We start from the raw sequence: 72089 nt of genomic DNA, 5'->3' as shown, positions 1-72089 counted from the left end.
TTAAGTGAATCACTGCAGTTGTTAAATTAATAACAATAAGTGAATCTGATTTTTCCATTGACTTTACTTGTCAGAAGGTTGCAAAAGGAGATCACATGATTCTGGGACACTGCAGCCATCATAAATGTGACTCAGTGGTCAAGCATCTGAAAGTAAATAATGTGCCTATGGGAATGCTGGAACTGTCATAAATAAAGTCACTTTTTTTACTGCTGATGTAACTTCAAATGGTCAGTAAATGAACTAGGACTACCTGTAGTGGAACAGTCTACTTGCAAAGTGCTCCAGCTCTGAATGCTTTTAAGAAGAGGCTGAACTTCCAACTTTTAAGAATAATTTAATTACCTTTCCTGCATTTTGAAGAAGACTAGATAATAGAATAACAGAATTGGAAGGAACTTTGGAGATCTTTTAGCCCAACCCCCTGCTCAAACAGGAAATCCTATACAATTTCAGACAAATGATTGTCAATCTCATCTTTAAAAGGTCCATTGATGGAGCACCCACAACTTCTGAAGGCAAATGGTTCCACTGAAGGATTGATTGACTGACTGACTGACTCACTGATTGATTATTCTAAAATGACATTTCTCCTTAGTTCTAGTTTAGTTCTCTCCTTAATTAGTTGCTTCTTGTTCTGCCTTCAGGTGTTTCGCGGAGCAGATCGACCTCTTCTTCATTGTGGCAGCCTCTTAGATATTGTACTACTGCTACTACATGATGTGGAGACAATAATTTGGTCCTTAACACCAGTAAGACCAAGGAGCATATAGAAGGAATAGACATCAAGCCTTTGGTTATTAATGGAGACCATGTGGAGCAAGTGGCCAGTTTTAAGTTTCTGGGTGTTATCATAAGAGAGGACCTGACCTGGGGGGCTCACCTTATAGCACCAGTTAAAAGGGCCCAGAAGAGATTATACTACCTGAGACTTCTCAGGAAACACAACTGAATGAATCACTGCTGGTGACCTTCTACCGCTGCACTACAGATGGTATTTTAACTTACTGCACCTATGCATGGTTTGCCAATTGCACAGTGGCAGATAGGACAGTACTCCAGAGGGTTAACAATATTGACCAGAGGCAAAGAATCATAGGTTGCCCTCTCCCCTCCTAGGAAGAGCTTTAACTACCTTAAGAAAGTTCAAAACATTCTTAATGATCCATCTCATCCTGGGCACCCTTTTTTTGAACTATTATCATCTAGCAGATGGTACAGGACAATAAAAATAAGGACAAATAGGCTTAAAAACAGCTTTTGTCCCAGAGCAATAACTACATTGAATTCTACTGTATAGTGCAATATTAATGCAATATTATGGGTTTTGAATTTAATTGTACAGAATGTGAAGGATGTGTGTTTTTCTTTTATAGTTTTGTCATATAGTTTTCTTATGTATGATGTACACTGAAGATGGCATTTAATTTTGTTGTCCGAGGTGCAATGACAATAAAGTAACTAACTATGTCACCCCAGTCCTCCCTTCACTAGATTAGACATACCCAATTTCTGCAACTGTTTTTCATATGTTTTAGCCTCCAGTTACGCAATAATCTTTGTTGCTCTTCTCTGCAGACTTTCCAGAGTCTCTTCATCCTTTTTTAAATTGTAGTGACCAAAACTGGATGCTCATGTTGCCTTCCAACTCCATGATTCTATGATTCATATATCTACAAAAATATCTTTGGTTATATAAGTAATATAATGAAAAGGCTTTGTTTACTGTAAAAAATACCAATTGCTTCTCAACAATCAGATAACAGAAGACCATGAGGAAAAATTGGGCCCATCCTTTGCTAATATACAACACGTACCTTTTTGATGGGGAAATGCAGGGGGGGGGGGGAGGATTCCATTTGCAACAACAGAATACCAGTCTGTTATTCAGAATAATTTTTACAGGGTGTGAATAGTCAGCCTGTTGTTTAAATGCAAATTGTTTTTATAAGGACAAGGATGCAATAGTTGGTCTCCACAGAAGAGGAGTTCATTTGACAGCAAGTGTACCTGCATTGATAGATTCATGCTGGCTGACCTCTCATTCTCTTCTTTTATCTGTACTGGCCTTTAAAATAAAGAAACTATCTCTTCACTTGGTTGACATCCTTCCTTCTGCCAAATTGACAGAGTTGAAATGTGACTAAGACAAGCAATTAAAATAGATCTGTCATCTTATTCAAATGTGCAGTGTGCAATAGTCTACCTACAAAGGAAGCAGACAATATAGGACAGTAATTGAGATTCTTCCCTGTTGACAGCTTATGACAAATGTGGACATTTTCTTTATGCTCTACCTTAAATGTGCCAAACATAGACACCCATTATAAGTGAAAAAAGCTTTGACTGTGACACATCCAAAGCAGAGTGATGTCAAGTCATCACATAGATGGAAAATGAAGCCAAATTGGAACAGAAACAACCAATTTTCATAGGTATTTGTGCACTATGGTGAACTTAGCAAGAGTTTATTTCGTGACAGAAGAAGAAGAATGGCAAGCAGGCAAAATGCTGTGTAGAAATGATTGACTTGAAAGGGACTTTATATGCTACCTGGTCTCACTTTGATGAGGGAAATCTTAAGCTAAATTATCTCCAGGCAGGATAAAGATATATTGGCCAAGCTTTAGTGTAAAGTAGAATTTTACAGCTTCCACCGAATTGAAATTGATTGTCAAAATATGGGTCAAGTCCTTATTCAATCATAATCCATATGATCAATTGGGTACATCTTGCTTCCCCAAAAAGTTATTAAGCCACTAGCACATATGGTTGTAGATTCTGATTACTTCGCAAAGTAGTGTATTTGGTAAGGAATTTATTACTGCCACTACCAATTTGTGCAAATACAAAAATAAACTGCATTTCTGCTGGTGCTATGATCAGATACCAACAGTAAAAGTAAGGTTTTCATGCCCTAATGTATATGACTACATATGCTTACTAATAGAAATGGCTTATATACCACTCCATAATGCTTTATATCACTCTCTGAGTGGTTTAAGGAGCCAGCATATTGTCCCCAACAATCTTGGTTTTCATTTTACCAACTTTGCAAGGACCAGAGACTGAGCCAACTTTGAGCCAGGATCAAATTTCTGACTGTGTGCAGAGGTAGCCTGCAATACTGCATTCTAACCACTGCACCACCATGGCTCATATTAAATTAAACAATTTTTTACATTAGTCATGAAAATTGCACAGGGATGTTAGATATACTGTTTGTGGTCAAACTTCAAGGATACTGACAATTGCTTTGAACTCCTTCTTCCCTTTGTTTTATTACCCTGAAATGTTAAGGCAACCTGAAGAGAACTGGACCACACCTGGTTTCCATGTATTTATTTATTTTATTTATTTATAAAATTATTGGGTGCCCATCTTACCACTCTGGGCGGCTTACAATTACACATAAGTTAAAACATAAAAAGTTAAAATCAACATTAGAAACCAAAGACACATGACAGGGGTGGAGTTGGGGGCAGGGAGGATATGTTATTACTCATTGCACTCTTCCCCCACTCAAGCAGACTGGCAAAGCCACATCTTTAGACCCTTATGAAAAGATAGGAAGCTTGGGGCCAATCTCACATCCGAAGTGGGGGCAGAGAAGTTCCAGAGGGCAGGAGCAACAACAGACAAAGCCGTCCTCCTGGATGCTGCCAGCCAGAATAATCAGGCTGAGGAAACCCATAGTAGGCCTCCTCTGCCGGCATGAGTGGTATGGGCCAATCACCCAGACAGGGAGTTATAAAAACAAAGGTTGGAAGCACCTGGGTACAGTGTGTGTTGGAGGAAAGATTTTGTCATGTGCAACACCAGAGAAAGAATTTGCAGCCACCTTAAGTCAATTTTTGGAGTACACGGTGACTCAAAGTAATATTTCATTCAAGTGGTGAAAGTGCAGGCTGTAATGATTGTCCTGTCCTAAAAGCCAAACATCCATTGTAGTTCTTCCTAGGCCTGATTATTTGAAGTTTGCATCCATTAAATTTCCTAGTCATCCTTCTAAGTGAGCAGATCAAGAAGGGAAGTTGATAGGAAAATAAACTGAAAGACATGAAATTGCTTTTGTCTATTACAATGTTTTTAATTGTTCAGTCTGATACACAAGGCCCCAAATGATGTTGATAGTTTATGCTTCAGGGTCTGAATGGTATTCATGCAGGTGCTCATCTCCTTATGGTATTTATTAGCACAAAACTCCACCACTGAGGCCAAGGATCTATCTATCAGACTGATCCTAGCTGTACTTCGGAGAGTCGAGGAGACATAGGAAATTCAGCATATGGTCTTCTGTCCTCCAGAACTATGGCTTTGACTCTGGTTATACCCAGGGTAAAACAAACATAGCAGATACTCTCAGTGGGAGTACATTGAGGGGATGAGTGAAGCCAGTTTTATACAGTCTGCCCTATTTTTAGGGATTTGTGTAATCCCCTTTCTAATTCCTGACTCCTTGAATCTCCCCAGGAACTATCTAGCTAAGGAAAGAAAAAGAGGAGAGGGGTGCCAGAATTGAAAAAAAATCAATGTATATCATTCCAGGCTCTGCTGGTTGGGTGGGCAGGCTTTGTGGTAAGAAGAAGACTCTTTTAAACCTTTGCATATAAAATTCCTTAAATAAAATTCAATTTTAAAGATGCATTCAATTGCCATTTTCTATATTTCTGGCATGTTATGTCATTAATGTTTAGCTTTAATTTCATGATACACAGTGAAAAATAGGTCTAATAATTTATCACTATGAACATATAGGTTTATAGTACATGGAACTCCTATGCATGTGTATTTAGAAGTTTTGCTGCAGTCAGTAGAGTACATTTCACAGTAAATATCCACAAAATTGAAATTTTAGTGCAGAATCATGTACATTTTATTTTGAAATAATTCCTGATCCGGACTAGCAGGCTCAAAAGCCTGCAACTCTGATTGGCCTGCAAATAGCAGATCGTGATTGGTTGCCACGGACTGATGCGATCGGCTAGTAAACAGGCTGCCGCGATTGGCCCTGCCAAGAGCGGCAAACTCAAATCGCCTTCATTGGCTGCCTAGCCGCAGCCAGCCCTATATAAGGGGCTGCTGCGGCTGGAATAGCTCGCTCAGATCTGAAGTCACTAATAAAGAGCTGTTGTTGTTATCTGAGTCTTGCCTCCGTTCTTGAACCATCCTCCCAGATCTAACACTGGCGATGAGGATGGGATACGGAGGCAACGAAGTCTACGAGAACTGAGCTAGCTGAAGGAGCACGTGGCTGACAGAGCGCAACGACGGCATCATGGCCAGCAGCGCTATACCACCCGCCCCATTCTATCCAGCTAGGACTGGGACTCATATATGGACAGATTTCAAATGTTCCTAGAGTCCAACAACCTCAAAGATGCCACGCCCAGCAAGAAACGAGCCGTTTTTCTAACCCATTGTGGGCCAGCCATTTTTAAGATGGCTAAAGCCTTAGCAAAGCCAGCTGAAGTTAAAACTATGGACTGGGACACCCTTGCTCCCATCCTGCACAACCATTACACCCCAGCAGTACCAACTCTCATTCGCAGACACGAGTTCTATCAGAGGGGCCACCGTGAAGGTGAGAGCGTTGGGGATTTCGTGGCATTTCTGAGGAACCTGGGCGATATGTGGCTTCACCAATCTCGAAGAAGCCATGAGAGACCGAATCGTCCTTGGCCTTAGAGATCCAACTGTCCAGAGCAAGATCATGGCCAAGGGAGACATCTCGCTTACAGATGCCATAGGAGACGCCACTGCAGCTGAAGCCACTCGTAAATCAGCAGCACGAATGCGCCGAACCAGTGGAGCCAACCGCCAACCCACCAACGATGCTGGGAAACCTTCAGACAAGTACACATCGACCACCCATCATGAAGATGTCGAATCATCCTCAGACATCGAGGAGGAAGAAGTCCACAGACTCCGGTCAGAACGTGAGCAATGGGACCAACGGGGTCATAAATCCAATTACCAATGCACCGGATGCGGGGGAAACTATCCTCGATCTGAATGCAGATTCTTAGATGCCATGTGTCATTTTTGCGAAAAACGAGGGCATATTGCAAAGGTATGCAGAAACAAAAGAAATTCCAGCCCCAGACGGAGAGGGAACAGCCCAAAGAGGAATGATGGCAACTCCACCACACAGAGCCCCCGCCCTAGCAATCAGTGGAACCAGTACAGCAGACCCCGAAGGTTTAACGGCACACCCAGACGAGAAGAGGCTCATCAAACTATCACCATCGGCCACGCTTCATCACTTGACGCTAAAAAAATCCATGTAAAGGTCACCATTGAAAATAAACCGTGCATCAGGGAAGTCGACTCTGGGTCATCACTATCCATAGTATCCTGGAAAACACTCAAGCAGCTGATTCCCAACATCCGACGCCAAGACCTCAGCAGTCAAAGACTCATACTGAAAGATTATCAAGGCAACCGGATTCCAGTCGCAGGTACCTGACATTTCCAGGTCTCTTTCAAGGGACATAATGCAATTCTACCACTCACCATCGTAGACAGAGACCGGCCAAGCCTATTGGGCCTTCAGTGGTTCACGCCATTAGGAATCGGAATGGCTGGCATCCATCATACTGAAGACGATGACTGGGAGGCAGCCCTCGTCCACGACTTCTGAGAAGTGTTCAGCGAAAGCTTAGGCAAGTACAAGGGGTCCCCTATTTCATTTAATCTTTGCCCTGACATTGCACCCATTTGCCTAAAGCCACGCCGAGTTCCCTTTGCTCTCAAACCAAAATTGATGAGCAACTGGACAAATTAATTGCACAAGGCATGTTAGAACCCATTGACCACGCCCATTGGGAGACACCAATTGTCACCCCCATAAAGCCTGACGGGTCCTTGAGAATCTGTGGGGACTACAAGGCCACCCTCAATCACGCGCTACAGCAGAGCGCCTATCCAGTACCAGTCGTTCAGCATCTCCTGCATTCACCTGGGGTGGCAGAATATTCGCAAAATTAGATCTGGCCCAAGCGTATCAACAGCTACCAGTTGATTCCGAGACTGCAGAAGCCCAAACTATAGTCACACATCGTGGTGCATTCAAATGCAACAGGCTCCAGTTTGGAGTAAGCGTAGCCCCAGGCATCTTTCAAAGCCTGATGGAGAGACTATTACAAGGGATAAAAGGGGTCGTGCCCTATTTTGATGACGTATTAATAGCAGCCCCAACAAAAAGTCAATTAGAGAAACGCCTCAGAACAGTCCTACAAAGGTTCAAAGATGCTGGCCTCAAGGTTAAGAAAGAAAAGTGCCAGTTATGCACAGAAAGGGTAGAGTTTCTTGGCTACCTTCTTGACAAACAAGGAATCCACCCTACAGAAAAAAAATTGGCAGTTATCAAAAATGCCCCAAGACCCAAAAACAAAACTGACGTCCAAGCCTTCCTGGGACTTATTAACTTTTATAACATCTTCCTACCCCAGAAGGCGACTGTTGCTGAGCCCCTTCATAGACTACTCGATAAAAGGGCCTCCTGGATTTGGGGACGTCGGGAGGAACATGCCTTCCAGCAAGTAAAAGACCTCCTTACCTCTGATGCAGTGTTAATTCAATATAACGAGAACTCCCTTTAACTGTTACTTGTGATGCCTCACCATTTGGGGTGGGGGCCATCCTGAGCCACGTCCTACCAAACGGCTCAGAGGCACCAATTGCATTTTTTTCAAGGACTCTGTCAAAAACAGAAAGAAACTATAGCCACTTAGATAAGGAAGCCCTTGCTATTGTTTCTGCAATTAAAAGGTTTCATGAATATGTTTATGGGAGACCATTTTCTATTATAATGGATCATAAGCCATTACTTGGCATTCTGGCGGGCGACAAACCTACCCCATACATTCTCTCCCCCAGAATGACGCGATGGTCGGAATTTCTAGCTGCCTACGACTATCAATTAAAGTATTGCCCGGGGAAATCTATTCCTCACGCGGATGCCTTGAGCCACTCGCCACTACCCGAGCCACAGGAAGACCCAGCTCCCATGCTCCCAGTACTACAAATCGAGACAATTCCCTCACCTCCACTGACGGCCCAGGACACCGCCTTTGAAACCAAAAGAGACTCTTGTTTGGCACGAGTTCTTGGCTGGGTGGAGAGGGGATGACCAGACTACGACCCAAAGAAAACCTTTAAGCCATTCAAAAACAGACAGACAGAGCTTTTCTCACAAAGATGGTGCGTTTTATGGGGAGACCGAGTTGTCATACCAACCAAACTACAAAAAAAAGTCCTGCAGATGCTACACGATGGACACCCGGGCATCGTGCGTATGAAAGCGCTGGCAAGAAGTTACGCCTGGTGGCCAGGTATGGACAAACGAATTGAAACCTGGGTCGCCTCTTGTAACAGATGCCAGGAAAACCACTCAGCCCCACCAAAAGCTCCAGACTTGAGGTCAATAAAATGAAAACAACCACTACTGAGGCAATCATCAAGAAATTGAACAGACTCTTTGCCACACACAGCCTATCTGATGTCCTGGTTTCTGACAATGGGCCCCAATTTACTGCCTTAGCCTTTGAACAATACCTAGCTGAACGGGGCATCCGACACGCACTCACATTGCTGGCTCATCCAGCGGCGAATGGTAGGGCTGAACGAATGGTTCAGTTCACAAAGAAAACCCTACAGAAAATGGAACAAGGTAATATCCACGATAAAGTCACTAGAATGCTGCTTCTTCAACACATCACACCTAACAGCACGACTAACAAGAGCCCAGCTGAACTCCTGATGGCCAGGAAACTCAGATCACCTCTAGACCGCTTGCACCCTTCCTACACTCCGGAAAAGCCCCTGGGTTCCAGCAGCAAGCACCGCGCCTTTAAGGTAGGAGACCTTGTATTTGCAAAAAAAATTTCTGGGGATCCCCTCTGGATTCCTGCTCAAGTAACTCAGGTTACTGGTCCCCACTCCTACCGTCTACTGACCACCGATGGCAGAGCGTGGAAACGACATATTGACCAGCTACGCTCCAGACTGACCACCACTGCCATCCCTGACCCCAACCTTGACACCAGTGGGGGAGGGGAAGCAGTGACCCCGGAAATAGAACCAACACCTGTTTATTCTGAACTAACACCGATATCACCACACCATAGCTTGCATTACTCACCAGCTGTAGTTGAACCTGGGCAAACGAACACTTCACCGAGAAGCAGCAGCCAAGCAGGTTCAGCGAGCCCGGGGAGCCATAGCAGTAACAACGAAGCTGAGGACTCTATCACCCTGGGGGCATCAGAAGAGAGAGCCCTAACCATGGCACCGGTTCACTGTTCCTGCTAGAACCAGCAAACAGTCCATCTGAACCCGAATTTGAACATGGACAATTGGAATTGCGTAAGTCAGGTAGACAGGTGCGAAGACCTGCCTACCTGCGAGACTATATTACTCCACCCCTTAAACGGAACCAAGAGGGGAGGGGTGTTCCGGACTAGCAGGCTCGAAAGCCTGCAACTCTGATTGGCCCACGAATAGCAGATCGTAATTGGTTGCCACGGACTGATGCGATTGGCTAGTAAACGGGCTGCCACGATTGGCCCTGCCAAGAGCGGCAAACTCAAATCGCTTTCATTGGCTGCCTAGCTGCAGCCAGCCCTATTTAAGGGGCTGCTGCGGCTGGGATAGCTCGCTCAGATCTGAAGTCACTAATAAAGAGTTGTTGTTGTTATCTGAGTCTTGCCTCCGTTCTTGAACCATCCTCCCAGATCTAACAATTCCTATAAATTTTAATGGAAGTTGTTCCATGTGTAGAATTACAACTTTATTTAGGTTTTGCTTGTGCAGTAAAAAAAAAGAGTAACTCCTTTTCCTCTTTCCACATTTTGTCCTTTTTAAAATGGAAAGGAAAGATTAGTTACTGCAATATTGGTGTCATTATTGTTTTTAATTCATTCTGAATGTGCAAAGTACTAGCCTGAATTACAGACAGAGTAGACATGTTTAAACTACTTTCTTTTTTTGCTTTTTTTTAAAAAGCAGCACCATATTAAAAATGGGTTTAATTCCTTTGACCATGTATTCACTACAGAATAAATAACAGCAAGAAGGTCAGCTGCATGGCATGTAATTAATGTAATAATTCAGCCTGACCCTGCAATCCAGAATATTTTCCCATTTAAGATGGCAAAACCAGGCCAAAATGATTAATGATGCAATTTGTCTCCAAACAAGAACAAGATTTGGTTCAGGACCCATTTCAGCAATTTGTTTAAAAGGCTGATTCTACTCAGAATGATTTGGGGATCACATTAGAGAACTTTTAGGCACTCTGGCGCCCAGGAAAATCTCCCCTTCTGTTGATTACAAGCACTGAAAGTATTGCTTCTACCTACAGTACTACCAGGATGTTTGGCTGCATTGAATAGAATTCATCTAGGAATTCACAGTGCCATCTCTGCCTCTCCCCCAGAAGCATTACATGGTTTCAATCACTAAAGTTTCCTATTGATCCTAAATAAAATTGTGTTATAGTAACAAGTTGGTAATAGCAAAAGGGAGTTGTAAAAACTAGAATACTGTGGCAGAGCCGGTTTACAACATAAGCTTTGCACACGATAATGATTGTATAAAATGAATTCCACTGTGAAGTATGAGATGCTGCTTTCAGTGTGCTACATGCCCACTTGGTCTCAGCAGACGGTAACTATTAAGCATTGGGAAAAGGTTATCATTTATTTTTCAAAACCAAAAGCAGAAACAGCTTCTGCCATTGGGGTTGCATTTATTACAAGAGAACTGAGGATTCTAAAATAGTTAAATAGGGTGGTTGCTTTTGAAACACTTATTCAGGAGCAGTTTTAGATTTGTCCAGTTGATCAAGTAGTAGCAGAAAAGACTTGGGGATTCCAGGAAGCAGCATTGCCAAAAAGAAAATGGGTCTCAGGAGTTTCTTGGCTGCTCCATCCTAACTCTGACCTTTCTTACTTTGTAGGGATTTATTGCTTTCAGTGGAAAAAGATAGGAAAATTAATTGGAAGTAATGAAATGTGTATGCCACTTAAAAACAAAGCAAGAAATCTCATTTTAGGTGCCAATTTCTTAGCATACATAACTAACTTATATACATTATATGAATTACTCTCTTATGTATTCCATGATATATCTGAGTTCATCACTATCAGGCCGGGGCAATTATGCCTTTTTGGATTTGTAAAAATTCCCATCAGTAAAAGCAAAGAAACAGATATACAGAGGCAAAAGGAGATAGCTTAATGGAAGGAACTCCATTACATGCTTGAATGGATCCTACTATCTACAAAACCTGCCTGGGAATGTATTACCAAACTATCTGCTGCATGGGTTAATAAACAGCCACTGGAATTAAGTGCCGATGGGCCCTTATTGCTTTTTCTCCACTTGATGGAGCAATGGAATAGTTAATACCACTGATGCATCTTTCCCTCTCCTTATGCAGCAATTGAGTTCCTGTTCGAAAAGATACTAAAGTCATGATGGTGAACCTATAGCAGGCGTGCCACAGGTGGCATGCAGAACCATTTGTGCTGGCACACAAACCACAGGCAAACTTACCTCACTGCACATGCATGTACCTCACAGCTGATTTTCAGCCTGTTTCAGGCCTCCCAGAGGCTTGAGGAAAGCCTTTGCAGGCCGAAAAATAGGCCCGTTTCATCACTTCTGGTAACAGGACTATTTTTTGGCCTGCAAAGGCTACAGAAAGGCTTCAAGCCTCTGGGAGGCTGAAAAAGGCCTCAAAGGGGCCAAAAATCAGTTGGGAGGCACAGTGCAGGTGGGGGGTGGCAGGGGGATTGCCTTCTGGGTGCTGGCATGTGAGCGTGCGAGTGCAAGCACGCACACAATTTTTGGCACAGGAGCCCAAAAAGGTTAGCCATCACTATACTAGAGACTTGCAGATGGACAACTAAGCACCAGTGCAGGTCTTTCTAGGGCTGGCCAGATTATTAGACATTTATTAGCCCATAGTGGCAAAAACAATCAGCAGTTTGATAGAACTTTTCTGATTAACAAGTTAAAAGGTAAGCTGATGAACTGAGCTGCAGGTCAAAAAACCTTTGGCTTTTATTGAAATTTGTCAGTCGGAAAAGGTGCTACCTGATTTTGATAGAATTGTAGAAAATGCAAACTGGAGAAATTGTGAACAAATACTGCTGACACCTATACCATAGCCCTTAAGAAATTAAAGCAGAATGCTAATGAGTGCATGGTATAGAAGAGGATTTTCTTCTTAAAAATTTTCATGAGTTTATTGTTCTTATAGATGTATGTCCTATTACCTGAGGTATGTGCTCTGATTCTGACTTCTTTGCCATCCTTCCCCACACACACAACCTGGTTTTCACCACTTTTCATATACTGCATGGAGAAAACCAAAGTATTTGGAACCAGCTAGAGACATGGGAGATTTGCTGCAAAATTTAAATGCTATTTATTCAGAGATACAAATTCTTTTTTTTTTAACAAATTTTATTAATTTTTAAAGACAAACAAAACATAAAACATAAGAACATAAAACCTCTTTTCTGAGAGTTATTTGTAAATTTTAACAAAGCAAATAAAACATTATTTTATGCAGCATTGACACATTTCCTTATAAACACATACATATCCTTTCAAATTTCTCATTATTTCTCCCTTTACTTTTATTCAATTATGTTTCTTTTCTATATTTATCTATTTTATATGTTTTTATTCATTATACTTATCTTTTCATCTGACTTGTTTTATTCTCTTCTATCTTTTATTCTCAATTATCTTCTAACATTCCTCCAAGGTTTTATTAACTCAATCAAGCATAAACACACAAAAACACAAAACATAGAAACAAAACTAAAACATCTTTTCTGAAAGTTGCTTAGTCCCAGGTTACAACTCTTCATACAGACACAAATTCAAATTCATATTTATTTTATATACCATTCCATATCTTATTACCATTTTCAATTTTCTATATAGCTTCACATCTCTTTTAAACTTTCTTAGTTTTATTTAATTTATCTCATCTCAATTCAGATCATAATATTTATTATTCTTTGTCTGTTCTGTTTCCAGCTATCCATTTATCTTTCTTCTTTAAACAAAACTTCTCCTGTACACTAATTGGAGTATGACGCCTTTATCTCTTTCCCCTACATTTATAATACTTAATATAAAATACATAGCTTACATTGGGATTCTGTTTGGTACATTCTAAAATTATACAATATTTTTTATGAGAAAGAAAAAAATTTTTTTTATAAGTATATAATGTAGTTAAAACAACTATCAATGCCAATACAAATCTAATCATTAATATTAGTATTCTTTTATATCTTAAACACTTTACACATTACTTTTCAGTTGAATATTATACTTTTTGTTTTCCATAATTATTTCCCCCCCCCCCCACATCACATATTTTAAATCATTATTTCATTAAAATGTTCCCCCTTCTCCTACTTCAAATCTCTCATTTATTTCATTGCCTTTTTTCTTCACAAAAAAATTCACTAAAGTTACACAATCTAATCATTAATATTGATATTCATTTATATCTTAAGCACTTTACACATTATTTTTCAATTAAATATTATACCTTTATGGGAACACTTATGCTTTCCATAGTTATTTCCCCCCCACATCACATATTTTAAATCATTATTTCATTAAAATATTCCCCCTTCTCCTACTTCAATTCTCTCATTTATTTCATTGCTTTCTTTTTCTTCACAAAAATTTCACTAAATTACACTAAATGTTTTATCACATTTTAAATTACATATTGTTTCTAATTTTCTAAGATTATTTCTAAATACGAATATAAAAATACAATCTTATGTACCTTTCCAGAATCCCTTTTTCAATAAAGTTTACCCATTATCTCTAAAATAATTTTGTTTCTTTGCATCTTGCTCCCCACCATTGAGGCTTCTCATCCCTTCCTTTCTCCCCTGCTTATTCTTCTCCTTGCCCTTTTTACCCCCTTATCTCTCCACCTCCCTTTTCTTCTTCTGCTTTCCTCTTTTCTGTTGTTTTCTAACATAGTATCCACTTTTCCCCTTATTTTTCTCTTTTTGGGTTGTTTTTCCAAGTCTTAAAGTCCCCTTTTCCTTTTCCTCTTTCCTTCCCCAAATAGAATCACTTGTTCATCAAAGATGGCTTCTTCTTTATCCCAGTCATCCTGTTGCGCAGTCAGCTTTTCATAAGTACAAACCGCCATTTCTAGAAATTGAAAGAGAGTGCCAAGAGAATCCTTCCCTTCTAGTTCTTCTTTTTTGTATTTTTGGTATTCAAATTTCAATTCATCCACCAATGATGCCATTGTACAGAGAAAAAGTTTTTCCAAACAACCACCCAAGTGCTTTTAATCAAAGATAGTTCTCAGAAGTTCCAAAATCACCAAACAATCCAAATAGGCTGTTTCTTTTAATACTTTCTCTTTCTGGGGTTACTGTTTAGTCACAAAATTCCATTTAAAATATATCTTTTAGAAGTCTTGTTAATGTTTACTAACTCTTTAAAATTCTAGGCAATCTTCTCCTTATTTTCAAATTCTGCTCCAATTTTTTCTCCTCTCCCTTCCTACTCACAGCAAAAAAGGTTTCTTTTTTTAAAAAAATGTTCAGAAATCCTTATCCCTTTAGCATTTAATTAACTCCAATGTGGGTTTTCTGATTTCTCTTATGGTTCCATTCGCTGTCACGTTAGGAAGGAGAGTGAAAAGAAAGAAAGAAAAAACTTTTCCTTTTAAAATTCCATTCGCCGCTTGTAAATCTCTCTGGAAACTATTTCTTTGGCAAATTTCAAGTTCCAGGGTACTTTCTCTTACTTTATCCCGGTCAGCAAAAACCACTTTCACTTCTTCGCGACTCCTCCTGCACTTTCTTTTTCCGTCTGAGCTCTTCTATGTGGCGGCCATTTCTGACTGCCGCTCAGCTGCCTTTGGAGAAGGGGGTTTTGCCAGCTAGGGAAGAGAGGTGCGATGTCTCTCAACCCTGCCAGATCCCCCCTGTCTTCTCCACCTTCTACGGAGGTGGCTAGCCCTGAAGCCGGGTGGCTCAGGGCACTCGGGCAGCGAGCGCAGGCAGAAACTGCACACAGTTGCAGATTCCTGCCTTCCCCGAAGTGCTGCAGACTGGAAAAAGATATACAAATTCTATGAGAGACCCTGTTGAAGAACAGATTCCCTGCTCCAATTTATATCCATTGAACACATTTTAGACAGCATGGAAGAATGAACTCAGCTGGAAGGAAATTGCCTTTTTTTCGGTGTATGAGATTTTGGGCAGTTCATTTCATAGAAACATTGTCCTCTTCTAAAAACATTGGGGGTGGGGGAGAGAATAACATGAAAAAGAGTGCTTGATCAATGTTTCAGGGACAGGTGCTAGTTAGTTTTCTTATCTTTACAAAATTCTTTTATTCCTTGCTTTTAAAACTATTTTTTTATTCTACAGGGCTATGTTTATTTGCACTGTGTGTAAGCCATAGAATGTGTAGCTAGCAGGAAATGTTGACACATTGCTGGGACACTGAAACCATATATTACAATACAATAGTTTTGCTGCAAAATCATGCCAGGAAAGGTTGCCAATGAGAATATGAACTGTGTGGCTTTTGAGATCTACTGCAAAATTGCAGGCGGTGGAGGAGAGTGGGGAGGAGAAATTCTCTGCCTTCCTGCAAAGACGAAATAGCAGTATACGTGCCTTTCTTTTCTTGAAAAAAAATCCTGTGACTAAAATGTCCTATGGCTTTGCAGGACTGGATAGCAAATTCAGTGTAAGATTCTAATATTATTCTTAAGAAAACTCTGAAGCAAGTAGCAAAACTATCTGCATTTTATTTTCTAGCAAGACAAATTGCATTGCCATTCGTATAACCTTCTAATTTCCTTCTAAGACACAACAAAGTCACTTGTCTTTCAAATCAGTGGTCGCCAACCAGTGGGCCACAGCCCACTGGTGGTCTGTGAGAAAATTTTGGTGAGCCACAGAGAAATGTCCCCCCAAAGCAATTAATCCAGTGCCCTGGATTATGGCCCGCCCACCAATTGGCCCCCACCCTTCAGCCGAGTGCAAACCTGCTAAAAGCAGTGCAGCCCTAGCTGGCCAGGATGAGGTAATGATGCTGTTGCAGCAAGAAGGGGCTGGTGGCACAGGTGGACTGAAGCAGCAATGGAGATGGCCGCAAGGTGCAGGAGCGCCGCGCTACTTGCATTTGCATGGCACTCCTGCACTTTCCAGTTTGCCTCTCCTGGCCTGGGCTATTCCTCGATGGCCATGGGGTGTAGGGATGGCCCGGGGCAGGAAAAGTACTGGGTGGTGGTGGTGGGAGGGGGCAGAGTGGGCAAATCTGTGCTCACCATCCAGTTCAGAGGTCCGGAATGGGCCGTTGGTGTCAGTTTCCACATCCCACTTGGCGCTCTACTCTGCTGCCCACCCCCCCACCCCCCATGGCTCCAGCCATCATTGCCCAGGGAAAGCACAGGAAAAGTGAGCAGAAACATAGCTGGGGCAAAAGAGGGGGGGAAGTCAAGGAAAGCACAGGCAAGAGAAGACAGAAGCTGCTGCCTTTGAAAAGTGCCACTTTCTGTTGCCTGTGCCTTCTGATCTCCGCTCTTCCCAGTGTGAGCTGTTTCTGCTCGCTTGCTTTTCCTGGGGAGGGGGGCAGCAGAGACATCAGGGCTGCTCTCCCCCCTTAGCAAGCCAGGCCTGAAGGAACACGAAGAATTGTGGGTGAGTGCCGGAGAAATGCTTGTTGGAAATGCCAACACACATTTCCAGCATGCTCTCCTCTGTCCCAAAGTCAGATTGAGTGGTGGGAAGGGGAAGGGGAAAGGGTAGGAGGGAAGGAGGGAAGGAGAAGCCCAGCTGGCTTTCCTTTGGCATGGGGTGGGGGAAAGACCAAATGCCCAGACCAAAAGAGCACTGAGGAAGACGGGCTCCTAATAACCAGTGTGTTTGTGCAGGCAAGAGCTTGAGCTTTTCTGGGTTCGACACCTCCCCTTCAGCCTCCACACAGGGAGGGACACTTCTCTGCTTGGAAGCAGCAGGAGAAACCTGGAGCTTAGCCTCGGGGAGTCCTCTTCTTATGTGGAGGCCTGGTTATTGTTGCCTGGTTATTAGGAACCCGTCTTTGTTGGAGCTCTAGGCAGCCACACCTGGCAAAGGAGGGAGAGGTTTCCTCTGACTTGGGGGAGATATGAGATGGCTCTGCTTTTCTTCCATTTGAAGGAGAGCCAGTTCCTCACCTTCCAGATTTTCCCAGACTCCAGGTACCATTTGTCTTCTTAAATCTTCCCACTTTCCCCCCAAAGGATGAGAGAGGCCCCTCCTTTCCCTTTGCTCTGCCCTACAGTTATGATTAAGCATTTACGATTTTGTTACAATTAAATAAGCATGTGTGTGTGGTCCCTGAGATCCAAAAGGTTGACGACCCCTGTTTTAAATGGCAAGGCAGAGCATGATTCTTTTTCCTGTACTTCAGGACTTCAGCCTCTAAACATGTATATTTTCAAACCATGATGTGAGTTTAATACACTACTTTGTTCCTCACCTATCTACTTCCCAATTTATTTAAGGATTGGCATCTCTTTTTCCTTTGGGAGTTAAGGTTGTAACTGATTTATCTCTGGATGAGTAGAACATTTGATCTTGCATTCTCTTAAATCCCTGGGGGATTATCTGCACAGGATAGACCACATTCTGGGATGCCTCTTCCTTTTACATTTCCAGAACTCTTCTCTCAAACGTGTCTAACTTTTTTTAGCAAACGTATCCAGAATTGCTCTCAAATTTACAAGTTTTAGTGGTACAGATACTGCCTAATCCAACTAGTAGCCTAGATTGGTCCCCCAGATATCTCTGCAGTTCCCAAATTTCTGTCATTCGAGAAAACCATAAAGACCTGACTGCTGCCCCAGGCTCTGAGGTAGCATGGTTGGGGGCCCTGGCAGGTTGAGTAATTAGGTAGTTAGCTGAAACATTTCTTTGGTTCTTGTTGTTAATCTATAAATTATAATGGCAATAGCACTTAGACAGCTTCACATACAGCTTCACAGTGCTTCACAACCCTCTCTAAGCGGTTTTACAGAGTCAGCATATTGCCCCCAACAATCTGGGTCCTCATTTTACCGACCTCAGAAGGATGGAAGGCTGAGTCAACCTTGAGCTGGTGAGACTCAAACTGTCAAACTTCTGGCAGCCGACAATCACAGAAGTAACCTGCAGTACTGCATTGTAACCACTGCACCATCACAATGATTGTATTTTATCTTTATTTTATTGGCTTCATTGTATACCAACAGTTGGAGTTATGCCTAAATTAATGTATCTAAACCTTAGTTTGTCAACAACCAGAACTGTCAAAGTCCATCTTAGTTGCCAGCTTTACCTCCATTCCCTTTGGTCTCCTTTCTTCTTCCTAGAGTCCTCCATGTTCACCTCTGGAGAGAGCTCACCTGTCATTCCTCTTCTTTTCCCAATGAAAACTCCTCTTATCAGCAAACTAGCTCAAACAAGTACAAAGTGTTTGCTTGGATGTCTACCTGAAAGTATGAAGCAAGCAAGCATACAAAAAGCTGTAGTGACTATAAACTTGTCATTAACCCTACCCAAATGTCTCATTTGGAAAAATGGAGACACAGTAAGGAAACCTGCCCAAATATTTTCAAATTTGTTCAATGCATTAAGTATTTCCATTTCTTCTATTTCATTATGCTGAAGATATTAGTGTCCTAATTTGTTCTGCATTTTTTTCCAAAATAAAGCTTTTGCTTCACCATACGTACAGATTCATACACTTCAGATATGTGACTCAAAAACACTGAAGCTGAACTAAACAAAAAATCAGCCAAGTGTCAAAACTCCAAGCAAGGCATTCTAAAACCATATTGCTATTAACTATATGGCTAAATGTCCATACTGTGCATACAATCAGTAAGATAGCAGGGCCAGGATAATCACATTGTAATCCATTTCAAACTCTAAGCTGAACGGTGGTATTCTTCACACAGTGATAGAGAGAATCTGTTTCCTTTCCAGGACTGATAAGCCCATGTAAAACGCTGGTTCATTTGAGAAGAGTTTGGAATGTAAGTAAAAACTTTGTGAGAGGTTACTTTATACAATATTTCTGAATTTAGGGAGAAGAAGAAAGAGAATATACAAAATATTTTGGATGAAATAAAAAGAAAAGAAGAATTAAAGAATGCCAAAGGAAATGTAAGTATTTCCCAACAAATTAAGATTTTATAGCAACAGTTATATATGTTAACAACAAGAGAAATGGAAATAAAATTATAAAATTGATTAATAAAGCAAATAAATTTTGAACTTGTGAATAAACCTGGGAAACAGCTGACTTATAAATTGTGAAGAGAAAGAGAAAAGAAAATGATATTGATTTTATAAGAAGGCAATAATGTATTAATAATGCATTCATAAGAAAACATTTTATCCATATTATTCTATTTTTTATAAAGAATATGATGCCCCATTGGAGAAAGTAGATGAATATCTTAGAAAACAAAACTTACTGAAGATTGTAGAAGAACAAACACAAATTATAAATGGACCTGTAATGATAAAGGAAGTTTCAAAAGCAATGAAAGGTAAATCAGGAAAGGTACCCAGACCAAATGATCCATCAGATTTGTATAAGTGTTTTCAGGATGAATTTTTACAACCTTTACATAGCACAATAAATTCTATTATAAGAGGAAATATGCCAGAGACTTGAAAAGAGCTTAATAAATATTGGTTTCCAACCAAAAATATTATAAATCACAGTCACATGACCACAGGACAGTGCATATAGCCATGAATGTGGACTACTTGCCAAGTACACAAAATTCAATCAAATGACCAGGTGATAAATATTTTGGGGGGTTCCATCGTACCTTCAAACAGTTTCTAAGTGTCTCGCTGTGAAGTTGAGGTGGGAGGGGAAAAAAGTAAAGTCAGGATTAAACAGTTGGGTTAAGTGCCTATTATTATTTACTTATTTATATAAAATATTTATATTCCCCTTAAATTTTACCGGTATGCACCAAACTTGATAAATCATAAAACAGAATTGCTATAAAAACAAAGAGAAAGAATAGCCAGGTCTGTAATACTTCCTGAAGGATTACAGGGCAGAGCCAGTCAAATCTCATGGGGGAGACTATTTCATGGAATAGGTGCTATTACAAAGAAGCCATGCTGCCTGATTAGATGATGTTTTTTCAAGAAAGAGGCTTGGAAAATGCTCACTCTGTTGGACATTATGGACAACCAGAAGACAAAAATTTCACACAAGCTAACAGTTGATTGATAGATCTACTACTATTTCTGCACAATAAAAACAGCAAAATCAGCTAATATTTCTGATTTAGCTAAGTGAACTGGTCATCTTAAAGCAGGAGATATGCTTCCAAAACACATGAAGCTTCTAAAAATCCAAGAACAGCAGATGAAAACAAACAGACCCATACCCCTTCTTGGAAGTTTCCATGGACTCCAAAGCATATCCCGCCATTCAGTAAACCACCAAACATTTCTCTCTCACTTTCTCAATCCCCAATCAATTTCATCACTGACAGCAGTAGCCCACTGCTCCAATGTCATGATTTTTAAATATATATATATAACAGTCTGTGGGAGGGCATAATCTTCACCATGAATAATAAGTAAACTTTCTCATAGATGAATTTTCTATATGTCACCCAAAGCATTATGAAAGAAGGTCAAACCATGAAGAAATTTAATTTGGACATTTAAAAAGAAATTATCATAAATAAGCACAAAATAAGCCCATGCATAGGAAGAGGAAAAACCTCAACGCAAGGCATTTCTGTCACACTGAATCTGATTGTGCAGTTGCCTTGTTGTCTGTTTCAACCAGACAAGTTGGGTGACTGTTTCCTCTTCTTTCTCAAGCTTTCAGTAAATAAAACAACCTTGAAAAATGACAAACAGCTGGTTCTCCATACAATTAGAGAGAAGCATAGAAGCATCTCTAAGATGCACCATACAACTACAGTGTTCGCCCAAAATTCATTCTAAGGGATAGAAAATAAGTATAACCTTGATTTTGCAACAATAATCAAAGAAGCACAGACAACTATCCATTCTGGCACTTAGAATTAAAACAAAGCTTCCCACAGGGCAGAAATGTTTTTGTTTCTAATGGGCAGGAAATACAATTGAATGCACATTTTGGGTTCTGTGAATAGCAAGAAAAGCTAAAAATTAAACGCACAGCATGGTCTTCTGAGATTAGTGAGAGGGAGGACAACTTGGAGGAGGAAAGAAACTGAGAAGGTGACAGGATTAAAATGCAATGTTATTATTACTGCAAACCTGAGCGGAAAGATAATGAATTCTGAAGCCAGTCCTTGGGAATCAATTGCTGTATTTTTGGCAATGGAAAGATGAATAATTAATAACCAGCTTTAAAATTTGTAACTTCCTCTTCCTCTCCCAAGGAGATAATCAAAAAGGCAACAACTAACTTACATACAACCACTGTCACTGCTGCTACAAAAGTGTTCATAGGATTGTATCTGGGAGAATAGCCCAGATATTCTGCTAGCTTATAGTGGCACAGCTGGAAAGACACTGGGCCACAAAGTCAGTGGCACATGTAATAAAACACTGAACCCATCTATCTTTCCAAACCCTGGGAGACATTGGATCACACCAAGGAAGACAAAATGGCTTCCAGTTTTGAGCCTCTTCAGTGATAAACAGAAATCCGCGATCGTGCGTGGTTTCAGTCTGGGCTCGCTGCTGAAGTGCCCCAAGCTGGCTGGTTTCGGGGTTAAGCCACCCCGTAGAGGTGGTAAAGAGGGGGGAGACTGCCAACGGAGTTGAGGAAAGCCGCATCTCTCCTCCTCAGCTGGCCATTACTCCCTTTCCCGAAGGCGGTTGCAGCGGTGGTCAGAAATGGCCACCTCAAAGAAGAACTCAACCGGAAAAGAATGTGCAGGAGGAAAATAAGAAGTGAAAGTTCTGGCTGACTGGGTTAAATTGCAAAAGCAGTAACTAAAGTAACCTGGAATTTAAACTAAAAAAAAAGTAACATCGTTCCCAAAGAAGATTCAGAAACAGCGAAGGAAAGTGAAAAGGGAAAGGTTTGGCTTTTTCTTTTCTTCTCTCCCTTTCCCTATATTGACAACCAAGAGACTTAAATAAGAAATTGGAAAAAAAATCCACTTTGACATCAACAGGCAATTAAGCTGAAAATAAAATAAAATGTCAAAGGGATAATAAAGATTTCTAGACATTAAAAAGTTTTTTATAAACAGGGAAGGAGAGAAAAAGAATAAAAGAGCAGGATCTGGAAAAAGGGAGGAGACTGCCTGGAATTAAAAGGAATCTACAGTAAAACTTTAACAAGACTTTTAAAAGATACATTTTAACTGAAACTTGGTAACTAAATTGTAGAACCCCAGGAAGAGAAAGTGAAAAAAAGCAAAAACAAACAGCTTGCGTGTATTTGGATTCTTTGGTGATCATTGGACTCTTGGTTATTGCATTTGAATGACTAAAATTAATCGGGTGTTGTTTAAAAATTTATATAATGGCACTACTTCTGGATGAATTGAAAATGGAACTTAAAAAGTACAAAGAAGATGGACAAGGAGGGAGAGGCTCTTTCAGCTTCATTTTTCAATTCTTAGAAATGGAGATTTGGAACTATGAGAAACAACAAAAAACATCTGCAAAACAAGAAGACTGGGACAAAGAAGAATCCATCTTTAATGAACAAGTAATTCTATGTGGGGAAGAAAAAGGAAAGGGGGGAAAGAGAATGGAGAATTTAAGACTTAAAAAAACAACCAAAGAAAAGAAAAATAGTTCGAAAAATAAGTATAATATTGGAAAGCAACAGAAGAGGGGAATACAGAAGAGAGAAATAGAGGTAGAGAGACAAGGGGGTAAAAAGGGGAGAGAGAAGAAGAGAGGGAAGAAGGAAAGGAAAAGAAGTTATAAAGGGCAGAAACAAGATATAGAGAAACAGGGCCTATTTAGAGATAATGGGTGAAAATTTAACTAAAAAGGGGATTCTGTAAAGGTACATAAGATTGTATTGTTATATTAGTATTAGAAATAATTTTAGAAAATTGGAAACAATGTATGATTAAAATGAGGGATAAAATAGCTATTGTAATCTTGTGAAATGTTTGTTAATAAAATAAATGAAATGAAATAAATGAGAGAATTTAATTAGAAAGGGACGGGAACATTTTAATTAGTTAATGTTTTATAAAATATAAGTTAAGTGGGGGGAGTTAATTATGGAAAACTTATAACTGTTCCCATAGAAGTATGAAAAGTAATGTTAAAGAAGTTAAGATTTTAATGAATATTAATATTAATGATAGAATTGAATTGGAATGGAATGTGTTGTTTTAAGTACATATATTTATAATCCTTTTTTTTTCTTTTTAAGAATATAGTGTGTATTTTAAAAATGTACCAAGCAGAATCCGAATTGAAGTTATGTATTATATTGAATGTTAAACTTTAAGGTATATATTGAAGCTTAAATAAGAGTTAAATGGATAAAATTAAAATATATAAAGGTGTCATACTCCAATCAGCAACTACAGGAGAAAATTTGTTTAATGGGAAAAGATAATCTGAAATTGAAACAGGACAGACAAAAAGTATAAATATAAGGATTTGAATCGAGATGAGATAATTAAAATAAAATTAAGAAAATTAAAAGAGGGGAGAAGCTATGTAGAAAATGTAAAACAGTAATAAGATATGAAATTGAACATAAAAATGAGCATGAAATTGAATTTGTGTCTGTACGAAGAAATGTAACCCGGGATCGCGCTGCTTTCAAAAAAGATGTTTTATTTGTATTTCTTTGTGAAAACTCAAATAAAATTTACAAAAAAAAAAAAAGGAAAGACAAAATGAATCTGAGAATGTATGCAATTTCAAAAAAGCCCAAAAATCTCTCTCTCTCTCTCTCTCTCTCTCTCTCTCTCTCTCTCTCTCTCCATTCAATGTCTCTTGACTTCATGCATATACCTTTAGCTGATAGCTGCAGTATGGAATTGATTTCCCATTGCCTTCTTCCAAAATATGTTCTTTTCCCCCCTTTGGCTTCTCAGACAAGCTTATAGTTCTCCATAATATTTCCTGATATTTCCCAACACAATTGTAATAGCCATTTGTAAATTTTTGCCAATTAATTAATTTGAATAAGATAACCTTCCAACACTAGATTATGTATGAAAAGTCGGTTACAGTTGGTCAGAGTTAGTACCAAGAAAGCTCCACTGTGCTTTCTCTGTCTCTGTCTCTCCCCCAGCTCTTACAAGAATATTTATAATAAATTTATATATATATTTCTGGTATATATCTAGATGTCTATATATTTAGACAGGATTTTTTTTTCAAAATGTAAACTCTAAATAGATTCAAATAAACTCAGAAGACATCAGTCATTCATAGCACATGCAGCAAAATACATAAAAAGACAAAGATTAAAGCAGCGGTCAGCAACCTTCTTCACATAAATACTAAAAGGCCATGTCTGTCAATAGATGGCAGGCCAGATTAATCTCTGTTGCTAATAAAGGAAGGCAATAATAATAAAGCCAGGCACAGATGCTGACCACTACCACTTCTTCTAATCTATTTTCTAGGAAGCCCTGATACCATGGTGGAATAGTGGTTAGAATGCAGTACTACAGGCTAATTCTGCTGACTGCCAATTGCCAGCAGTTCAGCAGTTCGATTCTCACTGGCTCAAGGCTGACTCATCCTTCCATCCTTCCATCCTTCCGAGGTTGGTACAATGAGATATTATGGGCTCCCCATGGATGCAGAATGATGAATTTTCTGTACCTTTGCATAGAGAGAAGTGAATTCTTGTTTAAGCATTCATAAAAGCTTTACATATTTCTGTTAGAGGTAATTTTGCATATGTATTCCAAAATTCTTTAAACATTCAAATCCCCTCACTCAAAAGATCTTAATGATTACCTTTCCATTAAGTATAATAAAAAAAAGTGAGGCTTCCTAGTGTCTTTCTCTTCCTTTACATTAATGAAGGTAGCAAATCAAAAAAAGAAAGAGGACTCATCCAAGGACTTTGCTATCTGATGCAAAGAATAAAATGAGTTCCATCATTATTGCAAATCCAACAAAAACTGAACTGGCAGATGATTCTTTTTTTTCTTTTTCTTTTGTCAAACATAATAAATAGACAGGTAGCAGTCTGGTTAGATAATAGGTAAATTATACGGTACAGCTTTTTCTTGACTCCCAGCTATACTGCATGAAGCTATTGCCTTACTCTACTTAATGACTGAGCCTTCAGTACAAGACAGGTAGACATCAAAGTGTATTGCTTCATGTTAAATACTACAAATGAAGATGCATTTTTTTAAAAGCATCACTTCATTCTCCCAGCAAATTTCAAAGACTCATAGACCATACTTATAGTTAATTTGTCTAGTATTTACAATAGTAGAAAGGACACAGAACACAAAAATATAGAATAACAGAGTTGGAAGGAACCTTGGAGGTCTTCTAATCCAACCTGTTGGTCAAGCAGGAGACCTTCTACCATACTAGAAGGCTGTCCAATACAAATGGCTGTCCAATCTCTACTTAAAAATGTCCAGTGATAAAGCACCCACAACTTCTGGAGGTAAGTCATTCCACTAATTAATTGTTCTAATTGGAAGTACAGATAGTCCTTGATTTGGGCACCCAAAGTTTCTGTTTCTAAGTGAGATATTTATTAAGTAACAACCTTTCTTGCTACAGTTGTTAAGTGAATCACTGCAGTTGTTAAATTAGTAACATAGTTGTTAAGCAAATCTGTCTTCCCAATTGACTTTGCTTGTCAGGAAGTTGCAAAAGATGTTCATATGTTCACAGGTCACTGCAACCATCATAAATATAAGTCCACTGTAAAGTGTCACTCACATGACCAAGGGGATGCTGCAACAGTTTTAAGTTTGACAAACAGCCATAAATCACTTTTTTCAGCGTCATTGTAAGTTTGAATGATTGTTAAATGATCTGTTGTTACTCAAAGACTACTTGTAAATTTCTCCTTAATTCAATATTGGAGCTTCCATCAGTTACTTTTTATCTATCCCTCAGATACTTTGGCAAATAGATTGACACATACCCTCCTCCTCTTGTGACTGCCTCTCAAATTTTGGAAGACTACTATCATGTCATCCCTGGTCCTTCTCTTCATTAGACTAGATATTCCCAGTTCCCATAACTATTTATTATAACAATTTCACCTCAGCCTCCAATCATTTTTGTTGTTCTTCTCTATATTCTTTCTAGACTCAACATATTTTTGTACCAGAAAAAGAAGAGAATGACCAGGTGCAAGGTAAATGGTAATACAGTGGTAATAAGTGCACTCTTGGGAAACCTGAAAAAAGAAGGTTAGGGTCATGGAAAAATTCACTCATGTAATTACTAAGAGTCAAAAAAGCATTGATGGTACATAATCAATTAATCCACCTTATCAGGGAATTAACAGTATATAAATTTAATACCGCTTAGAGGGGGTTGTAAAGCACTGTGAAGTGGTATATAAGTCTGCTATTGCTATTACTATTAATAAATAATCAGATTACAACTGAGGTTGGAAAAACCATGGACTAATGAGCACATGAAGTAGACAATGAAGATTATTAACTATAAGCAAGAAAGATTCAACTTCAATTAATAATACAAGATAGAAGAAGGGATACTAAATCCTTCCCTAAACTAGTATCCCGCCCAAAAAAATATGTTGGGATCCCAATTCCATTAATATTAATGAAGCTGCTTAGGTATTACAACACAAACTATAATCAATTGGGGAAAAATAAAACATCATCCATATCCCAGTTAAAATTAATATGTTTCTAAAGTTGTTATTCACCCCAGAAGGCAATATAGACATTGATAGATGATATCTATATGTTTATAGGGTTAATAAAAGATTTAAATAGGAAAGGGGACATATTCAGAAAAGAAATGGTGCAAAAGGAAAAGGGAAGATAAAGCTACAACTAATGAAATTTCCCTTTGGTTGCAGTTCAAAATGTACATCACCCCCTTAGGGTCTGGCTCTGTTATTGCTGTAGCCATCTGTCTTTCTTCTCCTTCCACAAATGTCTTTATATTTCTCTCTTTCTCTCTTCACAGAAGCATCCAAAACATGAAATTAGTTTCCGATCACCTGGGGCAAGGTCAGTAAAGGCATCATTGCTGTCCCAGGTAGAATAATGAAGCCATCAATAACAATTAGATCAGGGTTAATAAGTGGAAGATAATGAGGAAAGATACAAGGTCACATTGAATTAATAGTAAGCACCTTGCTCCTGAAGGACATTGCGTGCTCTAGAGGATCTACAAACAAGCAATACTTTCTGCCTGGTGTGTTAGAGCCCTGCTATTTTTACACTTTGAGAACTACTTTTGAGTTTAATCTGAGACATAATTTACCAAAGACCAATCTCTAGAACCATTTTTCAATGTCATTTCTAGTTCTAGAAAATAAGGATAATTGGCATTGTAAAATATAACTCTATTCTCATCCAATTAGAACTAAGGCAAATTGAATTCAGTGGTATTTACCATCCTTTACATGATATGGAATCATGTTTGCCTAACTGTCTACTGCTCACTGAATTGTTTGGTTCAGTCACTTAATGCCTTGTTCAACAAAATAGAAGTGAGGATAAAATGGGAGGGGGACTATTAATATCCTCTTAATGGTTTAAATGCAAGACAGAATATTGATTGTTCAAATGATAATTTCCTACTGTGTAAGGTAAACTAAGATCTGTCAGCTTTTAGTACTGCTTGTTTATTTTTACCTTTTGCAATTCGACATTTAGCAAAAGCATGGGATTTTTGCTGCATTCAGACAATACACTAATTCATTGTTAATGAACCACTATGTAATGTGGTTACCTGGATTTACACAATACACTGAACTTTAAAATTGCTTGCATGCAATGTAGCAATCCCAATGACCCCGGGATGCTCCAAAAATGGGTCAGTGAACTCTCTGTGAGATAAAATAATAAGGCAGGCTGGATTTGAATGACATAAATTAATCAGTCACATTTTAGCTTTGCATGTTGGACACAAACCTGGTCAATACCTTGGTAAGATTCAGAAGGATTTCTGTATTGCCTAGTAACACTTTAGCTATGTAAATACACTGCAAGCTATGCTAAATTAAGTTTGACTCAATTGGAAATTTTAGATTAAAAACTCAGGTAGGGCTGAATCATTCTGATTCCTGAATAAACTGATATAAGTCAACTAGATCAACCAGCATGGACCAGTTTATAGAGCTTTGTTTAGCAATGGCAATTTGTTGGGTAGAAAGTCATGCCTTCCATCCAATTTATATCTAACTATCCTAAACATTCTGCCAGAGACCTTTTCAAAATTGCAGGATCCTTATTAAATGGAGCAGCAATTGGAAACTTCTTGACCATACTTTTGTGTCACTCTTTACAATAGAAATATGTAATAGAAGTTATGTTTTATCTGATATATCTTATGCATTTAAATTAAAAATTAATAAAATGGAAATTCAACAGGATGCACTTTCCTTATTGCAGTGTGATGAAAACAATTATTATTTGCTAAATTTCTTCTATTATGGAATGATACAGGCATGACATTTTCTTCAACACAAATAAGGCAACTAAAGTGTCATGTTTCAAAATTCCAACTATAAAGGGATTATTCAGATTGCTTATTAAAATTTAAAATGAAACTACTTACATTTGCATTTAAATCTAAAACAACTAGATACAACAGTCCTGAAGCAAAAACATTCCTCTTTGCTAATAGGGAATAGGTAAATTAAAGAATTGGTTTTTCTCATCTGAAATATCAGTTGTACAAGTGTCATGAATGGCACTAATCTATTTCTGCATAAAATGATTGTAGGATAAATACTATTATTTCAGTGGGGTATGAGTTACTTTATAAATTTGAAATTATTTGGATCAGCATATCAGAACAACATTTTGTAGGATTTGCTTCAATACCCGCTTCCCTCCCTTCCTATAATTTATTTTAATTAGCACGCATCATTTCATATTGTTAATTTTATAGCTAGTAAAGACAAGCACCATTTCATAAGACAGAATGATGATAATGCTAAATAATACTGTTATTCTGCAACCCAAGATATGGAATTAATTCCCATAAGGTCAGAAGTGGTGGTGATGGGATCCCTCTCCACAGAGAAGGAGGAGAGAAAGAAATAAAAGTTTGTATTTTTATAACATCTTAATTCTGGTTTTAATCAAATACTGTAGCTTTGCTTCCTACTCAAAGTGTTATATCTCAGTCAACCAAGCAAAGTAAAGGGTTCTAACAGTTTTCCTACTAAGTAACAAAAAGAAATATCTTTTAAAAACTGATATATTACTCATTTAGTACAATATCTGGATTCTACTGTTTGAACTACAATAAGCTAGCCATTATTTTAGCATAAGATAATGGGGAAACTCTGCTTAAAAGTACTGCTTTCAGTTTAACCAATAGCATGTTAGATAGAGATTAGGTTATTATAATCCAATACACTGGAAGTCACCAGACTGAGGAACAGTAGGTTGACTGTCCCATCCCAAACTACTTTTGTTCTTATGAGCAAATGAATACATTAAATAAGTACACTTTTCTCTTTCTCATATTGTGTCATGCACACATAGATTCATATTTCCTTGAGAAGGTCATTGGAGTATCTTAATCCATTTGTTGGGTTTTTATTGTTGCTGTAAACCATCCAGAGCTGGGTTTTAATATGGGTGGCTATAAAAGTCTTTTAAATAAATAAATATTTCCTAGCATATTCTACCAAACTGAAGACAAACCATTTTAGCAATAGTAATTTTTAGACTTATATATTACCTCATAGTGCATTACAGCCGTCTCTAAGTGGTTTACAGAGTCAGTATATTGCCCCCAACAATCTGGGTCCTTATTTTACCAAGTTTGGAAGGATGGAAGGCTGCGTGAACCTTGAGCTGATTAGGATCAAACTCTTAGCAGTGGGCAGAGTCAGCCTACAATACTGCATTCTAACCATTGTGGCACCATGGCTCTGTGTTTCAAATTTATACATATAACAAACAGGACAACAGACCAAAAGGGTATTAAATTAAAGGAAAGCTGTCATTACTTGGCCAAAACTAATAAATAATAAACTAAATTGAGGGTGCATCTCAAAATATTGAAAGCTAAAATTGAAACTACCAATATAGTTGTGCTGGCTAGAGTGGATATTTAGTTTAGGAATGAGAGTTCCCCCTTAAGGGAATGCTTAATGGGAAATGTAGTTTAGGTCACGTGGTCACATCTGTACTCCTGATTGGCCAATGGTTGGGCAGGAGGAATTATTTGGCATTCTTGTCCAGACCCAGCATTGGTGATTTCTTTTGCTGTTAAGTCATGGGACAGAGACCACCTTCTTTTCACACTATTAAAGGCAAAGTTTGGACATTGGAAAAATTTTTAGACATACTGCATGATCTGAAGATGCCTAATGAATCCAATAAACTAATTTGCATGGAAGCCTTTATAGTGTTTAACTGCCAGTCCCGAGCTCTTTGGAAGCATTCAGGAGTATGCGGCAGGAAAATAGTTATTGGAAAATTTGAATTTCCAATTCTCTCATTGTGTTAAATCATGATGTGTGTGTGTGTGTGTATAAATAAGCGACAATATCTAGGTGCACACTTTACACTAAACTATCATTTAAACCAATAATAATAATATGCCAGTATTGACTAAGTTCATGCAACACCAATGTTTTTCTGAATAGTCATATTAAAAAAAATGGGAATTAATAAAAACTTATTTTTCAATGATTATTTTATTATTCAGGATTTTCAATGTCACATTAACTTCCAATAGTGGCATATTATTATTAGACTTTTTCCTCCTTTCAATAACAAAATAAATACATGGAAACTGTATTCATGGTTTTAATTTTGATGATATTTTGAGCTCTTTCAAGGAAAGAGAATTGATTTGAAGACATTTGAATTTTCAGAAAATTGCAAAATGTCCCTTCTCTTTGGCTAGCTAGCTCTTTCTTCATACAGAGATATGGAAAGACTTGGAATGAATTACTCTGACTTCCTAAATATGCACTGCACTGCCTGGGATGCCACAGCAAGGCCACATGGGCACTGCAGGATTTTTGTAAATTTTTAAGGTAAACACAACAGTACTCAATATCTGTCACACATCTTGTGAACTATTAGTCTAGTATTTTTCTCAAAATGTTTAAATATCCCATGGATCCTCTATGAGTTTGGCATTGCTGTTAAGGTGAATTTCCCAAACAACAAACTGCAGAATACAGTTGGGGAACTGTGGGTCACCATGAAAAAATTACTGAGAAACTGAAAAAGTTCACGAAGCTGTAGTATATTGTATTATTATCAATTAAGCATGCCTGTGATCCTGTACATTATTCAATTTTTTGACTTGTTTTTCTATTTGTAATTCTGGCAGACTCAATGGAATTAGTTTTGGTAAAGGAAGCATCAGAACTCTATATCCTGTCTTTCATTTGATCAATAGAAAATACAGAAGATCTTTTTGAACTACTCATATTTTCTCTTACTCTTGGCTAGCCAAAAACTGAAGGAGAATACATCTGTTCCACCCAGACACAACTGTTTCTGATACATCTTCTTCTAATTAATCTTTAATTAGTAGCATTTTTTGGCTTAGCAAGCCACAATTTTGAGGCATATCTGCACAACATGCTAAAGTGAATCAGACCAATGAGAAAGTCTTTCTCAAACATACACTTGGATACATATTATTAGGGTCATTTATATATATATATATATTCCTGGCTATGTTTATTGGTTTATACTGTATATTGCTGATGTAGGGTAAAATAAATAGCATTAGCAATGGTGCTGTCTCTCTATTAGTATAACATTGCACTAATAAGTTCTCCTCAAATCCTACCAAGATTTGTTTTCCCTTTCAGCCAAGACAGTAGTGAATTGCATCTGAATTGGAGTCAGGTGGCACATTTGAAAGTTGTCTCAAGGACAGTTCAAACAAAATAGTGTGTATAAGGAGCAGATGATCTGAGCAAAACTGAGAGTCAAGATATACATTCTGTCAAAATAATTTCCAGCTATAACATTTTGACCAATCTGGATTGGGGTAGTGGTCTATGTTTACCAAGCAAGAGCTAGGGTTTCAGAAATATACGTTTAGATCTCCTCTGGATGCCAAAAGAGGACTTTGGGGGATTTTTAATAGAAAACAGCACAAGGGAAAACAAATTTCCTTTTCTATATATCCTGCAAGTGCTTCTTTGTCCATATTTGGTCTAGCACAGAATGGAATGCTTGTCATTACATCGTTATATAACAGCAACTAGATCCTCCAGCTGCAGGAATGAAAAGACACAATGGGATTTTTACAATATAACTCAATCACTTCCTTTTCACTTTTTCATGAGGAAGTTTTAATAAGCAATCTCTTGATGGGCAGGCATCACATTTGATTTTAGAGAAACCATCCAGGAGTCACATGATTTGGAGGGAATTCTAAGGGACACCACCACAAGATGGATGCAGTTAAGGCTTTTTGTTTCTCAAGCAAGTTAGATACTCCAAAGTGTTCTTCCTCTGGCCATATCCAACAGGCAGCCCTATTCCTTTCTATTACAAATTTGCATGCACTGAAATGACAGACAGCTCGCCTGCCCTCAGGGAAATTAAATCCCCAATTTGGATCCCAAAGCACTTTTAAAGGCCACCTTTATCCTTGCCCTTTCCCTACTGCTGTCTACACAGCTGGAAGCTTTCCTTAGAGGAGAGTGAAAAGCAATCAATACCATCTCCAAAGAAGATGCCATTGGCAGCCTGGGAACACTTAACTGTAGTGAGCCACATGCTGTTGATTAAGATGCCTGGATGGGGGCTGATTGATTTGCCTACCTTGATAGCATGCTAACGACAACAATTATTCAGCTGTTCACAATTCCCAATAAGACCTGACAAGAGAAAGCTTGCAAGAAAAATGCAAATTTTAAATCTGTCTATGGATAGACAAAATAAATAAAGATGAGAGCTCGGGTCGTAAAAATAATTAGGTGCAGAAACAGCTCATCTAGGTAACAGTAAATATAACTTATTCCACTTACAAAATAGATTGAAGTCAGGAAGGAAATGTATGCACAAGGAACAAAATGGGAGATGGATGAATCATAAGCTAAATTTGTATATGAATAAAATCCCAGATGGCATCTCCAATAGAGCTAGAATAGGTTTATCTCTGAAATTTTGGAATTATTCTGAACCACAAATATCAGTCAACATCTAAAGGAGTTATCACATCTGGGCAGCAAAAATCCAAATGATGATTAATGGTGGTAAATGAATACTAAAAAATTAAATTTTTTGATGCCATAAGAAAGCACCAGGCCCAGACAGAATGACTTCTCCTTCTGCCCCCCCAACCCCTTCACTCAGATTTTCAATAAATCACTGAAGGTATCTTATGCTTCCTTCAAAAGCTCTACCATAATTATGGTTCCTAAGAAATCCTCCCTCAGGGAGCTTCATGACTACAGACCAGTTGCTCTGACATATAGTTATGAAGACCTTTTAGGAGTTTAGAAAACCATCATAGATTTGCTGTTAGAACCCTTTGCAGTTTGCCTGCAGAGCAAATAATTTGGTAAATGATGCTGTCAGTATGATATTAAGCTATATCTTGTAACATTTTGAATCTCTGGAGACCTCTGCATGATCCATTTTGTGGACTTCAACTCAGCATTCAATACCATCATTCTCAAAACTCTTCACTCTAAATTAAGGTGTCAAACTCATGGCCCCTGGCCTGGATGCCACATACACTGTCCACACCCACCCCTAGTTTAGCAAAGGGGAAAAAGTCATGATGCATCACATGATGACAACATGATGCCATGAGTTTGACACCCCTTCTTTAAACTGAGTCAGCTCACTGTATCTGTTCACACTTGCAGGTAAATAATCAGCTTTTTGACAGAAAGCAACAGGTAAAGCTAGCAAAAATTACACCTAGTACCTGGGCAATTAGGGCTGTGTACTCTTGCCATTGCTCTTCTCTAGATATACCAATGATTTCACCTCAAAGAAATTATTTAGTATTTATTTGATTTGTCAATTGCTTACAAGATACAGGTATAAGAATAAACATAGTTTTGAATACATGAGATACTTATAAGAATAATAAAAAGAAACAATAGGACATGGACGGTAGGCACGATTGGTGTGCTTCTGCACGCCCCCTACAGGCCTCTTAGGAAGGGGATGAGGTCAATAGTAGACAATCTAAGGTTAAAGTTTTTGGGGTTTCGGGAAGAAACCACAGAGTCAGGAGGAGTCAAGTTTGGTGCAGGTAACCTTGAGTTTGTATCTATTGTGTGCTCTTGTATTGTTATGACTGAAGCTGAAGTATTCATTTGCAGGTAGGACATTGCTGTCAGCCTTCAAGATTTTCTCCCTTTGCTTTGCATCTTTCGGCTGTCATAAGTAACGGGGGGAAGCGGGGGGATATGGTTATGGGAAGTGAGCTGGAAGTGTTACAAAACAGAACTGTATAAGCTGACATTATTCTGAATCTCCATGTTACCAGCCCACCTGGAGAATTAATAAATTTTCTTCTGAGGAGGTCTGAACACAATGTCAAATCCAGCCAGCAACCAAGAAGACCTGGGAGCGGCTGGAGGACAAGATTCCCTGCTGTTAGAGGCAGCAGGGGAAGCCAACTTGTTAGCAGAATTAAGTCTTGGCAAAAAAACATCTGTAAAACCCAAATGGTCCATGAGAGTCAGCTGGAAGGATCCTGAGGAAAAGCCTCCTCCAGGAGTAACCACTACCCATTGGCATGGAAGAGAAGAGCCATGGCAAGAGAGGGAAAGAATTTTTTACTAACTCAAGCCATGCATCTTTTAAAAGAAGCTATTGGAGAACCTCAAACTGATCAAAGGTATGAGGGAGAGGAGGGGGAGGCAGTCCCAGCCAGAAGAATCAGAGCAGCCACTCCCATAAATCAACCTGGGCTGGCGCAACAGGCAGCAGCAGCCCAGGGGCCCCCAGCGGGGGGAGTAATTGCCAGAAAGCATAGAACGCCAAAGATGCCTCCATTGGAAGTAAAATATGGGGGGGATCCCAAGGAGTTAGGATTCTTCCTGGTACAAGTCTGGAGCCATATGGAAGAATATGGAGAGGATTTTTCCTCAGAAGCAGCCAAAGTTAGATGTGTTACAAGGGCTCTGGAAGGAACAGCTGCAAAGTGGATGGTGACTTTCTATAATGATAATGCCCACCAGCTGATGAATTATGACCTGTTCATGACTGTGCTGCGGGCCAGGTTTGAAGACCCACTTGCTGAACGTAAGGCCAGAATTAGGATGAAGACCGTAAATCAGGGGCAGAGATCAGTGGCCGACTACACCCAGGAATTTAGAGAGCTGGCATGTCATATTCGAGGCTAGTCCCAGGTAGCCCTGATAGAATTTTTTAAAGATGGGTTGAATGAAGATGTATATCAAAGTTGTATTGCCAGAAGAGACTCCAGTGAGCTGCAGCTGTGGTACGTGTTGGCAGCAGAGGTGGAAATTGATCTGACCCGAAACAGACGCCGGGGGAGTCTTGGTTGGAGCAAGTCCTCCCCCACCAGTCCTTGAGAAGCCTTAAAACCTCAAAAGGGAAGAATGGTGGCCAAATCCAAGACCACTGCATGCTTCCGATGTGGGAAGGAAGGTCACCAGGCTGCAGACTGCCATGCCAAACTAGAGCCAAAGGGGGCACCAGGAGGAGGAAGAAAACCTAAAAAAAAAAACCAGCAAAGCCTCATGAAATAGCACTAAAAGCGGAGGAAGTTGTAGAGATCACCCCTCCGAAAGGAAAGGAGCTGGGAACTCCAACCTCTTCTGAAGAGGATGATGACTCACTGGTAAGTCCAAACAAGGGCCCTATGACCATTCCAGTGAGATTAAGGGTACCCACGTTGGGAGCCAAAGGGGAAATGTTGGTCTTGTTAGACTCGGGGTGCATAAGGTACGTAATCAGCTCAGAGGTAGTAGAGAAAATGGGCTTAAGGCAAAAGGGAAGAATGGTGGCCAAATCCAAATCCAAATCCAAATCCACTTTAAAAATGCCCATAGCCTTTTGCCAACTGCATGGATCAGTAGCTGGGGGTGGCTCTGCACATTTCATAATGGAACCAGTAGAAATGACAATGGGGAAGCATAGAGAGACTTTGTGTTTTATTGTGGCTCCTGGGTTGGAGCACTCCCTAATACTGGGTTTGCCCTGGCTCCAGAAATGGAACCCCCATGTCGATTGGAGGAGGGGGATCATTGTGCATACGTACTGACCAATGCCAGAAGGGGAGGAGAAATCTCAACCAAAACTCAAGAATCCCACTGAGCTAGCCTCCACTGGCACTGAGAGTCTGAGGGGGAGGAGGAAATTCCAGAAGAATATTGGGACTTAAAGGAGGTATTCAGTGAAAGGGCCTCAGATGAAAGGAGGTATTCAGTGAAAGCCCCCCACCCCCCATCACTCAACAGATCGCAGCATTGAAATTTTGCCAGGAGTGAAACTCCCAAAACCGAAACTGTACTCGATGACACCGTGGAAGTTAGAAGAGCTGCGGTCATTTATCTATAAAAATTTGGAACATGGTTTCATCCAACCTGCTAGACCCCGAGTAGCAGCCCTAGTATTGTTCTGTGAGAAGACAGATGGCTCTCTTCATGTATGTGTGGATTACAGAAACCTCAACATTATTTCTGTGGAGAACGTGTACCCCCTCCCCTTAATGAAGGATATGTTGGCCCACTTGGTCAAAGAGAAAATTTTTACAAAACTCAACCTGAGAGAAGCATACTACCGAGTTCAAATTAAGGAAGGGGATGAATGGAAAACTGTTTTTTAACTGCCCAATGGGCTGTTTCCAATTCAACAATCTTCCATTTGGCCTACAGGGGGGCCCTGCAGTATTCATGCAAATGATCAATCAGGTGTTCCATGAACATTTATACAAAGAGGTGTTGGTTTATCTTGGTGATATTCTTATCTACACAGAGACTATGATGAGCATGTGAAACTAGTGTGGTCAGTTCTGGAAAAACTTCGAGCTGCTGAGCTGTACGCAAAGTTGTCCAAATGTAAATTCCACCAGGAAAAAAATGACTATTTAGGCTATCGCATATCACATGATGTCATAGAAATGGATCCGTGGAAAGTTTGTGCTGTTTTGGAATGGGCCCCTCCCCGCACCAGGAAACAACTTCAAAGTTTCTTGGGATTTGCCAATTTTTACCATCAATTTATCCCTGCTTTTGCGAAGATTGCAATGCCTATCACAAATCTCCTAAAAAACAAAGGGGAGGTGAAACCAAAGCCTAGTAAACTAGAGTGGTCCATGGAATGTCAAGCCACTTTTGAGAAGCTGAAATGACTGCTGCTGAACCAGTGCTCAAGCACCTGGACATGGACGCTCCTTTTGTAATCCAAGCTGATGCAAGTGACGTAGCAATCAGGGCGGTGTCATTACAAGCAAACGAGATGGGGACTCTACCACCATGTGCATATACTTCCCGTAAACTAACTGAAACAGAAAGAAGATGGGCCATCTTGGAAAAAGAAGCTTTTGCAGTTTGCTGGGCTCTGTTAACCTGGAGGCATTTCTTAGAAGGGGCAAAACACCCATTTGAGGTGTGGATGGATTATAAAAATTTGGAGGCTTTGAAAACACCTTGGAAGCTGTCTCCCAAGCAAGTTCACTGGGCGCACTACTTTAAGTGCTTTAATTTTTCATTGAAGTACATTCCAGGGGGAAGAACTTCATGGTGGATGCTTTATCTAGATTACCTCAATATAATTGTGCTCGCCAAGAAGTGGTATGGCCTATTGTCCCAACCAAATAGTTGGCAGCTCCAGTGGTTACCAGAGCCCAGAAAAAGAAGGAAGTTGATTTATCAAATGATTTAACTGCACAATTAAAAGAAGCTCTAAAACTTGATGATTGGTTCCTTGCTCACTCAAATAACTGTACAGTTAGAGATGGATTGGCATGGGTGGAGGCCAAATTATATGTGCCAGCAAAGCTGAGAAACCAAATATTACAGCAAGCTCATGACTCTAAAGCTGCTGGACATTTTGGATTTATGAAGACTTACACTTGGTTAAAAGGTCTTTTTATCCACCAGATATTTGCAGACCACAAAAAAGTCAAAAAAGCTTGGACCTTTCTCTATTGAATGAATTGTAAAACCTGTGGCAGTCCAACTGAAATTACCTAAAACCCTCTGACAGATCCACCCTGTTTTCCATGTTAGTTTATTAAAACCTGAACATACCTCCAACTTGAGACCAAATCAGGTCGATCCCCCTGTGCCATTGTTAATTGAAGGTGAACAACATTTTGAAGTTAAAGAAATTTTGGATTCTCGCAAAACAAAGGGGTCGACTCCAATATTTGATTGTTTGGAAACATTTTCCTCCTTCCCAATCTGAATGGGTGAATGAGAAGGACGTTAGAGCTCCAAAGCTTATCAAGGTATTTCATACTAAATATCCTGATAAACCCTAAAAATAGTATTATGTGTTACATGTATATTTTCTGTTCCCTTCTATTTTTATCTTTTATAGGACTAATGTCTCTTTTGCAGGAGGGCCCAATGTCAGCCTTCAAGATTTTCTTCCTTTGCGTTTCAGGCTGTCATAAGTAATGGAAGGGAGGAGGGGGGACATGGTTATGGGAAGTGAGCTGCAGGTGTAACAAAACAGAACTGTATAAGGTTCTGTATAAGGTTATTAGATTCTTGCTTAAGCTTCTACCCTATGCTATGCGCAGCTGCAACTCTTTATTAAAATATATCAAGGTCAATGGACGGAGGCCTCATTACCACCTGGAGATGCCCACATGATGATATACACAATTTTTAATTGGATGAGCCAATTGAACTATTGAGGGTGGGAACGTTGCCATTACTTTGTATATGTGATTTACGCGCCCATTTTCTCCAATTCAGAATTCTTTTGTTGCTACCACTTGATTTCTAGTAAAAGATATCTTTTCTCTAATTAATGGAGTCTAAGTATTTCTTTCTTGGATTTTGAATAGAGCACCAGCTGACAATTGCAATGTATGATTTTATATGCTATACTTAGATCGGACTGAAGGTGGCATAGTTCTAATTTTTCTAGGTCTAGAGTTTCAAGTCTGGTGGCATAAGGTATTCTGCAATGAGTGGAGGAGTGGAGAACTCTTCTTGTGAAATATTTTTGGACTTTTTCAATTGTGTTAATATCAGATATATGATATGGTTTCCAGACTGATGAGCTGTATTCAAGTATAGGTCTAGCAAATGTTTTGTATGCTCTAGTTAGTAGTGTGACATTACCAGAGAAGAAGCTATGTAGGATTAGATTAAAAACTCTTAACGCCTTTTTGGCTATGTAGTTACAGTGGGCTCTAGCACTTAGATCATTAGAGATGAGTATTCCAAGGTCTTTTACAGAGCTTGGATCATCAACAAGATGACTATTGACTATTTAGCATGTATTTTATTTTCTGATTTTTTTTGCCAATATGTAAGACAGAGCATTTATTTGTTGAGATTTGAAGCTGCCATTTGTTTGATCATTTTGATACATAGTCAAGATCTTTTTGGAGGGTAGTAGTGATGTCTGTGGTGTTGAATAGCTTTACATCATCAGCAAAGAGAATGCAGTTGCTCTTAATATGATCACAGAGGTCATTTATGTAGAGAGTTGGTTATGAAGAGAGTTGGTTCTATAACACTGCCTTGGGGGACACCACTGTTGACAGGTACGGAATTTGATAGGACGCTACCAATTTTGACCATTTGTTGTCTGTTTGACAGGAATGCTTCTATCCAGTTATGTAGGTGTCTAGAGATACCATAAGATTTTAGTTTTAGTAGTAGTTTGTTTTAGTAGTAGTTTGTCCTGTACCACTAAATCAAAGGCTTTACAGAAGTCTATGTAGATTGTGTCTATTGCTTTGCTCTGATCGAGTTGTGTAATCCATATGTTTTTGCAGTGTAAGAGTTGCAGATTACAGGATAGCTTTTTTCTGAAACCAAATTGTTTATTAGACAATTATTTAGGTTGTTTGTCTCTAAGTGGAGGATAATGGATTGGTTAATAATTGATTCCATGACTTTACAGGTGATGCAGCATAAGGAGATTGGTCTGTAATTTTCAACTAGGCTGGGGTCTCCCTTTTTGAAGATGGGGATGACCGTGGCTTGTGACCATAGTTTTGGCAAGGAGCTAGTCCTGAAAGATTTTTCAAAGATTATACTTAGAGGTTCAGCTATGGTAGTGGATAGCTTTTTTAAGAAGTAGGCACATATTCCATCTGGTCCAATAGATAGGGATGTTTTAGATTGCGTAGTGCTTTTTCAACAATGTCTTCTGTAAAATTGATATGTATTAGATCATTGTAGTTGTCTGTGTTTTGACTGGGAAGTACTAGGCTTGATCCATTGCTGTTTGCAAATACTGAGCCAAAGAATATGTTAAAGAGGTTTGCTTTGATGGTGTCATCATTGCAATCTTTGCCATTAGGTCCTTTCAAGGGTGGGAAGTTGTTTGTTGTTTACAAAATTGTAGAAAGCATGGGTGGAATTTGTGCATAGAAGGTTTTCCTCTTGTTTAATGTGATAGTGCATTAAGTTTTTATCTGGTGGCATAGATTTTTGTATCAGCTTTTGAAGTTGGCAACGTGACCAGATTTGTTTTTTCACCAAAGTGATCTCTTTTTGGATTGAAGCTTCCTTATTGTTATGGGTAATCTGTTTTTCCTGGTTTTGGGAGTTGTTATTGGTACATATAGTTTGATGGCTCTTTTGATTTCTAGTAAGAATATGTTGTAATGGTCTTCAACAGTATTGCATCCAGTGAATAGAAATTGCCAATCAAGGGAAGAGAGATCGTTGATTATAAGATCATAGTTGCCTTTTCTGAAGTCATAATTGGGGATCCATCATTGTGATGATTTTTGTGTGGACGCATGTTGAGACAAAAGTCAATCATGTTGTGGGCACTGTTGGAAAAGGGTTCTTTAATTTGTATTCCATAAATTGAATTCAAACTATTGCAGAAGATGAGATTGAGGCAGTTGTTAAGCCAGTATTGTTGGTTACTAGTTGTTCCAGTCCCAGGTTTGTTACAGCATTGTAGAAGGTTGAATGTATGGGTTCAGTTGTACATTCGTTTAGTGTCCAGTTAATATGAGGTAGATTGAAGTCACCAAGGAAGATAAAAGCATGTGGGCAGGATGCTGTCCATGTTAGTAGTGTATTTATCTTGTTTACATGTTCAATGTCATAATCAGGGCTCTGTAACATAGTAAGAACTGAAATGTGATATTTAAGGTCAGTTCACAAATAATGGTCTCAGGAAGAGCAAGCTCTTGGGTAACTTGGATGTTTTTAGATGTAAGGACTTTTTATAGAAGATAGCAACACCACCTCCTCTATGGATTTCACAATCAGATTGGTACACATGATAGTCTCTTACTGAGCTAATGGAGTCATGGAGATATGTATTGAGCCATGTTTCACGGACAAATATGATGTCGAATTTAGCCGTAGTTAGTAAGAGGAGAAATCCAGGTATTTTATTTCTAAGGCTTCTTGCATTGAGTTGCTTGCATTTAAGGCCAGTTGTAGTTTGAATTGAGGTAGTTGGGGGCCTGCGTGCCTAGTCTTGGGTGATGGTGGATTGATTGAAATAGGATTGGATGCTGAGTTGTGGGTTGTGTGACTTTCTTTTTATACAGTCTGCATGGTAATCAATGTACACGTCCTTCTCTCCATTGTCTAGACAATTTTTGAGTTCTGTGCATAGTATACGGGAGCGGGCATGTTGCTGTAAGGTTAGGTCAGGATGAGATCAGAGGTTTTTCTGGTTGGTGTTATTTTTGGTGAGTGAATTTATAGTATAAATGAATTTACATTTGCTTAATTCATTTTTGCAAATGACTCTGCAGAAGCGTGGAGCCACAGAGCCATCTCTGTTTTTGAGCTCTCGGCCAATGTGGGAAATATCAAGTATTTCATCAGGGGATATAGTTGATGCTTGATAGTCACTGATGACATTGTGGACAATTGTGATATCATCATTGTTATTGATGTCCTCTAGTCCAAATAAGATGGCGTTAGGATGCTTTCATTCATGCTTGACAGCTTCTCTGACGAGAATTGGGATATCATTATTTGTTGGATTTTTTATTTTTTTGTGTGGATTAGGTTGCAGTTGTTGGTTTGTAGCTATTTGGTTAGGTTGCAGTTGTTGGTTTGTAGCTATTGGATGTTCAGGTTTTTGTATTGTGTCTTCTTTTTTTTTTCAAGGTTAGTTAATCTTTCATTTAAAGTGTCCAGGGATGCTACTATGGTGTCAAGGGATGATATTCGTGTTTCTATGGAGTCAACTCTTTCAAACAGGACTATAAGTTTGTCCAGTTTGGATTTGCATGTTGGGCAGAAAAATGGAAATGCATAATTGGATGTTTCTAGGAATTGAGTCATTTGCTTGGGTAATTCTAGACAGTCATGATGAGCGTATTTTTCACATAGAGAACATTTGATGGAATTTTCATTAACCTTTAGAGTTACAAAGCATATAAAGCATGTGCAGGAGTCTTGTGGTTCATTGATGGGGGGGTTTGTTTGGTTTTTTTGGTTGTGGTTTGGTATTAGATTTTTTTACTGGCATGATCGGTTTGTTGAGATAGTACGTTGATTAAATTGCTTAATAAAACAATTTTGGGTAATCAATATAGCCAATATCACACCGATTAATCAATTACAATAATCTCTCTAGCCAAGTAATCATGCTAAGCAACAATCAACCTAATTAATTAATTACACTAATTGTTAAATACTCTGTTCAATTAAATTCACTGAATCACTAATTTTACTAATCAATTAAATTACATTAAGCCTGATTTTTTATATTAATCAGTAATCACACTATTTGCATTAAACATTCTAATCATACTGATCAATTAAAACAATAAATCAATTAAACAATTGATAAATTAATTATTTTTATAAATTGATTATTTAATCATTGATATAGATATTGAGGTAGAATTAGAAAATGCTTTCTTTAAATCACTAGTTGAATGTTGAAAATCTCTCTTTGGGGGAGGGGGGGCAAAACACAGGCTGTTTCTATGGAGATGGCTGATTTAAAGTGTTTGCTAGTTTTGCATTTTGTCATCAAAAGGGGTGAATAACAGCCCATTTCTTCCTCTCACGAAAAGATTAATCTTTGGAGCCAGCAGGCAGATTTTTTCAATGGAGGCGAAGGAATGCAAGAGATTTTTTTTTTATTGGTTACTTCCTGTTGAAGAACAGAGGAAACCAACTATTCTTCTCTCCCTTTTGCAAGCAGACTTTGATTCAGCAGAGTCAAACAGAACAATTCACAGGGAAGCAACAGGAAACTTTGTTTTTGTTTTCCCTTGATGAATGGGATTTCTGGTCCCCTCCTAGTCAATTTAAATACACTTTCAAAGTTTGTTGCTTTTAAGAGAAAGAGGCTATTCGAACTATGTAGACTCAGATTTGTATTGAGCATTTGCTCCTGGCTTCAATATACTTCTGCTTCTATCACAGGAAATAAAATTGCTTCCAATCTTCACAGGAGTTCAGTTATAACAATACTTCCCTATTTATCGGGAGTCCAGAGTTACTGTCCTTTTAAAGAGGGAGTCCGGATTAGCAATTTGGTGAAGAGGGAAGAGGGAAGGAGAGGCAGCAGGGGGAGAAGCAGTCTGCTTCACACTCTGGCTGCAAATGTCTGAAGACCGACTCACAGCTCCCGGGGGTCACTGCCCTGCAAGGATGGGATGAATCTCACCATCTCACCGCCCTGCAAGGATGACCATAGAGCCCCTGGTACTGTCAAGCCCCACGGTCTTACCTTCTAGTAAGGATGGGTCAAATCGCAGATCGTTGAGCATTTTTGAATAGAGTGCTTTTGAATTTAGTGCTTTCCGAGGAATTCCTGGGATCCTGGTATTGTTCAGTAAGTATCTTTGGGGGGTGATGGAAGGAAGATTAGGAGATTCCTCCCAAATCTCTCCCTTTGGGGAACTTCTAAAGTACTAAAGTATTTCTAAAGTACTAAAGTACTGAAGTTTGCAGAGAATGGAACAGTCACTGGCCTCATTTGAGATGGTGAGGAGTCTACAGATGGAGGTTGAACAACTGGCCCTGTGGTGCAGCTTTAATAATCTGGAGCTGAACATGCTTAAAACTGTAAAGGTGAGAGTGAGCCCTTCTATTCTATCTACTATATTTACTACACTAGGCAACACAATATCAACAGTACAGTTCTTCAAGTTTTGGAGTTCTCACAGGGCTTGAAATTGACTTAACATTAAAACCATCATTAAAAAGGCACAACAAAGAATGTTTTTACCATATCAACTGAGAAAGCTCAGATTGCCTCCAGGCACTGTTCATACAGTTTTAGAGAGGAAGTACTGAGTCTTTCATTTGTATTTCTATAACTGTTTGTTTTGGCACAGCAACCAAACAGGACAGGTACAGACTCCAACAGATAATTAAGATTGTAGAAAGAACAACTGCAACCAGCCTGCCTTCTATAGAAAATGTGTATATTGTGCAGGTCAGAAGGAGGGCTGAGAAAATATCTACAGACCCCTCACATTCATAAACTATTTCAACTCCTCCCATGGACAGGCGCTATAGGGCATTGAATGCCAAAACAATTAGACACAGTTTCTTTTCCCCATGCCATCATTCATCTGAACACCTAATTCTTACAGTGCTATCTAATGTTTGTCTATTTACCCATGTAGTGTGATTATAGCATTATTATTTATACTTATCTTCAGATGATGATGGTGATGGCGATGATGATGATGATGATGATGCTTTACATGTACACTGAGTGCTTCTGTACAAGAAACAAATTCGTTGTGTGTTGAATCACACTTGGCCAAATAAAGTTCAATTCAATTCATATAGATGTCATCTGTGGTCTTGCAGTCCAGATATGATACACCTAATATAGTGCAGTTTCTTTATTCTTAATATTAGGCATATTTGAAGATGAGAGGAAATTGCTGATTCCAAGAAAAGACAGGACGTGTAATTAGAGATGACAGAAGAAATAATCACAGTAACTTAAAGTTCAGGGTGGGGAGTTAGTATGGTCAGTTAGCTCCACGACATGTGTTTTTTAGTTGAAATTGCACAAAGAAAGATTTGCAAATATATTAGGATCTCATTACATGCCACCCAATCCTCTTCAGTTAATGTAATCAAGTCCCTTGTGTGTTCAAGATTACTTCCCTTCAAAACTAAAAATCTGGGTGGCCAGATGCCAAAGCCCAGAACCATCCATTCTTTTAATGGTTGTGAGGGAGTGCAGGCACTGATTGCCATTCAAGAAAAACCTTCACTGAAAAAGCAGCATTCCTAAATCTATCTGAAGAAGTGGCCACCTTACTGGCTGGGGAATTCTGGGCATTGAAATCCATACATCTTAAAGTTGCCAAGTCTGAGCAAAATGGATCGAAAGAGACTCATCCCTACCTTCCAAACTTCTATTATTGACAGCAAAACCAATTCACAGAAGCATTTTCTCTGTTGTTCATTTCTTGTTATTGCTGCATCAACTCTTTTTTGTTGTTGTTGTTCTTCTATTTTCACCTTCTAGCTGTGATTTCAAAAGCTTTGCATTCATTAAATTCTTTTGGTCCCCTCCCAAATAGAGTCTAAATAGGTTGAGCAATTAGACTAATAAGTTCATTCTGCTAATTGTACCATTTAACAAAATTCAGAGCAAGACTAGATTTCTGTATAAGTTTTATCAATCATCATCATCATCAGTCCCATGCACTTTTATATAAGGAATAATAATCAGGCCATATAAAATTACCCCTTTGGGAATGTTCCTACACTGTAGTCACCAGGTGCCAATTTTATCACATTATATGTTCCATTAGGTAGGCAATGGCCTAAGGTGGTATGGAAAGATTAATGTCTTTTCAGTCTATTAATTCTGCAGAAGAATCAGGATATTCTAATGTTGCGAGAAGAGAGATAGGCTGTCCTTAATATAGCTGGGAAGTATATCAAGTATTATCATATTACCTGATGAAAATCTTTTTTTTATTTTTTGGTCGCTGTATGTTTCTAGCTTATACATTAAATTTAGATGTAGACTCAAAATTTATATTAAACTGGATAGATAAAACTTATTCATGTTCAGTAATATTTGAAGGGAGGAGTTATTAAGTTCCAATATAAATATTTTTCTCTCTTTTTACAAAAAATTAAATATCTAAAAATCATTTCCCTTCTATCATATTTCACACAATCATAGAACATAATTCATATGGTTTTCACATTTTATAAAAATTAGGATTGCTTACACCAGCTGCCAGAATTCTCTAGCCAGAATAATGATTGCTGAGAATTTGGAGCATTGAATTATACAAATCGAGAAAGGGTCAAGCCTGGGAAAGGCTGACATGGCATCAGAAATGCTCATTTTAAACATGGCTCTGAATGTGATCTTAAAAAATAAAGCTAATTTTTATCAATCCAAGATGAAATAAAAATTACTCCAGTTTTTTTTTTTTAATCAGTGGAGGTGGGAAATTGATTGTGACTAAAAACTAAATTTTTAGTTTTTAAATTTTCTAACAACCAATGGAACAGCTTGCCTTCAGAAGTTGTAGATACTCCACACTGGAGGCTTTTCAAAAGAGACTGGACAACCATTTATTAGAAATTGCATAGGGTCTCTTGCTTGAGCAGAGGGTTGGAGTAAAAGATCTCCAAGGACCGTCTAACTCTATTATTCTACATTCTTTGTTCTATTACTATCATTCTAGCTAAGTTAGTACCCAGGTCATGAATTTGTCTTATTGACTTCCCTTAAATCCATGTATGAGGTCTTCTTAATTATTCTGTCCATGTGCCAACTTCGATAGCAAGGGCACATCAAAACACATCCTAGGTGACCACCAATCTCCTGCTTTTTGGAGCCTTGCCAAAGCTTGTGCCTGTTTTTCTTTTTAAAATACTTCAAGCTATTTTTATATACTTGAAGTATATTGTCTGTTATTAACCTTAACTACCATATTGAGATGTTCAGAGTATCCAGAGTTTGGCACTGCATAGAAGGTTATGTAGATGTGATAATTATTACCATTTTGTTCTCATGGGGGGGGGGGAATAAACAAAATAGCTGGAATTTAGATATAAAAATTTTGCAGAAAAAGTCCAGTTTTGACAAACACAGGTTTTGACCTGTGCAATAAGTCCATCTCAAGCTGTTAGTGTGCTGATATATTAATTCAGTTTTTGTCTCAGATGAGAGGGATATTCCATTACCAATTATAACAATAAGTCCACAATCTGGTGCAGCTTGGTCTAATAGCATAATTCTCTCCAATGACAAAGAATAGTAATTGAGGGTTAATCCATAAAAATGATCCACACTTGGAAACCTACTAGAATAGCGATTCCAGGGGAGGGGTGATCTTAGTGACTGCATGAAACCACGACTCACTGGATACAAGTGGTGGGGGATCAATTATGAATTAGCCATCCTTATGAAATAGCCTCCCTCCAGAGAGCATCCGCATACTGCTCTATTTTAGAAAGGCAGTGAAGATAGCTTGGGCATTGAGCATTTTGGATTTGACTCTATTGCTCTCTTTGTCATTCTTAACTCACATAAACACCAACGGCATGATTTTTTTAAATCTTTAATATGAAATTTGATTTTATTATTAATCTAATTTATGGTTTGTATTATACTTTCATGCTGTTCAACTGTTCTGCCTAATCGGGTGTGATTTTAAGAACTGCCTAAAGTCATTTGAAATTTGTGGGATATACATTTCTGGATCAATATTTTTAATAAGGTTTTTGTTCTTGGTTTACCATGTGCAGTTGTCTATATCTATTAGAGCAAGAACTGGGTGAGTTGTTTCCTACTTCTTTTGTGAAGGTCCAAAAATGCTGTTGGGTGGAGTGTTCTCTGAGCAATAAAGTGTTCCTAGGTTTCAAAGTGATTTTGTGTAGTCAAGCATCCTGGTTATTATTCTCTGTAAAGGAATACAAAGACTTCCAGGTCATGCTGTAACTTTTAGGAGGAGCAGGAACACCTGTTCTGTTTACATTTTATTGCCCATTTAAAGATAAAGATAAAAGAAACACAACATAGAAATTCAGATATTTTTTTTACAACCCTCCACTGGATTCAATGAAATGTGGAGATGTTAACAGTAATGTTGTTTTTTTCATAAAACCTGTTTGCTAAATTTTTCACTATTTTGTTATATATTTGATGTCAGGAAAATAACAAAACATGTACAAACAGAAAACAAAATCCACTCTAAAGACTGTTGTTGCATATGGAAACCTAATTAAAATACAATATTGTGCTTAGCTAGCAAAACCCTTGAAGATTTCACACTAAATAAACATGAACTGAGATATTGCAGAAATATAATGAAATTCCAGTGAGACACAACATATCAACTGCTATTTAGGGATTAGATGCCTTCAAGATATGAGATTATTGATCTGACATTAATCATATGCCTTTGTTAACAGAAGGAAAACTGACAGCTGCATTAATATGGGGCCAAATTCTCATTATGTAAAAATGTTGGCCCATTTGATTAAAAGGAACAACTCGGATACATGATAGACCTTTTCAAATACTTCAAATACTTATAATGATGGGAAAAATGGCCAAGTTTTAGAGTCCTTAACAACTAGATGTCTGCAAAGAATATAAATCCTATTTCCCACCATTCAGTCAAACTGAAGAAGCCTCCTGGATGAGAAGTGAAATGTTTTCAAGAAACAAATAAACAAGAACATCAAGTTGCCTTTGGGACAACCATGACCTGGAAGATTGAGAATTTCCAATGGCATTCGACCTCTAACTTTGAACATGGTGGTATTTTCCCACTTCAAGAGAGGTGTGCACTTTGGTGACATTCCTGGATTCATAGCTTCCTTTCAAAGGGCAGGTGACAGCTGTGACCAGGAAGATCTTTGCAGAACTTCTTCTATAGTAACAGTTGCACCTGTTGATGTACATAAAAACAGACAGAACTTTGAAAATATATTTATGTTTGCCATCATTATTTTTAACACATCTTGCAGAACACCCTTGATTAGAAACAAGGAAAATGTAAAGAATCTCTTTATAAAGGCCACAGAAGAAAACAGAAAAATCAATCCACTGTAGCAACCTTCTTTAAGAAAAAAAAACCCTAACAACACTATCTCTACATGTAGTATTGGCCAAATAAAAGTAGGCAAAGAAGAAACTGAAGTAGTAACAGTGACCATGGTTATAAAATAGAGATATTTGCTACTTTAGAGAAAGACTATGGTGAAACAAAATATTAGAATAATAGAATAACAGAGTTGGAAGGGATCTTGGAGGTCTTCTAGTCCAACCCCCTGCTTAGGCAGGAAACCCTATACCATTTCAGACAAATGGTTGTCCAATCTCTTCTTAAAAACTTCCAGTATTGGAGCATTCACAACTTCTGGAGGCAAGTTGTTCCACTGATTAATTTGTTCTAACTGTCAGGAAACCTCTTCTTAGTTCTTATTATCTTATTAAGCTACAGGGACACAACAATCACAACTTGTTATCAAGATGATGATTTTCTCCAGTTACAATTTAAGCCTATGAAATCTACTAGAAAGGCTTAATGAAGAGAAACTAGTCCCTTTGTAGTACTGGAAAAAATGGATAAAAAATATTGAATCAGAAAAAAATGAATGAATGAATAAAAAATCAATGAATTCTGTTCACTTTTAGTTTCTGTAACCCAATGGAAATAATTTTACCAGGGTTATCTATCAGTTGATAAAAGTAAAAGTTTCCCTGTCCAGTAGTGTTGGACTATAGGAGGTGGGGCTCATCTCAATTTCTTAGCTGAGAGAGCCAGTATTGGCCGAAGACATTTCCATGGTCATGTGGCCAGCATTTCTATACATCAAGGAGGACAGAACATTGTTATCTTCCCACCAAACTGCTGCCTATTTATCTACTCATATTTGTATGCTTTTGAGCTGCTAGCTAGGTCATTAAGACTCAAAGCAACTAAATAACTGAATAATAACAGCACCAGCAATCCTCATTTAATGACTACATCAGATAAAAGATTGCATGTGATTATGGTATGGGTGTGAAGAAAGTACATACATTCAGCATTCAGCCAAATTCATTCAGCAGACATCTAAAGAGAAAGCAGATATTAATGTATTTATTATTTTTATTATTTTATTATTTTTATTTATAGGGCTGCTCATTTGCCATATGCCAAGTATATAATTTTGAATCTTATGGGCAGAAAATGGATGGAGCAATTGTCCTTATCTCAAAACATTTTATTCTGGGGCTATTAATTTAGTAGTGGGAGATTTAGGACAAATAAATTTGGGGCAAATTAAGTAAGCTTTATGATGTCTGGTTTTTTTTTAATTTTCCTGATGATGCCATTTTTTTTTTGTATGAACATCAACATTGCCATACTTTTAATTATTTTTATACTGACCACCAGCACCACAATCACTGGTGAGATGGCCAGCTCTGTTTAAATAATTAAATAAAGGCACTTAGCTATTAGCTAACTCACAGAAGGTTGGTCCCCAACCTGAATGCCTTTCAAAAGGGATAAAACAAATTCATAATGAATAATAGTCTTCATAACAAGATTTTCATTGGAGTTGAACAGTTTAATATAAACTGCAAGCACAATGCTATAAACTTTAACTATTCAACCAAAGGGAAGGTTAGGATCCATTTTTCTACCTTACCATTGAAAACTGATTTATGTAACTGGCAGTGAAGAAAAGAACTAACAAATAATACCAAATGCTATAGGCAAAAAGGTCTATAATAGATGAAGACTTGGTCTGCTGGGAAATAAGATTCATTACATGCATTCATTCATTTCAGTTTGTCTAACTGTCATGCTATTTTTCTGAAGTGAAATTTTGGCAATTGAAGTGATTGAGACTTCATATTTTCCCCTATAAAATGCCAGCATCTTTAAAAATGAGCTGTAAAACTTGTTTTCTAGTCAAGGAACTTCACAAAAGATAGAAATACATAGAATTTCCTTTTATCAGCCATAACAGAGTTATGAAAAAAGCATAAGACAATATCCATAATAATTGTTCTAATCCATAATTGTTCTAAGGAGTAACATTTCTTTGTTTTATAATTCTCCTTATCATATTAAGATAAAAATTGGAAAAATGTTTTCCCACAAATATTAAACTAGATTAGGATTTGATTCATTTTTTTCCTTTTATATTGTTTTTCCCCCGAGTTAGATTTTGTGTGGCGGCTCCACTTTTAATTAATTTGTTACAGCATTTAATTGTAGGCAGCACAAATACATTATGGGTATACTATATATTCTTTATCTAATTTCTTCTGACCTTGCTATATTGTATGTCAAATTGGACTCAATGTTTGTGCAATCTTAATACTGTGGCCAATTCAATAGATCAAAAATATTGGTGTCAACGAATAATGCCTTTGAACACTAAAAATGATATCCCTAAGCAGTAGATGAAATCTGGCAGGAGCATCTAATTAAAAAAGGACCCGTTGGAAAAAAATAAAAAAAACTTCAATATCTATCACAAACCATTGTGCATTACAATTCTAATAGTGTCAATGAATAAAGATGATATTGAAAAGACATAAGCATGACCTTTCCAAATCAATGCACCCTCTCCACTCTTCCCTTTTATACTATTTATTGGGTCTTGTTAAAACAATATCAGATTTTTGAAAAATCATTTCTGTGGATGGTAATACTGTCAGGGCTATGAACATTATCTCTCCTCTTAAGTTTTTGTACTACTGCCTAATCATGATATGGGGTGTTCCAGGGAGGGATGAATGAAGCATACCCAGAATATATCATTCGAGCGGGTCATCCAAAACATGAAGATTATTTCAGCTGCCCAGTTAAAGCAAGCAGGCAGCAGAGCTTTAAGGACATCCTGGAGGCAGATGATCACTATTTTATTAAAAGCAACAATATAATTTCATATCTTGTAGGATAAAGCAACACCTACATTTACCAAGAAAACCACATCACCATTGCCTCTTTCAAGATAGGAGCTATCACCCACCTATCTAAGGAGCCAACACTACAGCATTCAGGTCATTTTCTTTACTACTTTTATGATCCAGAAGTGATCTGGGTCAAGTAAAGAAGTAGTTGAGCTGACAGCCTAGAAAATCCTGTCCACTTCCTCAGGAGTCAGTGCTCAAACCCATTCCTGATCACAATAACAGATTACAATTACCCCAGATGACTGAAAAACTTCATTGAATCAACTAAAGTCATACATTCTTCATAGGCTGGGTTGTATCAAGCCAATGCAACCAAGGCAAAGGCTTATCAAGGTCCTCCCCATTGAGTTGGACTTTTAGTTATAGGATTAAGAAGATTGATGACTTTGTAAGAGTTGAACCAATCCCCTCTAGTTTGCTGTCTTCTTTGAAAGTAGTTATCCTAGATCCCCAAAACATACCTGCTGAGTTGAATTTCACAGTCTGGAAGAGTTAACCAACATTACGTTAGAAGACTGGACAAGAAGAACCCTCCCCCCCAAAAGTCCCTTCCAACTCTGTTATTCTGTTATCTGGATCCAAAATTAGATAAAGAAGTGGTATTCCAATGCCTTCCTTTGAAGTTGTCCAAGTTCACAACTCAGGGAAAACAATGGTTTCAAAAAGCCAAGGGCCACACTGAGCACTAGCAAGCAACTATTGATAGATCCCAGTTTTTCTTTCCCAGCCTATCAACCTTTAGGAACCAAACTTTGGGCATAGGCAATCCAGCAAGGAAAAGAAAAGGTGATTATTTTTCCCTTTCTCTGCCTTTATCCCACTCTTCAGTTCTGAAACATTCTTTCCATTCCCAAATGAAGCAGCACCCATGCAAAAGGTGGTTCTTACAGAACATATGTGGGTGTAGGTGTGAGTGCTACATATTCTAAATTTCTCTTCCTCTTCGATATATCAAGAAACCTGAACAATCTGGCTTTCTTTGTGGTGATAAGAGTTTCTATTTTCTTTTCTTTTTTCCACCTTCTCTTTCTATTGCTAACACTTGTGTAAAGTAAATCATTTCTAAAAAGTTTCCCCATTTTCCCTACAAGTCTCTAAACAATTGCTTCATCTTTCTTTCATTAAACTGAATGTAGTACATTCTCTATAGATCATTAACTGCTTATTTGATTGCTATTTAAGCCTTTATTCTCAGATATTCTTTGTGCTACATTCCCTATCAGTTGACAATTATTTATTAAATATATTGAATTTGGGCTTTTTAAAAGACTTCTTTTTTATAAGTTAAGTAAAGCATGATGCAAGCACATTGTGGTTTTCAAATTGCCATCATTGACTTCCAAAACTATCTCCAGAATTTGCTTTTAAAAACAAAAGTATATATTTCTAGGCACAGGTTTTTCTATGGTAAGCTCCTTAAAATCTTTATTCATTCAACTATAAGGTTTTGCACACTCAGTTTATAGCATCACCTAGCAAGTACTGAAACAATATAAAGTATTTGCAAGAGAAGCAGACATATAAATAGAGTAAAATAAGCAAACAAACCTTCTCTGCTTTAGTGATTTGTCACCATAGCAATGTCTCCAAACTGCTAATGTGTAAGTTCTTTATGCCATTATTCTATTTTATTTATTTATTTTGATCAATTCTTCCTCTATCATCTATCCAATAAAATAGAGAGATGAAATTATTCTCCATTGGCTGGTTCAAACAGGTGCGAATTTTGCTTAGCTTTTTAAAGAGACTGTATCAAAATTCACAAATTTCTTCACTCACTGGATGAAGAAGGCTCACATTTCAGTACATAATTAGCCTAAAATAATCAGACTTTTCAAGATCCTCCAATTGAATGTATCAAACCAGAGTACCATTTCTGAGGAACTTTTATTGAATTCCAAGATGGCTGCTTTATAAATGGAGTTTATTAGATCCTAGTTGCATTTGAATTATTTTAATAATCTCTTATATAACTTTATATAACCCAACAGGCTTCAGAGCAAAACCTGGGATAATGTGGGCCTCAATCTGTCTCTTCAATCTGCCACAAGATTGAATATTTATTTCAAAGTGATAATTTAGGAACTTCACAGGAATACAGTGATTCTTTTAAAAAATATCAAGAGAAAGACAAGCAGACAAATTATGGCAAATAATGCAAGCGCCTCAAGATAAAATGATTTTTTTCCTTCATATGCTTTTTAAAACCATGTGGAAATTAAGAAGAAAATAATAGAAATAATCATTACTGACATTTAAGCAGATATAATTGGATCCCCTTCCAGAAGCCCTTTTTCTCCTAGAGGCAATTATACTTCATGAAATTTTAATTCTTGCTGATGCACTAATTCCATAAGATTATTATTTTAATTATAAAAGGGGTAGCAATGTTACACAGCATGTTAAAATCCACGTAGTAGGAGGTACGTGATTCAGATAGAAATATCATTCAGTACTCACCTCTAGCATTTCACTGTTCCTTCAATTGCCTTAGTGATGTTCTATGGATTTGGTGATTCAGTTACTAATTTAGTATCACAAAAATAAAAATCAGACTGGAGAGGGCGGAGATGGCATTGCGACGATACAGCATGCGATCTTGGAGGTCTGAGATTGCTGCCGATATCTTTGCTCCTGGACGGCCCAAACGGATCTAAACCATCCCAAAGAGCTGGTGAATGTAAAGAGAGCATCCTGTTGATCCCAGGGACACTGCAAAGTCCCTGGTATATCCAGCAGAAGCTCTTTTTGCCAGTGGCAAAGAGGCAGCCATTAAAGTTGCTAAAGTTGGGACAGCTCCACAACGAAAGAGAACGGAAAGAGAAAGTGTGCTGGTTTGGTGAGACTTTTTTCTTTATTTTAAGATTTGAAAGGACACCCTAAGGAAAAGAAAGAATCTGTAAAAGTTTTGACAGAAGTGTTTAAGCATTGATTTTAAACAGGAAGTCAAAGTAATATTCTTTTTATTCTCATTGCTGGATTTTCTACACATGATTTTATATTTTGAAACTGGACTGGTTTTTTTTTCTCCACCTATTCTTTCTTTCCTTTTTGACTTTATAATATTTTAGGCTAGAGACTCCCTTCTAGTCATCTTTTTAAATATCTTTTTCCCTTTTTAATTACTTTTTATTATATCTTTTTTTTAAAAGGAGGGGGAAAGTGAAAGCAGAAGAAACTTTGTAACACTGCCAACTAGAGGCTTGGAAATATTCTATCTCTTTTTTTTTCTTGACCAGACAAAGCTGAGAAAGAACTGTGACTTCTTTTCAAGGACATTGCCTGTTTGATAAGATAGAGGGAAGAGCATGGGAGAGTATTATTGCAGGTGCTCTTCTGGGTTTCTATCAATAGCTGAAGTCTGTTGTTGAAGTTTATAGGAAAAAAAGATGATAAGACTCTGGAGAAAAGAGTTATAAATTTTAACAAAAGCCTTGGATAACCAAACAAGGTTCAGTGTGCTCTTTTTACTTTTTTTAAGCTGGGCTATTTCTTACTTTAACAAACCCCCTCCTTACTAGCTTACTTTTTGTAATAGCTATTTGGATCTTTGGCCTTTGGGAACTTGTTTTTCTTTTTCTTTTTCTTTTTGAAGTCTAATTTTTATGTTTGCATTTTATTTTAAAGGAAAAGCTTTAGTATTAATGATTTCCTTCTTTTTTCTTTCTTTTTTTTTAAGGGAGTAGTCTATTTTCTTTTTTCTCTCTCCCTCCCTTGTATTTTTTTTTAATTTACCTTCCATATTGGGTTTTTTTTGTGGCTTTCTTTTTTTATGCATCCTTTTTTCCTGAGACTTTTTAATTGGATTAAGATGTTGAAGAACCTGAAGAACTTTTCTTTTCTCTTCTTTCGTTTTTTATTTTCTATTTTTCTGCCTTTTCCAGGATTTAACTATTTTTTCTTTTTTGTGTGTGTTTGTGGTCTTTTCTTCCATTTTTGAATTTTTACTGCTATCTAACCAATTGATTGGATTAAGGTATACAAGAACCTGAAGAAATTGTTTTTTTTTTATTATTGTTGTTGTTATTTGGCTTCTTTTTCCCCACTATTTTTACTTGGAATTACAATTGGTTATTTTACAAGTGGATTAAGGTCTAGAAGAACCTGAAGATTTTGAATTGTATGGAAACTAACAGCCACTGGTTCCTCAACTTCTACTTCTTCCTCTTCACCATCTGGAGGACAACACTCAATACAGACAATGTTACAGCAAGAATAAGACCAGGAAAAAGTGACCCTTCAGGTGTAAGGGAATTTAAAATATACAAATAAGAACAGAGAATATTGAAAAGAGAACAGAGAGCATTGAACAAAGAACAGGAAAAACTGATGAAAAGGTGAAGAATATTCAACAAATGATGATGAAGTATGATGAGAGATTCCAAAAAATTGAAGAAGATAAACAAAGAGATAAGAAGATTGGAGATATTGATAGCAGATTAACTGTGGTTTAACAAGATAAAAGTGGGGTGTTGAGATGAGAGATGGACAGATCAGAATTTTATCTCAGATTCCAAAACATAGAGGAAGGAAAGGGACAAAACCTAGCTGTGATAATGATAGAAATTTTGGCTGAAGCTCTGGAAATAACTAAAGAGAAGATGATGGATGGAATAGATGAGATTTATCGAGTCTTCACAAGATATGCAATGAGAAATAGCTTACCAAGAAAAGTTCACATCAGATTTACAAAGAAAGCCATTAAAATGCAAATATTGCAAGTGGCAAGAGAGAAAACATTGAAATATAAAGACAAGGAGATTGTGGTCCTGAAACAAGTACCCAGAAGAGTGAGAGAGATGAGAAGAGAATACTGATTTCTGACTAAAATTCTACTTTAAAAAGAGGTGAATTATAGATGGCTGATTCCAGAAGGTTTAATGTTCACATGGCAAGAACAGAGACATAGAATTGACTCAATTGAGAAAGCTGAATTATTTTATACAGAATACTTTGGAGGGAAAGAGGAGGAGGCAGGAAAAGAAATGTCACTAATTGAATTCCAAGAGGACTGCCAAATAGTGACTGAAAAAGAAGAAGGTGCAGTAGGAAAGGTGGAAGTCAAAGAACAACGTGAATCAAGATCTACGAGAGCTGCTAAACCTAACTATAAAATATAACCATGGAAAAGAAAAAACTGATTAACATAAATGGACTTAATTCAGCTGTTAAAAGAAGGAAAACTTTCCATAAATTAGAGAAATTAAAATTTGATATAATCTGCCCACAAGAAGTACATATTAAAAAGCAACATGAATAATTGCTGATACAGCCAAAATTAGGGAAAATATTTACTTCTTTGACACAATGCAAGGAAAGAGGAGTGGTTTTATATATTAAAGATATTATCCCAGCGAAATTGATCTATACTGATGATGATGATGGAAGATTACTAATGGTGGAAATAATGGACAATAATTTGAAAACACTCCTGATTGCAATCTATGCCCCAAATGATAATAAAGAAGAATTTTATAGAAAATTACATATGAAAATAATTGAACTGGATTATGCTAATATAGTTATGATGGGACACTTTAATGGAATTGTAGACAATAAATTGGACTATACAGCAAAGAAAACAATAAAGCAAAACAAGTATTGAAACAAGTACTTGGGCAGATCACAATCCAATGACAATTAAATGGAAAGGACAAAAAAGAAGATCTAGATGGATGTTAAATAATACTACTTTAAAGGAAAAAGACTTCACACAGTGGATGGAGAAAGAATTGCCTTTTTTCTTTAGAGAAAACAAAAAAGATACATCAATTCAGAATGTATGGGATACAATGAAGGCATATGTTAGAGGCTTGATAATAGACTATACAAGGAAAAGAAATACCATGAAAAGACTAGCCTCTGAGGCATTAGAGGATGAGTATAAAGGACTTGAAAAAGAGCTACAGAAAATGCCACAGAAAAAGGACATTAAGTTAAAAATGGATATAATTAAACATAAAATGGGACTAATGGGAAAAAAAGAACTAGCACAGAAAATTAGAGGTGCAAAACAGAACTATTTTGAAGATGCAAATAAACCAGGTAGATGGTTAGCATAGAAATTGAGAAAGGAGAAAGAATCAAGGAAAATATTGCAATTAATAGATGACCAAGGCCAAGTTTGCTATGGTAGTAAAGAGAAGAAGGAAATTATACGAGTCTATTATCAGAAACTATACACACAAGAGAATATTGATGAGGAAAGAGTTAAACAGTACTTACAGAATGCTAATCTACCCCAGATACCTAAAGAGATTGAAACAATGTTAGAAAGCGATATAATGATGATGGAGTTAACTGAAGCACTCAAGAAGCAAAACAATGGAAAGGCACCAGGCCCAGATGGACTTCTGGCAGAATTTTATAAAACACTACAAGAATTGTTGAACCTTCCATTGCTAGAAGTTATGAAGTTATATTAAAGAAGAAGATACCCAAATCATGGTCAGAAGCTTATATTACACTTGTCCCAAAAGAGGAGGCAGGTCCATTACAAATCAAGAACTATAGACCTATTTCCTTGCTAAATGCAGATTACAAAAATTTTGCTTCAATATTGGCAGAAAGACTTAAAAAATACCTAAACAATTTTATCCATCCTGATCAAAATGGATTTCTGCCAAAGAGACAAATTAAAGACAATATGAAAGTAATCTTGGACATTTTGGAATACTATGAGGCACACCCATAAAAACAAATGGCTTTGATATTTTTAGATGCACAGAAGGCATTTGATAATGTGAATAGGCGAGTCATGTTATTACAGCTGGAACAGATAGGCTTTGCTAAAAAATTTATTCAAGCAATAGAAGATATATGTCATAAGCAAATGGCAAAGGTAATGATAGAGGGAGAACTGACAGACTTTACTGATATAAGAAAAGGAACAAGACAAGGGTGCCCACTATCACCTTTGTTGTTTGTGTTAACCTTGGAAGTGTTAAACAAAAATATTAGAGAAGAAAAGGATATAAAAGGGATGAAAATTAAAAAGGAAGAATTTAAGTTGCAAGCATTTGCAGATGATCTGGTTTTCATTTTAGAAGACCCACTAGAAACAGCATCAAAATTGATAGAAAAGATAGAGGTATATGGAAAGGTGGCTGGTTTGAAAATAAATAAAGATAAGACAAAGATTTTGACAAAGAATATGCTATCAAGACAAAAGGAAGAACTGGCGGATGTATTGAAAATTCAGGTCACGAATAAGATCAGGTACTTGGGGATACATTTGACAGCAAGATGTAGTACACTAAAAGAGAATAATTATAGCAAACTTAAGCAGCAGATAGCGCTAGATTTGGCAAAATGGGAAAATTTACAACTGTCATTAATAGGGAGAATATCAACAATCAAGATGAATATACTACCCAGAATTTTATATTTGTTCCAAATAATTCCAGTTAGGCTTGGAAAAGATTATTTTGAAGATTTAAATAAAATTGTGTTGAAATATGTATGGCAAGGTTAGAAAGCGAGAATAAAGTTAAAACTTTTGCAAGATGCCAGAATAAGAGGAGGATTTGGTTTGCCTAATTGGGAGTTGTATTACCAAGCTACAAATTTGATGTGTGTTAAGGAATGGATAACATTAAGAAATACTAGATTGTTTGACATTAGAAGGACATGATCTGTTGTTGGGGTGGCATGTTTTTTATGGTATAAAGGAACTAAAACACAGGGGTATTTTAGAAGACATTATATACGGGAGTCTCTGTAGTTAAACTGGGAGAAGACTAAAAGGCAATGTTATTTGAAAATTCCAGTCTGGCTATCAACTATTGAAGTATTTTCTTATCCTATAATATATAAAAAGGAACAAACAGTTAGATATGGTGAAATATTGAATGAAAAGGGTGAACTTAAATCTATGCAAAAATTAGAGGAACAAGGTATAAAGATGAATTGGTTTTCATATGTGAAAATACATTCAAGGTATGACAAAGATTCTAAAACAGAAGGTTTCTATAATAAACTGACTGACTTAGATAAGATTTTGACAGGAACTGATGAAAAGGTTATTAAAAAACTGTATGGATACTTATTAGAAACTAAACTAGAAGAAAAAATTAAAGAAACTATGATTGCTTAGGGGAAGAATTTTGGATATGGGATTGATCTAGAGAAATGGCAAAAATTGTGATCTCAAAATTATAAAATGACAATGTCAACAGCATATAAAGAAAATTTGTATAAGATGTTTTACAGGTGGCATTTTCCCCCGACAAGAATAGCAAGAATGTTCAAGAACAAATCTGAAAAATGTTGGAAATGTCATCAGATACCTGGCTCATATTACCATATGTGGTGGACTTGTGCAGATGCCAAAAAAATTGGACTAAAATCCACACGTGGTTGGAAAAAATGACAAAAAAGCATATAGACTTGAAACCAGAGATATTTTTATTGGGAATTTTACCTGAAATATATAGTAAAGAATTGAAATACCTGATTGTAAATGTATTAACAGCGGCTAGGATTTTATTTGCCAAAAACTGGAAAAATGAGAAAATACCATTACAGGAGGAAATCATTAAGAAAATATTGAAATGTGTTGAAATGAGTAGATTGACATTTGAAATCAGAGAACAAGATGATAAACAATTTTATAAAATTTGGGATCTATTCTAATAATGGTTAGACAATGAAACATGGTAATGAAATATGTAGATTCTTAGAAAATAATAAATATATAAAGATGTATTCTTTTCTTATTATATCTACAAAATGATTGTGGGATAGATTTGAGATAATTTGTCATAAAACAAATTAAGTAAAATATGGATTATCTCATAAAACATGAATGAATAAAAGTATACTCAAATGATTGATTAACAATGATATTAATGTATTTAATATTTGATTGAAAATATGAGAATATATACAATGTAATTGTAATTGAAGACTACGAAATGGAAGCACAAAACAATTTGTAAACCAACCGACACACAGTACGTATATATATATATATATATGGAAGATGGCTTTTATAGTTTGATGTTTTTATATTTTGTTTGTCTATGTTTGTCTTAAAAACCAGTGATTTTTTTTTAAAAAAAATAAAAATAAAGTTCAGACTGAGATTTGTGCATAAATTCCATTTCTCTGCCTAGCGTAAACATTTTGGCATCTATTTGATAGCAGGCACTTAACTTTCACAGTTATTTAATTCTCACTGAAAAAAATAGATTTACTCCTTAATTTTAGTCATACTCCTGGAGCCTTCAGATTGCACAATTTCTGTTAATCACAAACACATACAATATGTTGAATATACACTTCGGAGATAGCAGATTGCTTGTGAAGCTGTTCCTGAAGAATACAACACCACTCTGAACTGCTATCTTTTTGCATTTGTCCATCAAATATCTTAAGTTCTTCTAGTCATATAATTCCTTGCATCATATCTATTTAATAGCATGAAATATATTTTGTGGCTTTATAAAATTATGATTCAAAGAATCCACAAATTGCAACTAATCAATATGACTGAACAGCAAAAACAAACTATGATAATCATTGATTATAAAGGATTTAATCATGGATTTATCCAAAATCTGAATATGAGATCTGTCAAAACAGACTACCACTGCATGAAAATTAATACAGAATGAAACCTATTATGATCCATTATTTCTCCACAGACAAATTAAAGCCACCATAATACATTCAAGAATGTTTCTAAAAGTTGTACACAGAAAGACAATGTTCATTTTAACAAACTTACATTTGAGAAATGCATGTCTTTTTTTAAAAAAAATGCCTGCATTAGCAAAATGTAAAAGTTTCTCAGAAATGTTAATTAGCATATACTATGAAACATTGTACATAAAAGCTTTATATATTAGGAAAAGTTGTGAATTAAAACAATGGCATGCCCTTAAGATATGCTTTAATACATGAAAAATACTGTTATACATAATAGTAAAATATGATAGATTTATACTGATCTACATATCCTTAGTGATGTATTCAGCAGTATTTATATGGAAAACTAATATACCCCTGAAGGAAACCATTCAGTTCTATCTATTCAAGGAATTTAGGACCAGGAACAAGTTTAACCCTCAAATTTACTAAACTTTTAACCTTACTATAAGAACAGAGGATCCTGCACCTAATTGATTCAAAAGGACAAGGTTCATGCTAAGAAAAGCCAAAGTTAACTTTCGTATTTGTAACTACATGCACAATGAGAAGTTTAATAAATTAGAAATAAGAATAAACCTCTGTGAGACAAGAGATCTACACAAGCCATTTTGATCAGTACTATTCAAACGTTGAAGGACTATGTCCTCTTGAAGGGTCAATGAAACCATTTCAGCTTCTCAGCACTGAAGCAAACAGTAAACAAATGCACCAGAAACATAAATTAAAGGTTTGAATGAAGAGCTATGCCTTCATCAATTGGTTAAATGGCAAGACTGAATATCTGATGCAAAGGCAAAATGTTCCACAGCAGGCACTGTTCTTCAGAAATATTAAAGGCAAGATTTGTTCCAAAGATAGGAAAAGTTAAGTAGAAATATAAGCAAATTCTTTGGTCCTAAGTTTAGGATTTCATATATCAACAGCCTGGTAGGAGGAATATTGGCAGCTTTGAACTTTGGTTTTGGATTAAATTCCTGAACAGCCAAGAACAAAAACTGATGGATCATCATACAGATCAGTGGAGAGTTCTCGTTTGAGGCACAAATGTGAGGCTTAGTTGGGAGACTTGGAAAAAACAGGTTAGGGAATGATCATCATGGAGAAAATCTATCTGTGGAATCGTTAGAAGCTGAAATGACTTGATGGCATATAATCAGTCAAAATAATCAGTGTCAACAACATCAAGCAGATTCAGAAGTGAATAGACAGTCATTGTTGATTGTAAAGAACGTTAAACTCTTGTGTGTTGTGTAATACTGAATGAAGAGATTTTACCTCTGAAGTTTCCAAATTGCTTCTATTTGAAGCACATTGTTGTCATTGAGTTTTTCTATTCGTTTTAACTCTTTATGACATCATTTGCCAGGTTCATCTGTCAGTTATTCCTTCTCTGAGCTCTTATAAGTTCATACTTGTGTCAGTAGTATTTGGCTATCCTGTTTTATTTAAGCTTCTTTTTATTGCTTTTAATTTAAGCATCAGGGACTTTCCCAAGGATTCTTAGCTTTGCATTATTTGTCTAAAATATTTACAGTCTGGTTTTGCATCATCTTCCTTTTACAGCCCAAGTTATTTTCAACATTTTCCCTAGTTTCTTACTAATGCCTATTTCATTAGGTTTGCATTGCCTGTTGATATTTTTATTACTAAACAGTAGACCATGACCAACTGTCACACTATGTATCTACTACTCTTTATTTCACTTAATTTATTATTTCATGCTCTAATCATAATCTTCCATACACCATGATCATCTCCAGATGGGCCCATAGAAATTGACCTCTGCCACCTCTCCTTGGTTTGTTCAATAGAGACTTTCATATAATACTTTTTAGTAAGGTAGAGATGGAATAGGCTAGATTACTAGCTTTACTCATATCAACATATGTAAAACCCAGTTTAAAACCCTAAGTATAACTTTTCTGTGTAAGCCATGATCTAATATCTAGAAAAGACTTTGAAAGCCAAGATACTATTTACCTGTATGCCATCAACTAGGAGGGAGATACTGTGCTGGCACTCCTTTGGGATTCTGCATTTCTACAATGAACAATGATCTTTGTTTTAAAAATATTGTCTTTTATTTTAAAAATATGAACATTAATATACAAACATAGATGCATTTAAGTGATGTTTTTAAAGAACCTTCTCTTTAAAATGTATTATCTCTCATAAATACATTTCATATATGCTTGTTTTTGAGTTGTATTGTCCTTTTGCTTATGAATGTTTGTTCTTTCACTATATAAAATTAAATGCAGTAATCTGTTCTGGCTTGGAGGTAGACTATGTGGGCTGAACTCATCTTAGCCACTATATGATTTAGAAATGATCTATTTTCTTCCTAGGCTGGTGATTTTCTTTCTAAAGACTATCATTCAGAGTTTCCATATATCTGTATTAGAGGAAATGTAAATAATGACTTCAAAAATCTAAATAAGATACTTACAGCTTGAACAGTAAAAGGCCGAAAACATAACACCAAGCAGAGAGAGTTAGAAGTATCATCATGAATCATCATAGTCATATTTTGCCTTGGACAAGCATAGATATAGAAAGCAAAGCCCTCAGGTCATTTTAGAGAGAGCAATATTTATTGGGCTCGTACTTCATTAAAATGAATACAGTACAAATTGTTACAAATGATGCCTTCTCTTTGAATGAAGGATGCTAGGCAGAATGTGTACTTATGATATGCTGGTAATAAAACACTGAAAGGAAACAGCTAAAGCTACATTACATTTTCTCCCATAGTATTTTTCATAGAGCACAAAGAACTGAATTATCTGCTCAAGAAATCTCCTCTTGATAACATACATGGTGGTGCTCTTTTCTATTCTAAAGCAGAAATAACAAATCAACATGAAACCTTGTTTCTGTTCTGTGCTTCTTTAAACAGATTTAAAAAAACTCAGAAGAAAGTCTGATCGCTATATTTCAGCATCTACTTCCTAACTCATGCCAAATATAATTAGAATTAGAATTCTTTTATTGGCCAAGTGTGATTGGACACACAAGGAATTTGTCTTGGTGCAATTTCTCCCTTTGAGCTTTTTACAAAGGATAACTGTGCTGTACATGGGGACCATCAACTGAAACCTTTCAAGAAAGTTATGTTTGTTGTGATTTGGGCCCATTTATTTATGGTATGGTTTCATTATTCTTGAGTGGTGCAGTGACCTAGAGGTGGTGCAGTGGCCTAGAGGTGGTGCAGTGGCCTTGAGTGGTGCAGTGACCTTGAGTGGTGCAGTGACCTAGAGGTGGAGCTCTTGCCTCATGATCAGGAGGCTGTGAGTTCAATCCTAGGTAACAGCAGACATTTCTCTCTCTGGGCACAATGAGTTATTATCTACTGTGAACTCTGCATTGGCAACAGGAAGGGCATCTGGCCAGTAAACATTCAGCTCCATTCAGTTGCTCCGACTCCACCTTGATGTAAGGGATTACAGGGTCATAAAAGACAAAAAAAAATTGGTTTCATTATTCTTACTCTGTCAAAAAGTAGGTGAAAGTTTCCACTGATGGAAAGCATAGCAGCTCATTTATGCAAGTGCCAAAGATCACATTGCACCAATATTGAAAACTTGATTCCTATATTCTACTTGTTGACAGTTGTTTTTCACCTTCAGTTCAAACTGTTGGCTGTACATTTAAAGTCCTAGATAGCTTTATATCTTGTTTGCTATGAAGCTTAAAAGCTATTAAAAGCTGCAGAAGGGGGCCTTTGGAGAATATTATACTTGTGACATGAATTGGTTATGCATAGTCTCCTATGTCACTGTCAAACTTTCCAGCATGTAACTCCATCTTGGTTTCTAAAAGAATAATCAAAATACAAATTACTTTTGTATTTTAATATTATGGTGTTTTCATAGTTTCATGGTATTGTTACATTGAAGATTCATGCCTTAGCTTTTTTCCTGCAGAAAAGGCAAAATAGCAGCAATCAGTCAAACACTGGATAAGGTAAGGAACCTTTAAATGTTCTTTCCAAGTAAAAATTTCACATTTTGTAACCCTAAGTCATCCTGATGCTGCATTTGATTCCTGAACAGTCATAGAATCACATGGGTTAGCAGGTAAAAGGAGAATAGAGCACTGCTGTAGAAGTATTAGCAGGATAGTTCAAAACTATTCATTTAGGAATTATGTTTTTGATTGAAATATTTTTTCTGTATGTGGCCAATTCTCACCAGTTCAAACTGGTGAGCAAAGTATCAGGTATTGCTTTTTTTTTCTTATGTTTCCTTTTAAAATCAGGCATTAATTGATTGAAAGGCTGAGGACAGATATGACAAGCAGTTGGCATTTTAAAGGTTATTGTGATCAAGAAACTGCATTTTAACAGCAATGATTTTCAACAGGTATTATGTTCTTGTTTGGTTATATATTATTTAAAAAATAATTTTATCTCCTTCTTATGCTTGTTTCCTTGAACTTGCATGTTTTTTTTCCTATTCTTGACAACTACCTGGCTTGTTATGAGTGTCAGCTTTAATTTCAATGATAAGCTACTGATGAGCATCACCTTCCATTTATTAACAAAATGCGCATTGTTAGAATCTACTGCTAATCTGTGATCTAAAATATACAGACACTGAGAGTAGTCAGTTTCCTGTTCATTGTCCTCCTGGTCATTTCACAAAGTAAGCTTGTGAGTAGGGATGAAGTTGTAAGTCTCAGGCATACCTGCATACAGTACATACTTTATTAATTTTAATTCTATTTCATTTATTCAATTTCTATAGCTTGTCCATCTCAACCAAGTGACTCTCAGCAGTTTAAAGTTCTAACAATATTTACAGATTCATCACACTATTCCTTTTCAACTTTATGCCTGAATGCAAAATCGAGTAAGAAATAGTAAGCCAGTGAAATTAAAAATGTGATATAAGAAAAGGAAATATGGCTAAATATACTTATACCAACACTTATTCATTATATTTTGTTTCATGCTTGCAAACTATGCATGTTGGTTGGCTTTCAAGGAACCATCCTTCCACCATGTTTGTATATGATTTCATATACCAACTTCGTTGTTATGAGCACCATGAGTGTTTGATGAGATGTGGGCAATAGTTTGTTGATTAGCAATATAGCCTCTATGTCAGAGCTTCTACCTTATGTCCATGCTCCTGTTATTGCTTGATGGCAGCCTGCCATGGACCTTGAGGGGAGAGTGAAAAGGGAAGGGGAATGCTCAGGGAGAAAATGAAAGTAATGGAAGTAAACTTGCCTATCCAAGATGGCATTTCAAGGTCATTCCTCAGGGAGGAAAATGCAGCTGCAAACCAGCCTACACCCAGAGTGACCATTTCAAAAATATGTTCTTTCAAACTGATTGGATGATTGGGGAGGGCCAGCAGTGAGAAATTCTTAAGAGAAAGAAAGTTACACTTGGGGATTGGGCAAATTTCAGTTCTGGCTTTGCTTTTCTTTAATTCGTTTGACTTCTAATTTTGCAACAAATGGAGCCAAGGATCGTTTTACTTAGGAGTCTAAGCTGAGGCAAGTTTGACACTCTAGATTAGACATCCTAGCTCGCATAGAGTAGCATGACATGCTTAGGTCAAAAATGAGCTTTGGCTGCAGTTGTAGCCAAATGTGCCCAAACTAACGAGCATTGTTGTTCCATTAGCAGGGAATGCTGCAAACGGCAAGTGACAATTTATTTACTAAATTCCTTAATAAATGTATTGAGCTGGGTAATAGAACCAATTCAGCCTTATTCCACAGCCTGCGATCCTATCCATATTATATGGGTGCAGGGTGTACAGCTTTCCTGATTCTTAACTAGAGAAAAGAAAGCTATGGGAAAGGACCTGTTTATATATGGATTCTGATATTGTCAGGCTGAGGATTGAATGAATCCTATGGACTGTGAGCAATATATCTGCCTCAGAAAAGGTTTAGCAGCCTATCCTACTTGGCAGAGTTGAAAACTAACTTCCCCTGGATTATTGCTAGAAATCCCAAAATTTGTGAAAATGTGTCTTCTTTTTTCTTTTCTTAAAGAATCAATGGCTTGACCATGAAACAGAGCCAAAGGGAACCCCTTTATTCTCAGATGAGGTTTCTGAAGTATCCAAGTCTGATAAATTTGAGTCAGCAAGTTATAGCAATTGACATTTTGAGTCATCATTGCTGGATATGGAATTGGAGATTGGAATTTACTTTCTTCACCTAATTGAAGAAGGAACAGTATGCCCCTTTGCTGAATGCACATGCTTACAAGCTTTAATCTTATAATAAATATGTAAACAAAATTCTGCAAAAGGAACCTATTTTATTGATATGTGCAGCCCTTAAACCTGGTCTCTTAAGTGTTCAGGTTGTGAAGTATTAAGTATTGCTGTTTTGGATAAAGCTGCTTTATATGTATAATATCTGGAGAATATTAGAAAACATAAATGAGATGAAAACAAAAGAAATGCCTAGTTCATTTCTGACTGTGGCTACAGTTTCTCTGAAAAGTGCACCACTTGTGCCATCTACTGGCCTTTATTTGAAGGACAAAATATATGTCCTAGAGAAGGAAATTGTTCGGAAAAAGTTGTAGGCCATCAGAATATATACTGTACATCAGCTATAGTTTGTTGTTGTAAAGGTGCAGCAAAGCAGTGAATGCAGAAAATGACATTATCAACTACAATCTACTCGGAAATCAGTAAAACATAAATCAGCTACCCAAAACTGGTCTCTACAGGAATGTCTCAGAGATTCTCAGTCATTCAGGGCATAATTGTCCCAAAGTTGCTTTTTCAGAAGGCAATTGGACTTCCTTTGTTTTTTGCTTGAAGATGTTTTGCTTCTCACCCAAGAAGTCTCTTCAGTTCTGAAGTGAAGAATTTTTAACAAGCATATTATAAATTATTGTTATATAACAGAATAGCAGAATTGGCACCTTTTGAGGTCTTCTAGTCTTCTAGTCCAACACCCTGCTCAGGCAGGAAATCCTGTACCATTTCAACAAATGTCCAATCTCTTCTTAAAAACTTCCAGTGTTGGAGCATTCACAACTTCTAGAAGCAAATTGTTCCACTGATTATTCTGTCAGGAAATTTCTCCTTAGTTCTAGGTTGCTCCTCTCCTTGATTAGTTTCCACCCATTGTTTCTTGTCCTGCCCTCAGGTGCTTTGGAGAATAGCTTTACTCTCTCTTCTTTGTGGCAACCCCTGAGATATTGGAACATTGGTATCATGTCACCCCAAGTCTTTCTTTTCATTAAATGATATCCAATTTCAGAAGCATTCTTTATATGTTTTAGCCTCCAGTCCCCTAATCATCTTTGTTGCTCTTCTCTGCACTCTTTCTAGAGTCCCACATATGATCATAGCTGTAACTACTATGTAATACTGAGCAGTATGACTTCCATTTGTTATTTAATTTGTTAGATTTCTAGCCGATAATCTTTATATAAGAATTCATGGCAGTAACATATGTTTCCTCTCCAATTTTTCTCCACAGTAACAACTCTGAGAGACAGGTTGCACTAAGAGAGAATGTTTAATCCAAAATCACCCTGTGAGCTTGTGAACTTCCAAGATGGAAGGTGAAGTACAACTTTAATCTCCTCCTTGTTCAGCATATTCATCATTTCATTCTTCCCCATTCACAGGTTTACTGTGGTTTTATATCAGACCCACTATCAAGTGAGTGACTAGGAATGAAAGGAGCAGAGATTGTTTTGGAGATATTTTTCTAGCAGTTTTATGAATATATGCTAAATAGCAGTGAAATTGTTTCTAAAGTATAGTTATATCATATTTAATGGGAGAACTGGCGGCAAGCCTTGAGTTTAAGTAATTGTATAAATGTACCAGTAACATATATTGTATGAATAATATATACTATCTCAACCTGGTATGTTGAATTTTGTTATATTTTTAAAAATCATCTCATCAGAAATTTCCATAATAGTAAAAGTATATTCCCTACAGCATGTTTTACAACATGTCATTAATGTCAGATCACACTCTGACATACATATGTTAAGAGTATCAGTAAGCCAGGGCAAATTTTCCCAGAAAATCAGATTAAGCAGCTGCTTTAAAACTGAAACAATTTATTCCAATTGTGTCTAATTTAAATGTTCATATAAATAATTTATGGCAACTATTATACAATCTCTAGAGTTAACTTTACAGCAAAAAAAAAAAGACATTACAGAATGGGCACTGATTTAAATACAGAAACCTTCTTTATTGACCACATGCGCATAGGAAATTTATGTGAATGAAAGTTTTGGTTATTGTTACTTTGCTTGGGTTGTGCTGGAAATATAAGTATTACATTGTAGGCAAAGTCTAAATATTTGTATGGAAGTCTAGGATGAAAAAACTGTTTTATATCTATATTTTGCCATAAAGAGCCATTAGTGAAGGGATTTTTTGCCAGTTTGAAACCATTAAAGAGAAAAGGCCTTGATAAAGAGCAAGACCTTGGTAGCCTCTCGCCTCTTGGCCATGAAATCTTATGTAACTAAGTTAGTGCCAAAAGGCACGATAGCTTGGTCTGATAACAGCAACACATTTCTGTCCTTGCTAAATCAGTAGACGAATATTATCTTCTTGACTAAAGTATTTCCCATCTCACAGTAATTTTGCCTACCAATTTCTCAAGCATATACGTGACAGAACTGGCCTTGTTACTTCATCCTTGCCTGTAAGTAAGAAATTTATCTTGATCCTAAAAGGCATGTTCATTGCAGATAGAGGTTGAAGCTGCATTGTGTGGCCTGCCTTAATATTAAAAACAATTAATGAATTTATTTTTCCATTGTGGAAGTTTAATTGATAATAGCCTGGTTACCTTTTCAGTACCACACCAAGATCCAGCCTGAAAGCAGGACCAACCAAAATGGGCAATCGGAAACCTGCCTATACAAGGAACCAATCAGGACTCAGCTGTTCAGACTAACCAACCACAGAAATAAAGAACCAATCAGGAATTAGCACTCAAAAATGGCAACAAGAAAAAGGACCTATTAGGAACCAATAACACCAAAATGACCAATCAGGATCAGACTGAAAACAATCTGCACCAATCAGAAACCAGTTCTACTAAAGAGCATCAGAAAGCAAGTCACTCGGCTATAAAGTAAGTTCTGTCAGTTGCTGCTCTGTTTCTGAGGACTGTTCAGCAAATTACTATGTCTATGAAAATGCCCAGTGAAACATCAGAAAATCTATTGTCTGCAGTCACTAAACCCTGAAACTTAATCCTGTCCAACAGATACTGGCATAAAAGCCTACACCAGAATATTTATAACAGATAATATGACACTATATATTTTAGGATCTCCTGCATATTCCTTGGACAGCAAAGACAGCTAACAAGAAAGTTTTGGAGCACATAACACTAGACATGTCATTATAAGGCAAAATCATGAAACTCTGTCTCACTTACTTTGGCCATGTCATGCAGGGGAATTCAATGGAGAAAGTAATTATATTTGAAAGAGCTATGAGTAAAAGGAAAAACAAGGCGATCAAAGAACATGGTGGCTGGCCATCAGGGGTAGGATTCTACCAGCTCGGACCGGCTCAGTAAAACCGGTTATGATTCTCCATAGTTCAGAGAACCAGTAAATTGGGCTTCTGGCTGGCCCCGCCCTTCTCTGCCTGCTTCTCCACTCCCTGCCGAATCAGTCACATGTGATATTATTGCCTGCAGGCTCTTTTGCGCACCCACCAGGCCAGCCATTGCTGCCTGCCTTCCGATGCGGCCCTGCCTGAACTTATCTCCATGGGTGAGTGAGGCTCTGCAAGCCCCAGTTGCCTATCTGCCACTGCTGGTCACCTTTCCCCACCATACCACTTGCCTTTTGCTGCCACTGCCGGTTGCCTTTCCCACCCACCCCCCTTGCCTTTTGCTGCCATACCTTTCCTCCACCCCTTGCCTTCCACCAGGGAACACGTGGAGAGGCTCGTAGAGGATCCATCCAGGTCAGTGACTGCTTCTCTCATCTGCTGCTCCAGCTGGGAGATCAAGAGAGTTTATTGGGACAGTGAAAAGCTTGCAAGTCCCCCTCCCATTGGAAATGGCTCCCAGGCAGGAGAGAAGCAGCCAGGTTGAATCCTGCTTCTCTCTGCTGCTCAGGAGCTATTTATGATGAGAGTGGGAAATCTCTTTCTGTCCCAGCAAGAGCAGTAGGAAGGAACACATGGAGAGGCTTGTGTCAGCAAGGCGCTCCTTGATCAAGTCTGGGACAGCTGATGGCAGCTGGAGGGAGCAGAGCCTGGAAGCCCCA

This window comes from Pseudonaja textilis, chromosome 1 (genome assembly GCF_049901715.1).
Source record: "Pseudonaja textilis isolate UNSWEBS1 chromosome 1, rPseTex1.2, whole genome shotgun sequence".
Classification (NCBI taxonomy): Eukaryota; Metazoa; Chordata; class Lepidosauria; order Squamata; family Elapidae; genus Pseudonaja; species Pseudonaja textilis.
This window is presented reverse-complemented; position numbering follows the sequence as displayed.